General features: G+C 35.6%; 1 protein-coding gene and 1 pseudogene across 5 annotated transcripts; both read left to right on the top strand.

Moving 5' to 3' along the window:
- Positions 1 to 3,246: 3,246 nt before the first annotated feature.
- On the top strand, positions 3,247 to 22,506 carry LOC147389125 (putative protein phosphatase 2C 60). Of its 5 annotated transcripts, none has more exons than XM_086417599.1 (11): positions 3,247 to 3,384; positions 4,046 to 4,168; positions 10,310 to 10,373; positions 13,428 to 13,536; positions 13,928 to 14,081; positions 17,961 to 18,086; positions 18,403 to 18,526; positions 18,626 to 18,702; positions 19,592 to 19,644; positions 21,553 to 21,607; positions 21,963 to 22,506. In XM_086417599.1, the coding sequence occupies exons 2-11, from the start codon at positions 4,052 to 4,054 to the stop codon at positions 22,170 to 22,172; spliced, it is 1,089 nt and encodes a 362-aa protein (XP_086273725.1). In that variant the 5' UTR covers positions 3,247 to 3,384; positions 4,046 to 4,051; the 3' UTR covers positions 22,173 to 22,506. The 5 variants fall into 5 exon arrangements, with proteins under 5 accessions (XP_086273725.1, XP_086273724.1, XP_086273721.1 ...); XM_086417598.1 differs by having other exon boundaries at positions 3,270 to 3,383; positions 4,034 to 4,168; XM_086417595.1 differs by having other exon boundaries at positions 3,330 to 3,530; positions 4,035 to 4,168.
- A 13,057-nt stretch (positions 22,507 to 35,563) lies between these two features.
- LOC147389126 (putative cyclin-A3-1 pseudogene) lies at positions 35,564 to 37,615 on the top strand (annotated as a pseudogene).
- The last annotated feature ends 34,327 nt before the right edge of the window (positions 37,616 to 71,942 follow it).

The following is a 71,942-nucleotide window of genomic DNA, read 5'->3' on the forward strand; positions in this document are numbered from 1 at the left end:
AATGTTCAACATAATTATTTGTTGTATGTTGTGACTAGTTATTAAAACGATTTATATCCAACTAAGTAACTCCCTGGTTACTCACCCTGTCATTCACCATTTCAGATTACATAATTATTGAAAAGCCAAAACTTATGACAAATCGTACGAAGAGTTCTTGAGGAGACTTTTGATGATGAGTTGTCGGCTTTATGTACTCGTGGATTATTGTAGAGGTGCATACATAGCCATAGATACTTTTCACTCATATCTCAATGAAAAACATCTATGGTTTCATACATACATCCACATCAGCAATGTGATAATTGATGTTAATTTTAATGTTACTTCGACATTTTCCTTAATTTAATGTATTTTAGTATATTCTAAAGTTCTTTGATTTTTGACTTGATTTGATTAAAGTCAACCATATTTTAAGTTTCCAACTGTCAAAACACGAAATCTAATGGTCAATTTTATTTTTCATAAATATGCATCATTGGGATATATAAACTAGAATTTTGTATTTTAGGGGTCAAGATCATTTTTTTTCAAGTTACCAATCCCCACCATTTTATCAAAATATTGTTTCACTAAGTGAAATTGGGGATACAATCTAAATATTGTGGTAATTAGATCTAGTAACGGATCCATACTAAAAAAATTGAGATCAACCCTACAAGAGTTCGAATTTGTTGTTAACGAAATTTTTTTTTACCATGATCATGAATCGATTGTATGCTTTTAGGTACACACACAAAAAATAAAATCCAAAACACTTAACCATTTAATCATAGGGAGCGGATCTTCTATGATACTTTTGTCCTTATAGTGGATTTGATGATTGAGGAAGTCCCATGTATAGAAACATAAAAATCAACTAGTTAAAACATTTAAGTTTAGAGACCCTTTATATTCAAAACCTTTGACGAGGCTTAAACAAATATTTTTTTCGAACTTCCTTTTCAAAATCTGATCCACACCATGATCCTTACATGCTTATGGTGTTTTTTTTTTCCTTTTCAATAAATCACCATCTAGTATCTTCCATTTAAAATCCATAATAGGGAACTATGGGAAAACATACTACAAAGCCTTGTTAGCAATTCGTAATACGCCAAAAATTCAACATGCAAAAAATTCAAGTTCTATTCAATTTTGGGTTGCAAAAATCTGGTCAAAAATTTGATAAACAAATAATATGCAACATATGCTTCATGCATGTATTGTCTGTCTCATTTCAAAATTTTGGTAATATGATAGTAATAATAAGGACATTGAGGTTATTATTCCATTGGTTTATAATATAAAAAAAATCAAAGTCAAGGGACAAATCATCAGTTTGAAAAGTTAAGGTGGTATCTCAACTAAATTTAGAAATACAAGTAATCATTTTTTTAAAGATGAAATGGACATTTGTCACTTAAGAAAGTGGATTCTTCCAAAATTTTGAAGCTTCATCGCTTCGAATTCAAACTTGTGTTACACGTTACAACTTACAAGTATACACTTTACAACATACAACAAGTTGCAGTAGCATTTTGTTTCGACCGAGTTTTACAAAAATTCAAAAAAAATGTAAAATAAATGATTTATTCTTTTTTAACTTTAAAGAGGTGAATTATTCAAAATAATTCAATAATTCGGAGAATAATACTTTTATTGAAAAAAAAAAATGAAAAAAATGGTGATGTTAAAGGCACCCCACGTATTAGTAAGGGCAACTTGAACAATTAAAAAGTTAGGAATTTTTTATTTTTTTTTATAAAGATTTTACCCTTATTAAGGTACCCCACGATTTTTACCTGATTCTATTTCTTCCTTCATCAGATTTGATTCAATGTGATGGAGGTTTTTCCCGCACAAAAATTTTTGACCAACTCCGACAACATATTCAGACGACCATCTCATTCTCTTTTCTCCCTCATTACTGCTCATCCATCCCTCTTATATTATCTACCATTTGTTCGTTAAAAATCATTACCTAAGAAAAAAATAGAAGAAAGTATAGATGAAGTTGAAATTCCAAACCCTTCATCTCAAAAGAAGGAGAATCTCATCTAACCACATGCTTTAATGTTAATGGAAAATCATAAATTTATTTAATTTTTTATACTAAAAATTTTTAGGTTAAAGCTTTGTCTTCTAAAAGTTTTCTTATTCTATATGTCAATATTTTTAACATATGACGACACAATATGCCAACATTTTTTGTTTTCCAAAAAAATTTGTAGAAACAATTGTTGATATTTAAACGTTGTCACTCCATGAAAAATGTCAATATTCTCAATCGTCGATAGCTAACATAACTTTTTTTGTCCTATGTCGACATGAGATGTAGATATTTTTCATATATGAAGACATACAACTATCAACATTTTTATTTTTTATTTAAAAATAAATAAATGTTGGCATGTGTTGATATGTAATACCTAGACATTCACATGAAATGACAACATAATCATGTCAACATTTTACAAAAAAAAAATATAAATATAAATTATATTTCATTTAAATAATTCAAAACATTCACTTGGTTTACATAACACAAAGCATCAGACTTAAGTAGAAATTCAAACAAAGCATCAAACACTTGGTAGGTTTTTTAAAATATCTTTCTAACTTAATTTATAACTAAAAAAATGAAGAAAATGTGATTGTGGTGTTCGTAGTACTACTTGTGTGAAAGAAAATGAAAACAAATAAAACTTACTCGATAGGGTGTTCCACTAGTATTGATGTATAGTAGGTCGAAAACGAGGAAAAAATGCCACATTTTTTGAGGAACTCCAACGATGATGAGTGTGATGAAGGAGGGAAGCCAATCTATTCAAAACCAAAGAAGAAGACACGGTATTTTTCATCTACTAGGGTGTCCTAATCGCAAAAACATATTTGTTGGGGTGCTTTTTGTATACGGGTTGTCCTAATAAATAGCTGGGGTGACTTTGACATCACCCAACGAACAATTCATGAAATTTTTGAGAATTAAAATGAAAATACCTAACCAAGATACATAGATGTCTTCCCTTGATAATGTTCTCTAGTAATTTTCGCTCTCTACTCTTGGTATTGGTTAAGATCACAAATAAAATAGTACTAAAATGGACGGCAACTCCCACCAATGTTTGACCCTATTTCATGGACGTGCATAAGTGTCAAATCGATTATTAATAGAGGTCCAACCATCTTGTATATCATGGGCTTCATGATCAGACGAATAATGAAATCCAATGTTTTGGACCCACCAAGAACCGAACAATTCAACTGCCAAGTGGCAAAAAAATTTGGCGTTGTGTAGGGTAAGTTTACCCTACGCCAGGATTACTAGAAGATCCCCTGTTCTGTAGAGAATAGGAAGAGACCAAATTCAACTGCCAAGTTCTCCCAGACAACCGACCCAAGGCGAGAGACTTCTCTCAAAAGTCTCTCTCTTGATTTTTGATTTTTGTTCCAACCGATTACTTGTTTTTCTCCTTTAAAAGAGGCAGAAAATCTTCTTGGATTATTTTTTTTTTAAATTTTAATTTTGCTCTTTCAGTCGAAAGCTTGTAAGTAGTACATCTGAAAACCTAGACCTTGGGCCTGCTTTTGTTCTTGTTTATATGAATCTTGAGTTATTTTATTACTGTGTCAATGAGAAATTTGTTCTGGGTTTCTCTCTCTCTCTCTCTCTCTCTTGCAGTAGATCTTGATGCATGATTTCTTTGAATATTAATTTACAATTTTATTAGATTTGGAACTTAGATCGGTGTTGAAAGACATTTATTACTCTCAAATTGGGCTTTCTGTATGTGACTTTGATCGCATGATTTAAATCTAGGTTTCAATTTGGAGTTCTGATTGGGTTGTGTTTGGTATTCGAAAGTTTGTAGCTTTTTAGTTCAATTGGAATAGTTCGTATCCCCAAAGAGAATTTATTGTAGTGCTATTTGACCAGACAAGAAGCATGTTTGAAGATTTAAGCAGATTCGGTTTGATTCGGAATGCTTTTGTTATATATATAGTTTTAAAGAATGGTGGCATTGGATGATTCTGATAAGTGATGTTTTTTGTTCGATCGCAGATACAAATGGGGATATATCTTAGCACCCCGAAAACTGAAAAGTTCTCTGAGGATGGAGAGAATGGCAGAGTTCGGTATGGTTTATCGTCTATGCAGGGGTGGCGTGCAACCATGGAAGATGCTGTGAGTACTTTGTGAAACTTCACATATCACTTCATCCCATTTATTGTTTGATTCTTGCCCTTTTACCAAATCTACATGAATTGAATATCTTTGAAACATGATCATGAGCATAACTGATGCAGGACCATGCATAATACCTTAGGATGATGAATCTGAGATCATAATTAAAATAAGCTATGCAAATATAAATCATGAGCTCATGCAATTATAGATAATGAAGAGAATTTAATAGGCAATGAAAATAGTCCTTTGGTTGTCATAGTCCTAAAGGAATATCAATTCAAGTACTAGCAATAGGTTCCAATGGAAGACAAGTTAGAACATTCTTTCGAGAAAAATCATTACAGATAAGTTTTAGGAGAAAGTGCTTGGTTGGAAGGGGGCAGTTAGATTTCCTTATGGTTGTGGTGTATGAAAGGGTGTTATCAAAGTTCTTCATACTTTTATGAATTTCATCCTATTCGGGGTTAGTAGGGGGAGTAGAGTTCACTTTTGGGAAGATTGGTGGTGTGGCGAATTGTTGAGTGTTAGTTTTCCTTCACTCTCAATTGTAACATACCCCATTTGTCCCCCATGACCGTTATATATTAATAGTTATTGCCTTTCTTAACATCAATTGGTTTTGGGGTAAATAGTCAGCTATCATGGTATTAGAGCAGGCCTTTATCTCCTCCTTGTCACCTAGATCATATCTCCACGTGCTTTGGCCCAATCCGGCCCACACGTGCGGGGGCGTGTTGAGTTTAGTCCCACATCGGTAGTCATTGCCTTGTCTCTCTCCTTATAAGCTCCTAGTGCCTCTCTACTATTGCCAATTGGTTTTGAGTTGGATCCCCAAACTTGTCATGTTGAGTTTAGTCCCACACTGGATACTCAATGCCTTGTCTCTCTCCTTATATCTTGGGGCCTTTCCACTCATTGCCAATTGGTTTTAAGTTGGATCCCCTATCATGTTGAGTTTAGTCCCACATTGGACACCCATTGCCTTGTCTATCTCTTTATAAGCTCTTGGGGCCTCTCCACTCATTGTCAATTGGTTTTAAGTTGGATCCCCAAACTTATCATATTGAGTTTAGTCTCATATCGGACACGCATTGCCTTGTCTCTCTCCTTATAAGCTCTTGGGCCTCTCCACTCATTGCCAATTGGTTTTGAGTTAGATCCCCAAACTCATCATGGTATTAGAATGCTAGGTTCGTATAAGTCACGAGTTCAAGTCTCCTTGAGGGAATTTTTCACCCTTATGGATGAGGGGAAGTGTTGAGTGTTGTGTTATCCACCTCTACTCCTGAGTGTCATGTGCTCACGTATCGTGATCCAGTTTGATCTGTAACCCTCTTATATTCATAGTTGCGCCTTCCCCATCAGATCGATCTTTTGGGATAATTGACCATTTACCCCAAAACCAAGTGGTGTTAGGGCAGACAATAACTATTAATATATAAGGGTCATGGGGGACAAGTGGGGTATGCCACAATTGAGAGTGGATGAAAGCTAATACTCAACATTCTCTCTCACTTCTCATAAGGGTGGAAAGATTTTAACCCATGACCAATATGAATCAAAACTCTGATACCATGATAACTAATCATTTACTCAAAATCAATTAGTATTAGGGAAGGCAACAACTATTAATATATGAGGGTCATGGGGATAAGTGGGATATCTCATAATTGAAAGTAGAGGAAAACTAACACTCAACACTTCCCTTCATCATCCATTAGGGTGGGAAGATTTGAACCTATGACCAATATGAACTAAATCTTTGATACCATACTAACAACTATTTACCTCAAAAGACCGATCTGATGGGGAAAGTGAAATTATGAATATAAGATGGTCACAGGTCGAACTAAGACATGATAATTGAGCACGTGACAATCAGGAGCAGAGGCGGATAACATAACACCTAACATGAATCACCTCTCATGGAGTACTTTTGAAATCTATTCGTCATTTCATAAAAGAAAGACATTCCAATATCCAATTTTATTGTTTGGGGGGATGGAGAGGTGTCCTTGGATGCCTATTTTAAAAAGGATCTTTAATGACTGTGAGATTGACTTTTTGGCAAATCTTTCATCCTGCCTCTCACCTATGTCATTCAACTTATAGGCAGGGGATAAAAGGGTGGAGGGTAGCAAAAATGGGGAGTTTTCTATACAGTTACTCTATCATTTGTTGGTGGAGATGGGTCTCGCATCTTTTTCTTCTTTAGCGATGTAGGGTCCAAAGATTCCCTCCAAAATCTCGTTCTTCATTTGGTCGGTAGCATCGTGCGGAATCCTAACTATGGATCAGCTCATTTAGGGAGGTTTCACTTCTCCGAACTTCTGTTATTTGTGTAAAAAGGGCGGATAGTTGGCAAACCATTCTTATTCATTGCAACCTGGCAAGCAAAGTGCAGGCTCACATTTTTATCTTTTTTGGGATTCTTGGCTGCTTCCCAATGTTTATGAAGTCCGTGTTTGATGGGTAAATGCATCTAGGTGGCAAGTTCTATGCTGCAAAGTGGTTGTTGTGGTTGTGGAGTCTTAACTTCTTTCACAATTTATTAGGGGATGGAGAGACAAAGAGGAATACTTGTTAAATAAGTCTGTTGCTATTAGGTTTCTTATTCTGTGTATCCTTTTTAGTCTTTTTCTCTTCTCAGACTATGTAATACTTACAGCCTAATTAGGGCTAATTAATTAATAATTACTTCTCTATCTCAATTTTAACTTGGTTTCAGAGATAGGCTCTCTCGACCTCCATCACCCCCCACTCCTTCATCTGCTACAAACTCTGTCGCCTTCCTCTTCCTTAAATCACCTCCACACCTCTTGTCTTCAATACCCATCACCCCTATGGGGTTCCTTTTCGCTACACACCCTAATTGCATCGTGCGATAGGGACTTGAGAACTGTTTGGAGCTTACGATCAGGCTATACTCACAGTAATGTTACTGTTTGGGACTAACAATAATAGCGAAGTGGTGGTTTAGTGCTGGTTGTTGAAAATAAAGCCCTATGACACCTCCACAGTGCTTGCAACACAGTAGTTGTTGTTGTTTGAGCAGGCGACTGTTGTCTGATCTCCAAGGTGGCTGTTTTGAAGCCTATGATTACAACAGATTGTTGTTCTGCGATACAGCAAGACACCTCCACAGTGCCTTACGATTACAATAGATTGATATTCTGACCTCTGCGACATAGCAGGTTGCTGCTTGGACCCTTTGCAACATAGCAGGTGGTTGGTCTGAGGGCTGCGATCACATCAGATGGATGTTCTAACTTGTATGATCACAGCAGATGGCTGTTCTGACCTGTACAATCACAGTAGGTAGCTTGTACTTATCCCATTTCTAATTATATATCTGATTTTACCCTCTCACCCTCCTATCAGAGTTTTGCTTCTATTTCCACTGTTTATTTTCCTATTACTATTGCAGATGCTATTATCCATCCTGAGTGGCGAGTAGCTATGATTGATTAGTTGAATGCTCTTGAAAAGACTCAGACTTTGGAACTTGTTCCTCTTCTGCCTGGAATGAAAGCTGTGGGTTGTCGTTGGGTCTTCACCCTTAAACATAATCCGGATGGTTCTATTACTCGTTATAAGGCCTGTCTGGTGGCCAAGGGTTATGCTCAGACTTATGGGATTGATTATCGAGAGACATTTGTTTCGGTTGTTAAGATGACCACTATTCGCGTTCTCATTTCTGTTGCTGCTATCAGAGAGTAGCCTCTCTTTCAGTTAGATGTCAAGAATGTATTTCTCAATGGAGATATTCAGGAAGAAGTCGATATGATCTAACCTCCTAGGTTTCTCACATATGCATTTCCTGCACATGTATGTCATCTTCGTCGTTCTCTTTATGGACTGAAGCAGTCTTGTGTATAATCTGAGCATTTTACTAAGGTCATGCATCAATTTGGATTCCATCAGAGTTCTGCTGATCATACCCTTTTCTTACGTCATTCCTAAGGAAAAAATTTCGCTCTGATTGTTTATGTGGATGATATTGTTCTTACTGGAGATGATGGTGATGACAATACCGAGGTAAAAACTTACTTAGGACGTCAATTTGAGATTAAGGACTTTGCGCATCTTCGCTATTTCTAGGTATTGAGGTTGTGTGGTTCCATTTCGGTATATTTATTTCTCAGCGTAAGTATGTCCTTGATTTACTTAGCGGCTCTGGTTAGTTTAGTTCTCGTCCAACTGATACTCCTATTGAGCAGAATCACAGGTTGACTGATTCTGAGGAGGATTGTATCTCGGATATTGGTCAGTATCAACGTCTTGTGGGAAAATTGATCTACTTATCTATGACTCGCCTTAACATTGCCTATGTTGTTAGTGTTATAAGTCAGTTTATGCACTCGTCTCGAACATCTCATTTTATTGTTATCTATCGTAATCTTAGATATCTTAAGGGATGTTCTAGTCGAGGCATTTTGTTCAGTAATCATAGTCATATTCGCGTTGAGGTATGGACAGATGTAGATTATGCTAATTCAATGACTGATAGACGGTCTACTTCTGTGTACTGTACTAAAGTTGGTGGCAACTTAGTCTCTTAGTGCAGTAAGAAGTAAGATATGGTTTCTCGGTCGAGTACTGAGTCAGAATACAGAGATATGGCACTTGGAGTGCGTGAGTTGTTGTGGCTTAAGATCTTACTAGTTGATTTGTGTTTTCCTGTGCCAGTCCTTTTCTTACTATATTGTGATAATAAATCTGCAGTTAACATAGTAGCAAATCTGGTTCAGCATGATAAAACGAAGCATATCAAAGTAATCATCATTTCATTAGAGAAAATATTGTTTTTGGACAGATTTGTACTTCCTTTGTTTCTACTTCTCAACAATTCGCTGATATTCTTACTAAAGGTGTTAGCAAAACCGCCTTTGAAAGTGTCTTGTCCAAGTTGGATGTTGTTGATATCCACGCACCAATTTGAAAGGGAGTGTTAAATAAGTCTGTTGCTATTAGGTTTTTTAGTTTGTGTGTCCTTTTTAGTCTTTTCCTCTTCTCAGACTATGTAATACTTAAAGTCTAATTAGGGCTAGTTAATTAATTACTTCTCTCTCTCAATTTTAACTATACCCAACTCTTTGAAGGTTAAGAACAATCTATTCGGGGTGTTCTATCATTAGGCCCCTTTTCTATTGGTGTAAAATCTTTTAAGGATTTTTTAGGTCTCTTTTTTTCCAAAGATTTCTTTGGATGATGGGAATGGTTTTTAATATCTCAAGTGACTAGTGTTGGGGGTTTTCCTTTGGTGGTTTTGTCGGTCCTTTTATGTTCGAGGATGGTATCCTCGACCTCCCTTTTTCAATAAATTATCTCCACTTATTTAAAAAAAAGATGAGGGGGAAACAAGAAAGAGGGTTTGGTTGAGGATGGAAGAGACCTGAAAGATATAGAGATTCAAATAACATCCTTATTCATTAATACATTGGGTTATAACAACCAAATCAGTTGAAGAGAGGTTGGCCCAAAACCTACCCCAATGGTTAGTTACCTTCCTCTTCCTCAGCCTATACTCAATTCAACCTTCTAGATAGAATACCATACCTGCCAAACTTGGCTTGGGTCAGATGGGCTTATAGGTCTACTTGATCCATTGTCATCCCCTATTGGAACCTCCATTTTTCTTGATCGAGTGTAAGATATAATTCAATTATGCAAATTGAGATTTTATTATGGATCCTAAATAAATCGTGTTATGCCTGTGTAATCATAGATTTGGTTGGATTAGTACAGTTTGATCTTCCCTAATATTTACCATAGAATGCAAGTGGCACAAACAACCGCATGAAGAACTAGATTGGTCTTATCCTAGAGTAGTTTTTTCCAAGCATATTTATTCTACTTTGATGATAGCATTGGTATCTTTTGTTGTCATAGAATGCCATATTTTCCAAATGCAGTTACTAAACCTTAAACTCAGTTGATTTCGTTAGCAATATTTCTCTATTTAATACTATACTTCTGAATATGCAGCACCTAGGATTCTCTTTGCTTCACATGATCATCAAATGTGTTATTTATACATTCTAAGTTCTAACCACAGCATTTAGTTGTATCTTTGTGATGTTTATTTATATTATTCAGACTATATTATTGGTCATGCTTATATGGTGTACTCAATAGCATGCAGCATACCCGGATCTGGACAATGGTACATCATTCTTTGGTGTTTATGATGGCCATGGAGGTAAGCATTAGTTTGCTGACACTTCTCTAAGTATCTGTATGATATGTAGATATTGGGAGTTTCCTAACTCAAAAGTAATTTTATTTAGTGCACATGTCACCAAGAGAATGAGGACCCACACAAGGTTGTCTATGGTGTTCACTTGAGTATATATATATATATATATATATATATGTTATTAATCTCTTTTTTTTTTTAATCTCTCTTCTGATTCCATATTTTGTCTTCTTTTCAATACTAGTATTTCTTTCTAGACATTAGTTCTCATTTTAGCTTGATCCATGTATTCTCAATATTGTTTTAGTTTGTCGCTTTGTCCTCAAATCTTGCACTCTACTACACACAGACACTGTGGTAAGCTTATTTGTGATTGTTAACCAACCAACTACTCCAAAAGACCGATCTGTTGGAGAGGGGGAGAACTTTGAATATATGAGGGTCACACGGCTTAACAAGGCTATCGCACACCCGAGAGGGGCAGAAAATATATTCTCAACAGTCCCCCTTACCCATAAGGGTGGAGAGAAACCCATGACCTATACGTACCTAACACTCTGATACCATATTAACCTACCAGCTACTCCAAAAGACCGATCTGTTGGAGAGGGAGAGAACTATGGATATAAGAGGGTCACGGGGCTTAACTAGGGTATCACACACCCGAGAGGGGCAGAAAATATACTCTCAACAGTCCCCCATAAGGGTGGAGAGAAACCTGTGACCTATACGTGCCTAAAACTCTGATACCATAGTAACCAACCAGCTACTCCAAAAGACTGATCTGTGGGAGAGGGAGAGAACTATGAATATAAGAGGGTCACAGGGCTTAACTAGGGTATCACACACCCAAGAGGGGAGGAAAATATACACTCAACAGTGATGTCCACAGTTTTGCAAGGTTTGCCAGTTGTGGAATTTCACATGGCAACCTAATGGTTGACAACAAGAGCTTAGTGTAATGTGGAATGTGTCCGTTCACTGGTGTGGTGAATAACTCATATTACCAGTTACATGCATTTGGAGTATTATAGCTTGTGTCCTTTGTGGTTCACTGGAACATTGATTAGTTCTCATTTTGATGAGGTTCATCATCATCAAAAGCCTTATCCCCCAAATCTAGCTGAACGAATTCTTTTGTTCTATTTCATTCTCCTCCTTATGAGGGTAAAATATTCATATGCTAAGCTCCAATTCTCTATATGGACCATAACTCGGAAAAACCTGAGGTGGACATATCCATTGACTTCTACATTTATAGTCAAATAGTTCTACATTTCAATCTAGAACTACTTGTTTATCAAAATTATAAAAAAAAAAAAATGTAGTACTTATAATCTACCCATAAAAAAAAGTTCTAACCGTTCTGATTTTAGACTTTTATATATGGTCTGGGATATTTGGATGAGTAAGGTTACCGACATAGCAATGATTTCATAAGACCACCTTCAGCAGTGTGATGAAGATTATGTTCTGTGCTCAATTGGTGGGTGGTGTTGGGTGTTGGTGTAGTGTCGGGGGGTTGAGGTTATTTTCTTTCTTTCCATTATTATTTCTTTCTTCAGATGACTAGCTTCAGAATATGGGCATTGATTGTATTTTTCTAAAAGAATGACGTACTGCGTTCAACCAAGATTTTTGTTTATCAAATATTTATAAGGATTTTGCGTAAGGGCAATTTAGCTTATACATAGAGCTATTTATCGATGCCAAACACGTAACAAAACTGTTAGGCACCCCTGAAATACTGACCTATGGATTAGATGTGTGTGTGTGTGTTTTCCTTTTGCAATGTTTTATCCCTTAGAGGTAAGAGCACAAACCCATTGAAGTGGAAGCTTGAACTAGATGAGATAAGAATGCATGATCTACAGATATAGGAGTTTGAATATGTCTAGGGATATGGTTGTCTCAAATAGGACTATGGACTGGTCAAAGTTCAGAAAGTAATGAGTATATTGTGAGTCATGAATATTTCTTGCTATGCTTGAGCATGATACATGACTATTGTGGTAAACAATGAACTGGTCAACCTTCAGCTTCCGGACCACAAATTTGCAAAAGGGGAACCATAGAAAGTCTTGGATTGAATAATTTGGCTTCTATTACTAAGACTTTATTTTCCAAGAAAACCGGATTTCAAAAAGTTGATCATCCTAGTTACATGGTCTTTATTTCTCTTAAAATCATCATTTCAACTTCTGTTTTTTGTGCTTGGCTGGTAGGGAATCTGTTAGTTTCCTTTTCATTCTTGGCAAATTCACATAGTCAACTTCTGTTGTACTTAACAATTGCACACTAGCAAGTGAAGCCTGGTGTACTTTTCTTTCCACATTCGGGGTGTGGGATACTACCTTGTTCGGTTTTGGATCTTGGTAGTGGGTCCATCTGTCTTCTCATCTAGGTTTGGGTTATTGGGATATTGCTGCTATTCCTTTCTTTGGAAAGTGTAACCATTTGCAGTGTTGGGGACTTAGGAAATATATGTACACTGGAAAGGGGCAAACACAAGCTATTGTAATTGATGCCTACTTGTATTTTAGGGCCAAGTACTAGGGCCTGTTTTTTGAAGCCCTTGTATTTAGATAAGGTTTTATTGTGAGGGAGATATGTAGTTTGTCTACTTTGGTATTGCTTGTCAAGTAAGTCCTCTCTACCTCCTACCTTTCTATCTTGTTGTTTTCTTTTTGATATCTATATAATAAAATAAGACGATTGTCCCCCATAAAGAACATATCTCAAGGATAACTTTTTATTGTCTTTTCTGAAACTTCTAACCCCATCAAAAGTGATTCGCAAATAATTGATGGTCCACTATTCTTCAACTTGTAAACTGAGGTTAGAAGTTTTAGAATGGGCTGAGTTTTGTGAGGATGATCTCCTCACCATAGAGATCATCCTCACAAAAAATTAGCCCATTTTGAAACTTCTAACCCATATAGCACGAAACATGTTGGCAAAATGTGTGGCATTTGAACGCTCCCCTATATATATAATTATTATTATTAATATTATCTAGAACCAGATTAGTTCTCGCTTAAGTCCATGGATTTGCAGGCAAAGTAGTTGCTAAGTTCTGCGCGAAGTACCTTCACCAACAGGTGCTCAAGAATGAAGCATATTCAGCTGGAGATTTAGGCACCTCTATTCAGAAAGCTTTTTTCAGGTAACTTCATTTATCGTGCTTTCATCCATTTATTTTAAAGATGCTCTGATCTATTTGTGGCCAAGCCAGGAAGATGGATTCTTTTTTGTTTTCTTTCTTTCTTTCACTTGTAAGTCGCATGAAAAGAGTTTTAAGCTGGTTGGGAGTTTGAAACCTATCAGGAAGCTATCAAAAATGCTCGATCTAAACGTGGCATTTATATCTCCCAGAGGAAGCCTTACTACACTACACTCTATAGGTGTCGAAGGCACTTTGCTCCTCCGTTTGCATATATTTACCAAACCAATCAGGAAGAGATTTATATGACCTTGTTTCTCTAGTGACGAGTATTTGCTCTGTATCTTATTTTATGCGGTTTCAACTTTTTCATTCAAGTGTTTCTATTGAGCAGAATGGACGAGATGATGCGTGGACAAAGAGGGTGGAGAGAGTTAGCTGTATTGGGAGATAAAATAAATAAGTTTACTGGCATGATAGAAGGGTTTATATGGTCTCCGAAGGGTGGTGAGGTTAATTACCAAGTCGATGATTGGGCTTTTGAAGAGGTACTGGTTCACACAGAGGCATTGCTTTACTTAACATCATTGTTTCTGATTAAACTAGTCACTTCAAACTGCTTCTTTCCTATATACTTAAACATTGTTTGCTCCCTTTCTGTTGGGATCCTCTTTGAGAGAAGGAAATCAGTAATACCTGCTGTTTTTTTCATTTATGATAAGTAGATAATTTTACTAAGCAAGAAAGCAGAAAAAAAAAAACAATTCTAAATCAGAACATACAGTAGGCATCAGCATCACCCCTATGAAGCCTCTGAACAATCATTATACCTTCTGAACAACAGGTCCTCAAAGAAAATGCCTTTAAATTCCTTGCTAGCTTCGCATATACACACACACACACACACACATAATAAATAAATAAATAAACATTGCACTGATATTTACTTCCTAGATAAGCTCTCTTTTCCTTTAGAAATCCAATTGTTCCTCTCTCTAAATGACCCAACAAGCTGCAAAAAGAATCGCACTCCATCTATCCTTTCCATCGATGGGAATGCCAATGATTAACATGTTTTTTTTTTTGATAAGTATGATTGCCATTATTGAAACAAGGATGATGTAGATTTTAGAAACACCCAATTTAATTTTGAATAAAAAAAGGAAAATGAGACCAAATCTTTGACACAAAAGAGCAATGGATAAAGATATAGAAGAAAACCTCCTTGATATCCTTCCAGAAAAGAACAAAAATTCACCATGATGACACAAGAAATGATCTGATCAAGAGTAGGGACCCTATTCAAAGTTGTCGTCCAAATGAAAAAAAGCTACTTTAGAGACAATCTTAGGACCTCAAATTGCAACATGATGGAATGAAATTGGGGAACAAAATTGTAAAATTGATTTGGAAAAAGCATACGATCATCTAAATTGGAATTGGGTGAAGTATTTGTTGAGGAGAATGGGGTTCAGTGAAAGGCGGGTTCAGTGGATTATGAAATGTATTTCCACAACTACCTTCTCCATTTTGGTGAGCGAATCTCCAACAGGTTATTTTAGAAGCTCAAGAGGGCTTCGAGAAGGAGATTTGTTGTCGCTCTTCTTGTTTGTGATAGTTATGGAAGTCTTGGTGAGAATGTTGTCCAAGGTGGTGGATGTTGGTGAGCTTTCAGGTTTCACAGTTGGGGCAAGCGGGCATGTGATTTTGCATTTTCAATTTACGGACAACACTCTGATTTTTTTGGACTATTCGCCGAGGGAATTGAGTTTCTTAAGTGACGTTCTTAGGTGTTTTGAGGTAATCTCTAGCATTCTGGTAAATCTCTGTAAGAGTAAATTTTTTGCGGTGGGTGAAGCGGAAGGGGTGGAGGTAGCAGCGACTTCTATTGGTTTCCAAGTGGGAGCTTTACCATCCATGTATTTGGGTCTTCCTTTGGGGGAGGGGGTTTAGAAGTAAGGAAATTTGGAAGCCAGTTCTTGAAAGGGTGAGGAAGATGTTAAGTAGGTGGAAGGCTAAGCTTCTATCGAAAGGAGTGTAAATTACTCTCATCAAAAGTACATTGGCTAGCATCCCTATCTGCTCTTTCTCGTTGTTTTCTTTGCTAAGGAGTGTGGAAGTGCAATTTGATAGAATTTGTTGTGATTTCTTGTGGTACGATAAAGATGGAATGAAGAAACATCATTGGGTGAGTTGGAAGTTGTGTTTGCCTAAGAAAAATGGTGGCTTGGGTTTTCACAATTTTAGTTCTATGAATTCGGCTTTGTTGGTTAAGTGGGGAGGTGGGGAAAGCCTTTGGAGAAGAGTAACTATGGAAAAATATGGGGTGAACGTGAATGGGTGGGAGAGTGGGCCGACTAAAGGTTCGTTTAGTTGTGGGGTGTAAAAAGGTATCTTAAGAAGATTTCCTTTATTTAAGAAAAAAGGTGAAATTCAAGGTTGGGAGAAGGAGGAAGGTGAGATTTTGGGAGGATTGGTGGTGGGGGGATGGACTGCTTGAGGACCTTTTCCCAGATCTTTTCAGTTTGTATTTGAAAAAGGATTAAGAAAATTTTCTTTTTAGAATTGTTGGGAATAGAGTGATCAATTGGAACTTTGGGTTTAGAAGGGCTTTTAACGACTGAGACTTGGAAACTTTAGAGAGATTGATTTATTTAGTGGAGAATAGTCACATAGAGGTTTCTTTGGTTGACCGTAGATTGTAGGGTGGTGCTAGGGATGAGAGGTTTCTGGTCAAATCAATGTACAACACCGTTGCACTAAGGAGCTTGGTGACATTCCCTCACACATTTGTCTGGGGTCGTAAGATACCTTCTAAGACCGTGACTTTTATTTGGCTGGCAGCTTTAGGGAGATTACCAACGTTGGATCAATTAATTAGAAGATGATTCATTTCTCTGACTCAGTGTTGTATGTGTAGATTTGGTGGGGAAACTTCGAATCTTCTATTTCTCTATTATCGGGTGGCTCATCAGATTTGGTTGCACTTCTTATCTCTATTTGGTTTAATGGGATGTTCGGTTATGTCGGTATTGGATTCGTGGCTTGCTTGGGGAGGCTTATTTTCTTCATCGAAGCAGATTATTTGGTACTTGGCACCGTTTGCAATCAGTCGGGGTATCTGGAAAGATCGTAATAGTCGCATTTTGTACAAGAACGATTCTAAGTTTGAATATTTAGTTTTATCGATTTTGGCATTCATGTTCTCTTGGAGCAAACTTTACAAGGAATTCAAAGGGATTTTCTTTGAAGATTTTATTGTTAGATGAGATAGGGTTTGTACTTTGTCATTGGAATAGTTGTTCAGGGTTTTCTGTCGTTTCTTTCTCTTTTCTCCTTTTCTGCTTTGTTTCTCTTGTTGTTTTGGGTTGCTCCAGTTGACCCCCCTTGATTTCTTTTCCTTCTCAATAAAATTATCTGTATCAATCAAAAAGAAATTGGGGAAGGGTGCTGAATTTATAAGTATCTGAAGTTGGGAGTGTGAAACACCAAAAAAGATGGCTTCACAATATAAAAAAAATTTAGGCAATTTAAGGGACTGTTATAAAGTGCGTCCATAATTACGAATCTGCCGAGTTAATAACATTGGGGCTTTTTCGGAAAATGACCCAACTTAGTGAGTTTGCTTAATTTATAATACAAATAACCAAATCAAATATTTTGAATTTTGTTTTATTAGGTAACCTTTATAGATACTTCATTATAAAAGAAGTTAACATGTGTAGATAGTAACCAGAATTAATTTCCTATTCTTCAATGGAGCACTGGGGAAACTGTTTACAATGTCATAAATCTTGGGGCTTAAACATGGCACATCTAACAAAAGAGATCATGTGTTCGTACTTCTGTAACAAGAAAAGACACTGTTGATGTAGAAAATTATCCGACAGGTTAGATGCACTGAACCCTATAAACCTGATAGCCTACACGTCCATACAATTCATTCTCCATGTACCAAGGGAAATATATAGTTCATGTGGAGTATACGATATAGAAAATGTCATGTTGCAGGGATGTTCCATTTTCTAAGAATTTGCTATGTTGGACACCGTGTCGTGCATACATATTGGACAAATGTGGAATATGTTTATGATTAAAATGCTATATAACAACCCAACTAGAACGTGTTTTTGAAACAGTAATAGAGACCCATCATAAAAAAAGATGGCCAAATCGTAATCTACATGAACTGTTATATTCCTTCCCACAATTCAAAGTATGGAAGAATTGAACATACTTGTTAATGAAAGGCACATGATTGTAATTTCAATATACAAACCTTTTTCATCTTGACATGAATTTGCCATCCAAACATGTATCATGTGATATATTTGAAAGTGTTTTAAACTGGATAGCTTTTAGCATGCGGAACCTTCTTCTTTGTATATTTGCAATCAAGACTTATTGTACTCAAACATTGCAATTAGGGGCCCCACTCTGATTTCTCTGGACCAACTTCTGGAAGCACGGCCTGTGTTGCTGTTATTCGAAACAACCAAATTGTTGTTGCAAATGCTGGTGATTCTCGTTGTGTAATATCTAGGAAGGGTCAGGTAATGTTCTCTTAGCAGGAGTATCTTCTATGTGTTCCCTCAGTAATTTGTGTAGAAGGGCAATGCTTTGGCGTCCTTCATACACATGGCCTGCCTGTGAATTGGTTTTGGACTATTCCATTGGTGGCCACCTTCTTCATGGTGTTATAATCAAAATATCATAGAAGCATGACAATCAGGCCGTGTGTATGGCCACATGAATTATAGCTTCAAGGACACAAATCTCGTGTTGGTCGCATAATCATTATTTTTTGGGGGCTAGCCCTTCATTAAGTGGCTAGGCATACATGGTTCTCACTTGGCATTTATTATGCAGGCATACAATTTGTCAAGAGATCACAAGCCCGAGCTTGATGTTGAGAAAGAGAGGATCCTAAAAGCTGGCGGTTTCATCCATGCGGGCAGAGTCAATGGAAGTCTAAATTTAGCAAGGGCAATTGGTATTTAGCTGGACTGTCTTTTGAATTTTCTAGTAGTTTCCCACTATTATTTCTAAGTGTTTTATGCATTTGTTGAAAGCTCCTTTCTACTGATTGCAGGAGACATGGAATTCAAACAAAACAAATTTTTGCCTGCAGAAAAGCAGATTGTAACTGCAAATCCAGATATAAACACTGTATGAACTTTGTGCCATTTTGCATTTTGTGCTGTATTCCAGTTATTAGAGTTAGGCTCCATTAGATTCTACCTAGGAGATATCCTATGTCGAAAGGTCAAATCTTTACTATTATAATGAGAGAAGGCGGAGTAGATGTGGTTCGACACCAAATTTTGGATCCCACAAATGCCCCTACCTTTACATTTACACTTAATATGATCAGGGTCATTTTGTAAAAAACCAAGAAAATTTCAGCCATCATCCTAGAATCATGGTGGTTAGTTTTCAAAATTACAAAAATATCCTTTTATTATGTAATATTCAAAAACCCTCTAATAAATATTTTAAATTATAGATAAACCCTTTTGATAGATGTGCGTTTGCACATGCCACCTTCTTGTGATCCATTAGGGTGGATCCTGAAATGAACACTCCTATCTACACTCACTCACCTCTCATTTGTGCCTCACACATAGTTGATAGTATGTTAGGGTCGATGAGACTTGCCATCTTGGCTAGAATACCCACCTTTCACAAGATCTTTGAGGGCAAAGAAGCAAGGGCTGCATGTGTTATCCTAAGCGTCGCAGCTCTCTTGTCCAAATGGTCTTTGTATGTCTGAGAATGTTGAGGTCTATCTCTCTCGTTGTTTAGATGGGGGTGACTGTTGTATATTGTGAAAGGTAGCAAATTTGATATATAATCGTTTGTAGGTGTCTTTAACCTCCTTTGGTTTGTTGTTTTCCTTTTTTTAGACTTATCCCTTTTAGTATAATTTCCTAACATTAATTGTAAATTTAAAAAATACCCCCAGCTTCCCTGATAAATTTAGGACTTTCTCAAAGAAAACTTCTTTACATATGCGAGTCTGCAATCTTCACTCTTATATGATGTTGGTTGCTTTTAGGTTGAGCTTTGTGATGATGACGATTTTCTTGTGCTGGCATGTGATGGTATCTGGTGAGTCTCTTGTGTCCACTTGTTTTAGCTTATCGGATTATTGTCCTATGAAATTTAAAATCCAAAGATAGTCGAGGTTTATATGTTCATGTTTAAGCCCCTCATTTTTATTTTTATGGGTAAGCTGGACTTGAACCCACGAATTCAAAATTCTTTTGCATGTGTCCAACCAACTGAGTTATGGGTCTAAGCTCTTATATTGTAAATTGTGTTTGATCAGAATAAGTCAGATTTGGTAGCTAAACACCATTGTGAGAAAAAGTGAAGTACCCACGTTCATTGGTTCAAGATTTGTAATATATATTTGAGTATTCCCCCCCCCCCCCCCCCCCTCCTCTATTATTGAAAGTAATACCTCTAAAATGATGAACAGACAAATATACTCCTTGTAGCAGCATACAAAGCAATATCAATAAGATAAGAAGTGATGCAAGACGATGAACGGAGATAAGAAAATAGAATTTGATTGGGGATTGGGTAAGGATTTGGGTTGGATAGGGTAATTTAATTATGATTTTGTACAAGTATGACCACAATCCCAATGAAAATGGTTAAAGGTTTGTAGGGTAAGGAAATGATTAAGGGTTAAAGATTTAGAAAAGAGATTAATGAAGTAAGGGGTTAAAGAAAGTGGAAAGGATTAAGGGTAAAATAAAATGGGATTTGTAGATTTCAAGAATCAAGAATAAAGAATCGGGAAAACTTAGTTTATGAATTGGTTTCTTGAAAGGATTAAAGGTTTCTTGATCTCTCACAAATAATAATGAATAAATAAAATAGAAAAGATGGATTGAAGAAGAGATAGAGGATAAGAAGGAAATTAAAGAAAGAAAAAAATGATATTTACCTTGGAATCTCCCTAATGATTTCCATGGCATCAATCATGTTGAATACACCAACATTCAAAAGAAAACAGAAATTTCATATTTATTCCCTTCATACTCTCTGTAAATAAATCTTAATACAATCTATATAAAGAAAATAAATTAAGAATCCTAGTCAAACTGAAATACAAAATAAATAAACTTAATTTTCGTAACTTTCTCTCTCCTAATTTTCAAACCTTAATAAACTTAAATAAAAGAAAAAATAAAGTTATTAAATAGCTCCTAAATATTATATTAAGACCTTGGGCCAATAAAACATGAAAATTAACCCTAAAAACATAAAATTAAAGTCATAAAACAGAAATCTAAATAAAATCTAGAATCTACTATTCAAGATTTGATGTCCCCATCAATTCTCCTTGATTGAGAAGATTTTGTCGCCGATGAAATAAAATTGTGGTAATTCTCATCATCAGTTGCGTTCCGTATTAAGGAGGATCTTCTTGAGGCCCATGTAGTGTTGGAATCCCAAAGGCTGATGATATATTCCCTCGAACTCACTAGGAAAAAAAGAATAAAAAAATTGGTGGTACAAGATTTGGTGTGGAAAGCAATAATGTTCTCAGAATCTGAACAGTTAGATATTACGCACCGCAATCTCTGTGGTCGACCTTTCTGTTCTCTTTTCAAGGTAGCATAATGGTCAAGGTTTTAAATTTCTACCTTGGTCTAAGCTTCGGTAAGTTTAGAAATGGAAATATTGTAGAAATTGATGAATTATGGAAAGTATTACTGAATTCATAGAAAACATGTACAGACACATATGAGGTGGACTTGAACATGAAACCTCAAAATTGCATTGCTTCCATTTATCAAAATAATAATAATAACTAATGATAAAAAAAAAAGGATGTATATGATAAATTCCTTGAGCAGTTTTGCTTTAGAAAGCAAATGGATAAGATCACTTTCTTATCCTTGCCAACTTTAACTTCACATTGGGTGTTTGTCGTCTCCATTTGCCATGTTCTAATTTAGAAATCAATTGGTAAATCTGACCCTCTACTTTTATTATTGCCAGGGATTGCATGTCAAGTCAGCAACTAGTGGATTTTGTTCATGAACAGTTAAACTCTGTAAGTGTTCTAGGTCTCTCTGTTATTTTTACTCCCTACTTATACTCCTGCTTGTGGGGCCCATTTGGATATCATGTAAGACGATCCTACCGCACAGTGAGTTGCCCACACCGAAGGCCAACTTCACAAACTTTCAATCCATGCTAACATATTTAACCTCATTTAAAGTTAATGACTTCGAAAAATCTGGAATGTTCATTTAAATCATTACTTTAACTCCGCTTTGTTATGTAGTCATTAATGTTAGCATCGATTCAGGATATGATCTTTAGGCAAAGATTCGTCCAACTGCATTGATCCAGTGGTTGGCCACATGTACACTTGGGTCTGACATTAAATATAATGAACAATGCAGGAAAGCAAGCTCTCATTGGTATGCGAAAGAGTGCTCGACAGGTGTTTGGCACCGTCGACTGTTGGTGGTGAGGGATGTGACAACATGACCATGATCATCGTGCAGTTCAAGAAACCCACTGGGCCCAGTACACCAAAGGAGGGGCAGTCATCGCAGTTGGGAACATCAGAGATAGAATCTAAATCTGCAGAGAATACCGAATCGAACTAGTCGTGGTAGCTCTTTACTGATCATCCTATTTTCTCTGCAATGGAGCTCAGGGAATGCTACATCAATGATCCTCATCTCACACTTGGATTCATTCTCATATGGTGTCTATCAAATGTAGATGGTTTAGATTATAGTCTGTGTATGTCTGAATTTGACGATAATAGCTTAAGTACAATAGGATTGTTTTGTTATAAAGTGTACAGAAACTTCTAAGGATTGTGCTTGAGCATTCGAACGGTGGTGGGTCCTGCACAACCATTATTAACTGTGGACATATTATGGGGTACTGATCATTTAGTTTTTATGGGAGAGATTGAATCCCAGAATGAACCAATCAGAAGACGTAAATCATGGATGAGATATTAAGCATAGTAGCCAAGATCGGATTTGCAGGGTATCACTTTGGATCGATTCAGACATTGGGTATATTTCGGATCATTGCCAGCCCTAGTTTAAGTGAGTCTTTGGCGTATGAAGGTTATAGTAGGGTTGATTTTTTTCCTTCAGGTATGTCACCAGGCGTGGGTTTGATGTGGTCCTTTTTTAATTATTATTATTCCATGTCTCCTGATATGTTGCATTACCCTCTAGGAAGCGCTTTTTTTTTTTTTTTTTTCTTAAAAAGAATAAATTTCATCTGCTTTCAAATGAACTTATAATTGGGTATTTGAGTAAGACCCCCCTGCAAAATGGGTGATATTAATGTTACCCCCCACCTTGTAAAATGCAAGATGAAGTCTACGCCTCAAGACTTTTGTTGTTGACCCGGTCAAATCATTAACAAAAATGATTGTCCTTTAATATAGATGGAAAAATGTCAAAAATATTCTCATGTGATGAAATTATGAAAATGTCTTTGGATTAAAACAATCCAGCTGTGTTTAATCTAATCATTTTAAACACTATAACCATGAGAACTCTTAACCGTTTTCAACCATATTTATCATCTGTCTAAACTTAGATATTATCATTTTGAAGTTAAACCTCATCATTTTCAATATAATCTCATCGTCTTCATCCCAATCCAAGAAACATATGGAACAAAGAAAAAATTGAAATTAGTAATAGCCCCTTGAAAATGATAATATTATCAATGATAATTTGGCGCTCTTTTGTATGCTCTCTCTCTGACCTGGCAATTCATAGAACCATAGATCATTGTCCTTGTGTATCCCAAAGCAAAGGATCTATGATACTGTGAAGGAAGCGTACAAAAAGCGTCAAATTATAACGATTCTAATATCATCTTGCCCCCCTCCCCTTTCGTAAGGAACACGGACATGTTTTTTTGCTTAATTTTTTACACATAAACTCAAGTCTTGTGGTCAAAATTGTTTTAAAATAAGACTCACCTGAGAGTTCAAACATCTACTCATGGTACTAAATATGATCTTTAACTTGATGATCCAAAATCAAAATCGAATACAAAGATGTTAATGGTAGGGTTTCAAAGCAATAGGTCTTGAGAATGGAACTCCTAACACTCTAAAAAAAAACAATCCAACAATAACCAATACAGACCTTAACAGGAATAAGTGAGATAATGGTAAAACCCTAACTTCATCTTTATCTTCTTAAAGAAGATGAAGTTAAGATGTTTCTTTTAATCCAATGGTTTAGATTAGATTATATTATTTAGTTTCGGTATCCAAACAATAGGCTGCCAATTAAACAAATGTTGGTAACGATTTGACTGAGTCAAGGAAAATGTAGAGGGATAGAACTCATCTTGCATTTTGCAAGGGTGGCCTTGATTTCACTTATTTCGTAGAGGGTATTATTAAATTACCCTTTATAATTCGAAAGAAAAAATGTTAGACTTTTTCTATGAATAAAAAGGATGTTTGTGTTGGGATGTTATTAGATTAGTTTTTTTATTAATTAAGATTTTAGGCATAGGTTAATTATTGATTTCGTTGGTATTTTAGTAAAAGTAGAATTATTAATTGATTAGTATTTTAGTAAAAGTGGAATTAGTAAGTTGTTAGGAATATGACTCTTTATTTATATATAGATGTAATTCCACCATTAAAATAATAAGTGAATATTTATTTTAATCATGTTTTTACACAATCCTTGGTATGTTGAGCACTCGAGATCATCCTTTCTCTCATTTGAGGGGGCATGTTAGGAACTAGGTTCCTAACAATTGGTATCAACAGAGCAATGTTTTGGGCATGCCAACAAGGAAGAAGTCAACAAAGATGAGTCTTATGGATGGAGGAAAGCATTGACCATTTAGAAGAAGCAATTGCCACTATACAAGTTACCTTAGTGTCAATCTAGCAGGCTATGGAGAAATTATACAAGTTACCTTACCGAATGTTAGTAAAATTATACAAGTTACCCTAGTGTCAATCTAGCAGTTCAACAACCACCCCCCTTACCGAATCCTCAAGTACAAGCCATTGAGGTCGTTGATGGAAACTCAATGATATGAGATCAGGTTGATAAGCATGATAATCAAACAGTTCAGATACCTCATAAAGATCAAATTGAAGGAAAAGTGCTGCCACGCTTTGCTCGAATAGATTTCCCTTGTTTTGATGGGAATAATCCATTAGAATTTATATATAAAGGAGAGCAATTTTTCTATTACCATCAAACTGTCAAAAACAATAAGACTTTCCTTTCCTCCTTTTCCATATGAAGGGAGTTGCGGCAAATTGGTTTCAATGGTATAGTTGTACAAACTCAAATCTTACGTGGGAAAGAATGGCAAAAGCTATGTTGATTCATTTTGGATTAACTGATTAATCTTGATAGAATGTTGGCAAAGCTTCAACAAGGTTCTGGATCTATATAAAATTACCAAAAAGAGTTTAAACAACTTTCCAATCGAATTGATGGTTGGACAGATGGAGGCTTGATGGGATCCTTCATCAAGGTCTTCCAGACGAGATTGGGCAAGAGGTGTTGATGTTTCAATCTTTAACATTACAAGAGGCAATAATGTTGGCTCAACGACAAGAAGATAATCTATTACGACTTCGACATGCAAATCGACGAATGTCGAGATTGGTTACCGACGATTGAACACACACCAAAGGATTGTGTTATAATTGTGATGAACGTTATACTCCAGGTCATCGATGCAAGAAGATACAAATATATTATTAGAAAGACAAGATGAAGTGGATGATAAAAATGTCCCAATTGAAGTTACTTTTCCGTCATGAGGACATGGTTGATTTTTAGAGGAGGGCATTGTTAGGACTCTACATTATTATATTAGTTTTTTATTAATTAAGATTTTAGGCATAGGTTAATTATTGATTTCGTTGGTATAAATAGAATTATTGATTGATTAGTATTTTAGTAAGAGTGGAATTAGTAAGTTGTTAGGAATATTAGGAATAGGACTCTTTATTTATATATAGATGCAATTCCATCATTAACATAATAAGTGAATATTTCTTTTAATCGTGTTTTTACACAATCCTTAGTGTGTTGATCGTCCTTTCTCTCGTTTGAGTGGGCAAGTTAGGAACTAGGTTGCTAACAGTTTGATATGCAAAGATCAAGGATATTCTACGAGAGCGTTCAATTACAGAAAATAACGTAATAGTGGCTACGAGTGTTTACATTTACTTGATCAAATTAATGAAAAAAATTTATAAGATTGCAAATGCATTGATGATAAAGAAACAACATGGTTGTGAGTCGTCATAGAGATGAATCTATTAAGATGGATGAGTAACACCATTAGGATAGGCAAAATGATAATAATAATAATAATAATATATTCAAAAATAAATTAACAATTGGTCTAATAGGTGATAAAACAAAATTCATTTGAAAGGCTTAGACATGGACAAAGAAGGCCAATAATTCAATCAATGAGGAGAAAACACTTTTCATACGAAGGAAATTTTCCTGACTGCATCACCATGTAGCATCCAAAAGCATAATCCGCTATAGGGTTGTAGGGGATAAAATGGTAAGAACTTAAAATAATAATAATAATATTTTTTTTGCTAACCGAGTGTCCGGGCCAGCTTGCGCGCACCACAACTAATCTCAGGGAGGACTACCACAGCAACCCACCGCCATGGTCCCCCAGTTAAATCATGAGAAAAAACCCAAGAAGGGAATCGAACCCGTGGATCAACCTCAAAAAATATTTGTTTTTTAATGAAAGAAAAAAAAAAAATTTTGAATAAGAGTTTTATCATGAAATCTAGAAGACCATGTTGTTGGATTTCCAATGTAGTAATCCATATGGGCCCAAGGACTATTAGCAAGATTTGAAATCTTACTAAGTAAGGGTAGCTTGAATCTTTCTCATAAATTGATGGCTCCAAAAGGATGGGAGGACATATGTTCATGATGAAGATATTAGTCATGAAATAGGATATATGTTATCTAAATTGGATCATTATTTTAAAACTCGTATCGGTGGTTGACCCATATGATTGAGTGGATCGGTCCACATTGGTCCAACCAGTCAGATCCAACGATGAAATATTAAATAAGTACTTCTTATTTCTTTCCAAAATCAGGTTACTTAATTTTAAAAAATATGATGAACGCCAAATGGATGTAGATTACAAGATTCTAAGAATTTAGAAAAACGAAAAGATAATTTTTCACTATTGAAATCTGAATTTGAAATTTAAGAGTGTAGTGGCCGTCCATTTTCAAATTATGGAACAAGTCGAAACAATATTTTTTATTTTATTTTATTTTATTTGTTTCAAATCCAGTCTAGGCATGAATTTAATTGTTTTTACAACATGGCAATCCACGTGGGTTCAACAATTAATCTTACAAAGTTTGATCATTTTTTATTAGTTTGTTAGATAAGAACTTATGTCAAGGGGGTATGTCATCAATTTCAAAACATAAGGGTATCTCAAAATTTTCATCAAAATATGGAGGGGTGTGTTAAAAATCATCCAAAATTTGGACCTATCCTTTCATAAATCCTAACGGGTCATTGGTCAAACCGATTAAACCAAATGATCCAATTGATCTTTTTAAAATATTACTTTTTATTATTGGGTCTCATCTACGGGTGTACAAAAAAATTGAAACCCAAAAATCGGACAGAAAAATGGGACCAAAATCGACCCAAGCTGAATCGAAATCGAAAAAAATTCAGTCCGATTTCAGGCCTAATCCTCAAAACTTGAAATGAATCAAAATTGAATCCGATCAAAAAAAAAAATCCGAATTTCGAAAAAAATTCAAAAATCTCCCCCACCACAACAGATTGATGACCAAAACACTCTCAAATTCCTTCAATTCCACTTAATCTCTCAATTTAACCAAAATACTCTCAAATTAGTCTCAATTTCAGCAAATTCTCCTCATCAAGTACTTGCCAATTCAGAAGTGAAGAATATTTTGCGAAATTTCCTTTTGATAAGCTACTGTTGCGGGTGCTACGCGCACTCGACGAACTTGGATGTGGAGACGGACGTGGACCCTACTTTTGAATGATCAGATTGTTGGATGTGAAACCCTATCTGCAGGGCGGTCTAAGATGACAAATAAATAATACGAATAGGACTTGGGAGGTGGAAGCAGGGAATCGGATTAAGTCGGTGATTATCTTCTACTATATTTGGCCATAAAAAATCAACCAATTAACATATAAGACTATAAAATTGGCACATGGCAACCGATCGGATTTTAAATTTCCTAAATTCTAGGTGTGATTATTCTCATTTTTATTTAATTTATTCCTATATATATATATGGGGAGCGTTCGGAGGCCCTAAATAGAGCCAAACATTTTTCAAAACATGGGTTAGAAGCTTCAAAATGGACTAGTTTTTTGTGAGGATGATCTCTACGGTGAAGAGATTATCCTCACCAAAAATCAGCTCATTCCAAAACCTATAACCTAGTTTACAAGTTGAAGAATCATGGATCGTTCAATTTTTGTAAATCACTTTTGATGGGGTTAGAAGTTTAGGAATGTGCTGGTTTTTCGTGAGGATGATCTCCTCATTATAGAGATCATCCTCAGAAAAAATCAGCCCATTCTAAAACTTCTAACCCATACATTGAAAAATGTTTGGCTCACTTTAGGGCCTTCAAACGCCACCCTATATATATGGGAAGCGTTCGGAGGCCCTACAGAGAATTAAACATTGTGTCAAATATTTTTCAAAACATAGGTTAGAAGTTTTTAAATGGGCTGATTTTTTATGAGGATGATCACTATGATGAAGAGATTATCCTTACCAAAAATCAGTTCATTCCGAAACTTCTAACCCAAGTTTACAAGTTGGAGAATTATGGACTGTTTGATTTTTGTAAACCACTTTTGATGGGGTTAGAAATTTTATAATGGACTGATTTTTCATGAGGATGATCTCCTCATCATATAGATTATCCTGACAAAAAATCAACCCATTCTAAAACTTCTAACCCATATATTGAAAAAATGATTGGCACAATATTTAGCTCTCTTTAGAGCCTCCAAATGTTTCCATTTTTCAAAATAGGGTTACAATTTTGGGAATGGGCTAATTTTTTGTGATGATGATCTTTATGGTAAAGAGATCATTCCTGCCAAAAATCAGCTCATTCCAAAACTTTTAACCCTAGTTTACAAGTTAAAGAACCGTGGATCGTTCATTTTCTGTAAACCATTTTTGATGGGGTTAAAAGTTTCGTAATGGGTTGATTTTGGTGAGCCATACATTGAAAAAATGGTTGGCTCTCTTTAGGGCCTCCAAGCACCACACACACACACACACACACACACACATATATATATATATATTATAACTGAGTCTCCTTGTAAACAGCAGACCAGGCCTATATCTAGGCTTTGCCCAATCCATAGACCATGGTCTTGTCCAAGGACCGGTCTCAGGGCACGTGCAATGCTCACACATCACACGCACCAGTAAGTGAGGGTGCGCCCTCGCGGGTGGCCTCTAAGGAATTAATGCTCATACTGGGTATCGAACTCATGACCTACGCACATCACATTTAATAATATTGATATGCCTACCTAGACCCTAAACGATATTGATTTTAATTCTTTTGTTGGATAAGAAGCGAGTAATGAACCCGAATCCTCTAATCCAAATCGCTCTTTAAAAAATGAAAACATTCCTGTAGACATCCCAATTTGAATGGGCCCCACTTGAAAATGACCTATTTTTTATATAAAAAAATCATATTTTTTATATAAAAAAATCTATCAACGGGCCTAAAAATCCAAATTTTCAAAAGGTTTGTTTTTATTCAAAATAAAAGCCCTCAGGCCCAACTTGACCTATGGAAGCATTTAAAAATCTTTTGTTTTTTTCTAAAAAACCACAAACATTTATGTCAACTGAACCCAAGCCCAAATCCAATTTTAAATCCTATCTTCATTCAAATCCAACCTCTAACCTAAACCCCTCAAAACCTAAATTCATCAAGTCCAATATCTAACCCTTTTTTACCAAGGTACACTAAAAAACTTTACTAATTCAAAGTTCATTCTCATCACCTTTCTTAAAAAAACACACGACTTTAACCCAACCCCAAGGTTCAAATCCATAAGTTTTGAGCCTCAAATCCCATGGACCCAAAAAAAAAAATCCAACCACCTATGCCACATGTCACTATCACAAACAACCTCCCCAGAATCAATCTCATCATCACCATCCCTACACCATGCCACTTGCCACCACCTAACCCCATCACACTCTCCTCAAATCACTCGACAAGCTATCTTCATATTCTCCATGCCCCATCTCCTTAATCAACTCACCTAACCAACCTAAAACTGACTTATGCTCATGTTTGCTTTCCTAAAATCAAACCCCTCACATTCATTATTTCCTTAATCAACCCCATTTCACTTTGATTTGACTCACACTCAACAAAGGTATGAGTTGAAAAACCCAACCCATATAGGTCAAAGCACTAAACATGGGTCAAAAAGATTCATTCACCCCATTTACCCTACGTCAACCTTAAATCTCAATCAAAATCGTCAAGAAACTCATGTCATTTTCTCTTAACTTTTATTTTTACCCCATTCTACCCTTAAATGAAATTTTAAAAACTTGTTAAAGCCTACCCTTCTCTTACAAAATGTCCTCATATTTAAACTTCCTCTTTCAAGCTTCAACCCCTCAAAAATCTCTCTCTCTCATCTCTTTGTCTCTCAACCCTCAAAAGAATTCTCTCAATCCCTCTAAAGAACCCTTTCAACTCTTAATCCAAAATCCCTAAACCTTTACCTCATTAATCTCCAAACTCAAGTCCCTACATTATCATCTAAACCCTTAACCTCAAATCCACTAGTCCAAACTTCTTCATACTAAAGAAAAATCAAGCTTCAAAAGTCATCACAAGAAAACAAAGAAGAAAAGACAAAGAAGAAAAACAAGGTAGGGTGAGGATCATGTAATATAACAATCCCCCCTTTTATCCCTTCCATTTCCTCTCTTTTATCTTCCTCCTTTTTTTTATTTTTGGTTTAAATTGACCCTAGGATGTAGTGGACACCCTCCCCTACACCGATAGATTGGGCCTTGGTTCAATCGAAAGGGTAGGGATTGAAGACCATTTCAAAATCTTTCTAAAAATTCCCTACACACCTTGCACCCACCACAAAACTATTTCCGAGGTTGAGGGTAATTGGGCCTCCTCATTCTAGAAGAATGGGCCTTTAACCAACAAAGTCCACATATTTTCAAAAAATTTAGTGTCAAGGCATGGACATGGATAGGGTTCCTTCCTGGAAGCCCTCATGATCCAAGCTAAAATTAAAGTCCCTTGCACTCGAGGGTACAAAATCGAAATTTCTCAATTTTCCCTTTTTCTTTTTTATTTTCGAAAAATGACTGATAATAAGGTTACCACCTAAAGTGGAGAAAATAAAATGCCTAACACCTTTCCTATTTTTTAAACGGACCCCCTTACCTAGATCTTAGGTAAATCAATGTCCCTCATCAGTATGAGAGTTGCTACAACATTTAAAAAATCAAAATTTCAAAATATGTTATCCAATGCAAATTCGCACAATTTTCTAAAAAAAGAATAGTAGCAACTCTAAATCCACATAGTGTCGATCTTCGAACTTGAAAATCACATAGCTTCAATTAATGTCTTAATATGTACGAGAGTTACTACAAATTAATTTCTAAAACTATATTGTGGGTGCCCATTCACGCCCTATTCTTAAAAAGGAATGGTGACGACTTCAAATCCACATAGCGGTGATTTTTGAACTCAAAAATCACATAGGTACAATTTCAATATGTGATTTGACCATGTTTTTCCTTAATTGAGGTTGCAAACCCAAGTGAAAGTACACTAAAAAATATAAATGCAACCATTTTACTAAGGATTTTTACTTTTTCAAGTAGCACGATTGGTACTAGCACAATGACAAAATATTTTTTAAAAATATGTCCAAAATACAATAACCCGATATTAGTCAAACTATGCTTAATCAATCAACCACAGGTGAGGTAAACACATGGACATATTCTAAAGAAAGAGTATGACGACGCTCAACTGTAAAAAGTTATTTGGAAGAAATTCCATTTTTAATTGTTGAAAAATCAAATTTTAAAGAATTTATTAAAAATGATTATTTTTCTAGTTTTGAAAGTATTCCTAGAAATACATTGAAACGAGTTGTAATTAAAATAATTAAATAAAAAATATATTACAAAATTTATCGGGTAAAATTTGCTTAGCATTTGATTTATGGACTTCTATTCAAGGTGTATTATATATGTGTGTTACAACATATTTTATAGATAATAATTTAAATATAAATAAAAGAATAATATATTTTTCTCTTTTAAAATCAAAACACAATGGCTTAGTAATTTTTGAGGCTATGCAAAATGTTTTAAAAGAATGTGAAATTTTGGATAAAATTTTTATAATTACATTTGATAATGCAAGTAATAATGAAATTGTTGTAACTACTTAAAGACATTTTATTTAATGATGAAGCATTACAAAAACCATTTTGTATTCGTTGTGTTACACATATTTAAATCTAATAGTACAAGATGGTAAACACATGGACGTATTCTAAAGAGAGAGCAAGACACTCAACTGTAAAAAAAAAAATTATGGAAGAAATTCCATTTTTAGTTGTTGAAAAATTAAATTTTAAAGAATTTATTCAAAAGGACTATTTTTCTGAGTTTGAGAGTATTCCTAGAAATACATTGAAATGAGATGTAATTAAATATTTAAATAAAAAATTTATTAGAAAATTTATTAAGTAAAATTTGCTTAACATCTGATTTATGGACATTTATTCAAGGTATACCATATATGTTTACACTTATTTTAAATCTAATGGTACTAGATAGTATTTGATGTGTAGGTCATGTAATCAAATTTATTTGGAAAATTGTTAGTTCTTTCAAATTATCATACACTAAATAAGAAATATTTGAGGAACATTATATATTATGTAATTTACAACTGACTAGATTATCATTAGATGCCTCATATCGTTGGAATGCAATCTATCATATGTTATAACATATAATTCCATATAATTTTCAATCGACTACATTATGTACTCAATGCAACCTATCGATTAATACTTTATTAAATGAACAACTGATGTGTGTAAATTTTAGATAGTGTTGTTAGTTACTTAGAGATGGTAATGAAGTGTGTGTTTAGTTATTTACTTTGTTGTTGTGTTGTTGGGTCAATTGCTAATTGTTAGCTTTTTAAGTTTAGGGTGTGGTGGAGAAGTCTAGGAAGTTGAGTAATGTGGGTTAGTGGGTTCTAATGTATTTAAATGTGGAAATTAATGAAGTTGGAACTTGTGGAGTTGTTGAACTAAATTCTTCTTGAATCTGGAGGTTTGGTTGTCCTTTGAAAAAGAGCTACTCTTGACTATCTTTTTTCTTGTTTCTTTTGTTTTCTTTTCACAAATCACCATTACTCAAAAGGGTAAAAATCATATAGGAATTGATAGTCTCTTAGACCACATTCAATTGCAAGAAGTTCCTATCAGTTTAGTATCAAAGCAAGTTTTGGGAATGGAAGAAGCTCGAGTTGCACAATTTGAGGTTGATTTAAACACATTGAAAGTGACCACAAGTGAGCAGGGTCAGACAATGAAAGTTATTCTACAACAATTGGCAACTCTCAACGTGAAGTAGGATCAATTAAACTCTCCCCCTTGACTCGAAGCCTCAACTAGTCATCTGAGGAGAGGAGAATCCGAGATGCCAAGTACCAAGTCTTTTGGGACGATCTAGAGTCAAACATTAAAATTAGATTTTTCCCATTATAAAGAAGGGGATCCCTCTAGATGAGTGTATTATGCCAAATAATTTTTTAATTACAACCTGTAGACACCCCATTTTTGCACTTGCCTAATTAATCAACTCATCAACTCGATTGTAACGGTTCCTAATAATGAATGAATATTCTAAAAAAAAATTTGTTATTAGATAATTTTTCAAAGCTCGGATGAGATATTTCATAGAAACAAACTTTAGAAACCACACATTACGTTAAGAAAATATGACTCAAAATATAGAAATCATCATTTTGAGACTAAAAGAAGCTTTAAAAGAAAAATCATCAAAAAATAAATCAAATTACCAAAATACCCCTGACACCAGAACATCCTTAAAGGCTACATTACGCTTAGGAAAATTATTTTGAACACATAAACAATAAACTAAAATCAAATAAACTCTTTTGCAAATCTTCACAAAATTTGACAAAATTACAAAAATACCCCTCATATGGTCCACGATCATTTCACATCAAAAACCCATAAGTAAAGTAAATCAATACTCTCATTGGATTCTTTACGAAAAATTAATTTTGAATTATTTCAAAATGTCAAAAAATGACATCCCAACTCAAAAGTCCTCTTTGAGGGCAAAATGGTAATTTTTCAATCCTAAAATTTAGAAATCTGAAACTAATAATTAAAATATTAATTAATGTAAAGTAAAATCTTAATAAATCAAATTAAAATCATTGAACATATAAATTCAATTACTTAAGCCCATGAGCCAAATTTCAAGTGACGACCCATTTATTCAAATAGAACCCACCTAATATTTAATAAATAATCCTCCACCAAGGGTGTCCTAAAAAATTCAAAATAATTTAATAAAATGCCCTATATTGGGGGGGCTCTCCAAAATTTTAAAAATTCATTCTACATAAGTCAAAAAATTAAAATTCAAATAAAATTAATTGAAATGTTATTAATAAAACTCTATAAAAAGGGAATTCTACCACCTAATATCGCAGGTCTTGAGAAATCCTAGAAAATAAAGGTAAAAAACTTTCTAAATTTTTTTTAAAATCCTAAATCTAGATTCCGAAGTCAATACCTAAGCCCCAAACCCTAATTTTTAACCTAAAAATACCTAGATACCTTAAAAAGCACCTCAAAAAGCTAGAAAAATATTCAGATCTAGAAGAAAAAAGTCTCATCTTAGATATCGGGAGCAAATCTAGAAACAAAGACAAATCGACAAAATTCACACGAGGAACGCTCACCATTAGTTTCTAAGGGAATCGATCGTCGTAATCACCCATGTAAAAAAAAATAAAGGTAATTTTTCTTATCTTTATTATAAATTTAAGTCATTTTTGCAATGTAAATCTTTGAGAAGAGTAGAGATTGACTTTCGTCGGACATAATTGGTGCCTAACATCTTCCAATCCTATAACCTAATCTTCGTACTCATAATCTCTTCATAGTTTTGTGTTTCTTATATGTTTAGAATCATCTTTGGTTCCTAGACCATAAAATTAGGTGGCGACTCCAAAAAAAAAAAAACGAATCCGCACCCACAGATCAAAGGCTTTTTCAGTGGCAACTCCACAGGGGATAATTTTGAGAAACAAACTTGAAAATCCCAATTATTAGTGCATTGCAAAATTGACCTAATTTTTTATTCTATTTCATTTTATTTATTTTTTATTTTTTTGACATGGTTGTAGATTGTTTGATTGGTTTTATAGTTTTGGGCATTTTCCTTTTTTTTTAAAAATTTATGATCCATTCGAATGTCACCTTAGGTGACCCAAAACAATTCAAGATTTTCAAAAAATAATGAAAATGAGGATAGAATGGTGGTTATTAGGACGAGGAAAAAGTGTGCTCTAAAAAAGAAATAAAAATAACCCTCTACTCTCTATGCCCACTTCTTCTTCTTCTCTCTATTTCTCCAACTCATAAAAGTATAACAACAATGGGTGAGCAGGAGAACTACGTGCAAATCACACATGTAACGAAGAAGAGGGACGCTACTATTATAGTTGTTGGAGAGCAGTCTCTACATCCTTCAACAACTAAAAAGTGAATTGTATTGGGAGAGCTCACGAACTTTATGAATGTTAAATCGAATCCAATTTATGATCCTGGACCTCAAAAACCCAAAACTAGATCGAAGAACAAGGGTCAAAAAATAATGGAGCTAGAAATTGAATCGAATTCGGATGATCCACAAATGTGTGTGCCTTATGAATATTTTCGACTATCTTCACTCCATTGAAATGGAAGAGAAGAGGGGGCTATTACCAAACTACATTAAGAAAATTCATAAAGATGTCACTGTTAATATGCAGGGAGTTCTTGTGGATTGGTTAATTGAGGTTGCAAAAGAATACAAAATTGTTTCTAACACTCTTGATAAGGTCCCAATAATTCGATTTTGGGATCGTAATTCCACGAATATTATCAAGTATAAATGTTAGTTCTTATAAATAATAGCAAAATATATGAAATTTCCAAATTAATGAAGCTAATGAGAATTTCTTGCTAATTACAGGTAAATAAGGTGCATTCGGAAACCAACAAATCATATAACAAATGTTGTTACAATGTGCAAGCAAAAAAGAAAGCATCCAACAAAATCTCGAAAAAATTCTTCGCCACGTCACCACGCGGCGGTGTCACCCTAGTGCTCCCCGAGGACCTCAAGGAATCTTGCCTCAAGATTTCTATTGAAGTTTCTAAATGGTTCGGCCATTGTAACTGAATGGTCCTTTCGAATCATATCAAGCAAAAACCTGATCCGACAACCCGATCACGAATGTTATAAATTGAGGGGTTGTCCCTAGAACAAGGGGTCCCTCTTGAGCCCTCTTCTTCTTCCTAAAATTCTCTGTAATTCTTTTAGTTTTTGAGAGATTCTTGATTGTAGTGAAAGCATCAAGAGTACTCTATTAATCCTTTTTCTTTTTGTAATTATCTTGAGAGCCCATTAAAAAATGAATCAAAAGTGCAGCTTCATTTGACATCATTTTCTTCATCTATTATCTTCTTCCTTTTTGTTATTACTGTAACTATGAACCTTGCAATGAGTGACTAGACTCTCCTTAAAGAGGTCAAGAATGCCAAAGCAAGTTTATCCCTCTAATGTAGTTTTAATCTATATTTTTGCTTTATATGTTAATCATTCTGAAAAGTCTTTTATGGGTAGATCACCTAACTTATATTTCTAATTCCAGCTTTGATAGCCATTGCTTAGATAAGTTCAAGAATGACTATGCTCTGTGAAGAATTGAAGTATAAGTTAGGCAATCTCAATTAAATCAGGATTTTTGTGAATAATCTTTAGTTACACTCAATGCTTAAATTGTTCCACCTTCCGATCCATGAGCAATGACTTGCTATATAGATTGAGTTATACTTAGAATTAATCGACATTATGGATTGACTTGCACAGGCTGAATTGAACTCTCTAAGCCCCCTTTCTTATATCTTCAATCTCTTTTTCCTGCTTTAAATTCATTTACAAATTAAGTTTCATCTCTATGGTGCTACAGACCTGTTTTGTTTTTAACCAATCTATTTTTAAACTCTGTTTTGTTTTTTAATTTAAAGTTTAAGTGAATCACGACTGTCCCCGTGGAACGAATTCGACTTACCCAAGTTCATAATTTAATCTCTATCTCTGCAATTTACACATCAAGTTGCAACGATCAACTTTTTACCTCACTATCTCCTACATTGATAGATATCCCTCTTCTAATGCTCTAATCGACAGAGACTCCAACTTCTTGGCGTTTCCTGCATGCTTATTGCCTCAAAGTATGAATAGACCAGTTATCCTCATGTAGAAGATTTATTTTATATAACAGATAATATTTACCCTAAGAAAGAGGTAGTAAAGATGGACACAGATGTACTTAGGTTTCTACAATTTGAGATGGGCAATCCCACAATAAAAACTTCTCTTAGGAGGGTTACTAGGACTGCTCAAGATAATTGCAAATCCCCCAATTTGCAGTTGGAATTCCTAGGTTGTTACCTTGCAAAATTAAGTATATTGGATTATGCTTGTGTTCGATTCTTACCATTAATGGTTGCTGTTTCAGTTATATTTCTTTCCAAATTTACAATTCAACCAAAGATGCATCCTTGGAATTTAACCTTGCAACACAGCTCGAGTTATAGACCCTTTGATTGGAAGGAATGCGTTCTTACAATACATGACTTGCAATTGAGTAGGAAATGAGGCTTTTCATCAAACAGACGGTTGAGATAAGAGGAAAAACATAGATTTCTTCGATATTAACGCAAATTTTTTTAAAGAAAAATTTTGAATTTTATTTATTTTGAATTTGAATTTTAAATTTTGATAGTCGTCCATTTTCAAAATTTTGGGTCTATGCTATAAAAAAATGCATATATATAAGAAAAAAAAAGAAGTATTTGTTATATTTTATCTTGATTGATTGATCATCTTTTTCTCTTTTGCACTATCCTAATTGATTGCCTATCTAATATGTCATGATCTTAATTGATATATATTTTTGATGTGCGTGTATTGATCTTAATCTTGATGTTATGCATTCTTTTATGTTTTATGATCAATATTTATTTGATATCCATACTTAGGTGATGTGATATGGCCCATATGCCCATTTATCCGAAAAAACGTCTTGGGCACACCCCACCCTATTTGCACACACTACTATCACGTCTAATTTACAATGCATTGCACACTTGCATATCCCTTATAGCCAACGTGGTACTAGTGTGTGGCCCAATCTCTTCGTGGGATGCGACGTCATTAATGAAAATTACAACTCCAATCACGTACCTCTATGGTATTGTAGACACGTTATTTTTGCACTTGCTTGATTGATCAACTCGTTAACTCGATTGCGACGGTTCTCAATGATGGATGAATATTCTAAAGTTTTTTATTTGTTATTATATGTATTTCTGAAGCTCGGATGAGATATTTTAAGCAAACAAACTTTAGAAACCACGCTACGTTAAGAAAATATTACACAACATATAGAAATCATCATGTTAAGATTAAAAGAAGTTTTACGAGAAAATTCATCAAAAATGATCAAATTACCAAAATACCCCTGACATCAAAACATCCCTAGAGGTTACATTATGCTTAGGAAAATCCTTTTAAAGACATAAAACAATAAACTAAAACTAAATAATCTGTTTTGCCAATGTTCACAAAATTTGATAAAATTATGAAAATGCCCCTCATAGGGTCCACAATTATTTCACGTTAAAAACCCATAAGTGACACAAACCAATATTCACATGAATTCCTTACGAAAAATTTACTCCAAAACATTCAAAAATGTCAAAAAACGACATTCAAACTCAAAAATCCTCTTTGAGGTCAAAACGATAATTTTTCAACTCTAAAATTCAAAACTCTAAAACTAATAATTAAAATATTAATTAATGTAAAGTAAAATCTTAATAAAGTAAATTAAAATTTTAGACAAATAAATTCAATTAATGAAGCCTATGGGCCAAATTTCAAGTGGGTGTCCATTTATTTAAGTGGGGCCTACCGGATATTTAATAAAGAACCCTCCATCGGAAGGTTTTCCAAAATTTAAAAAACTCATTCTACGTAAGTCAAAAAAATCAAAATTTAAATAAAACTAATTAAATTCTTATTTAAATCACTTAACAGATTAGTTAGAGATATACCTTATCTAAAAGAAACATAATCAAACCCTAATCTTATCAACAAAGCTCTTTAAAAATGAAACTCTACCACCTAATTTCGTAGTTCAAGAGAAACCTTAGAAAACAAAGGTTAAATACTTTCGAAAATTTTTCTAAAACTCTAAATCTAGATTCCCATGTCAATATCTAACCCCAAACCCCAATTTTCAACATAAAAGACACCCATAAAGCCTAAAAACACTTAAAAAAGTAAGTAAAACATTCAGATTTAAAAAATATAATCTTATCTAGAAGATCGAAAATAAAACTAAAAATAAATATAAAACGAGAAGATTCATACGAGGAATGTACACCACTAGATTTTTAGGGAATCAATCTTCATAATCACCCAAGTAAAAGAAAATGTATTTTTTTTATTCTAGATTTATGTTATTTTTGCAATGTAAAATTTGAGAAAAGTAGAGATCGGTTTTTTGTCGGGCGGGATTGATGCTTAACACTTTCCAATCTCATAACCTGATCCTCGTACCCATTATCTTTTCGTAGTTCGATGTTTCTTATCATTATAGTCATTTTTTTTATTCCTAGACCATAAAATTAGGTGGTGACTCTCAAAAAAAATATCAGATCCATTCACGTGGATCGAGGGTGCTTTCAGGTATATAAAACTGGGGCATCATTATTATTTGATCAGCTAACCCTAAAAGGTATATTGATGCACTCACACTAGAGCAACCTGAGCCTTTGTCCTATTGTAAGTCGCAAAGTCACATGTCCCGATTGCCAATGTATTATTAGGACGTGGTCGATTTTCTTATGGGACATTAAACTATTTACGAAAGTTACAACCCTAGTCTCATACCTATACGGCATATCAAACCAAGTCACCACGTACCATCTGATTAGGTACACTCGAGAGATATATAGGTACACTTGGGCAAAAATAGTCAGATAGATTGCATTGCACGTAATAAACATAAAGTCTAGAAACCTTCCTTTAGGTCATGACCTGAACTTATCATGGGTGTTCTAGGGTTGTCTTTTTGAAAAAGAAGACTGTTCAAATACTAAGATCAGTAAATGACAATCTCGTCCGCAAGACGATCTAACATTTTTTTTAACTTAAGGCTATCATATCAATGGGTGCACCAATCCAATAAAAATTCCATTTAATTGTGGCAATGATTCAAAATGACCCAGTCCATTTTGATCTAACAATCATTATTAGGCCGAGCCATTCAAAATAATATTCAAACATTTTCTAATTCGGGTCCCAACCCATTTCGAAAGAAGAAAAAGTATTTTTCTAAAATAAGGGGAAGAAAATGACTTTTATAAAGATCTATTTTTTACATGGACCTTGGAAAATTACTAAAGTACCTTTCTTGTATCATCTCAAGGTTTAACTCAGATATGTTGAAAGTTGTTATTAAATGAAAACAACATTTGTCCTTATTTTCAATAATTCAATGAAATTACTTTCCCTTTGAATAAATTAATCATTGCACAAATGAATTATTTAATAGATTGGTACATAAATTCAATAACCTTGGAACTTATTAAAATACTATTAAGAGGGACCCTTAACATTGAAATTGATTAAATTCGCATTCGATAGGGTTACAGGGTTATCATTGCACCTAAGCTCAAGTGTTCATCACCTAACTGGGGTCATAGGTCCGATTGGTTAGAACGAACGTCAGTACCAAGTCAACAGTAAAAAATGACCTCAAAATCTGAACTCACAAAAATCCACAAAATCCTAGCAGTCTTCACCACAGATATAAACAATATAAAAAGCAAGGTGGAGGTGTTAGAACATATCTCAAAATCAATGGAAAACCTCCCTGACAATTCGAAGGGAAATAGGGCAGAAGGCAGTGCAACCAGACACCCACAAAACATTTTTGAACTCGACGGAGATGAACAACCAATCAATGAAAGTCTTATGTTACCCAATCAAACGTCTCAACTAGAGACATCCCTAAAAAATATAAAGGGAATTGATGAAATTTTATCATGTATCGAGGTTTTGAATCACATCCCTAGGATTCGTTTATCGGAAGAAATGTCAGAGATGGAAAAATTCAATTGATTAGGTTGGGCAATAACACACCTCAAAGTGTATGTCACTAACATGCATACTTTGGGCCTCAGTGATAAATAGATGATGTTGTTTTTTCAACATACTTTGTCAGGATCAGCACTATGATGGCTAATATCTCAAGACTCGTCTACGATTGAAACTTGGGAAAATATGTCAAAGTTATTCTAACATCAATACAAGTATAGTATTGAAATTGAGACTTATTGAAGAGATTTAAAAGCAACGAAACATAATAATGGAAAAAAATTTATTGACTTCACCAGTCGTTGAAGAGCTAATGCTGCAAAGATGTGGGATAGACTCTCAAGAAAGGAATAGCTAGCTATTATCCTAAAGAATCTCACTCAAGGGTATGCTCAACATCTAGTCGCCTAATACCTTCCCACGTTCGAGTCTCTATTATAAGTCGATAACCAACTAGAAGATGCCTTCACTTCCCGGGTCTTTTCCAACCTTCTGACAATAAGCTCAAAAAATCTTGTCACCAATTCCAAACCCAATACCAATCACGTTTACGTAGTCAATACATCTGCTACACCTATCCAATTTACTACCTCGCCTATTAACCAAGCTAATCCTAGTCAACCTTGACCATTTCAGCAATTTACTAATCTTGGGATGTCTTTAAGCATTGTTTTTATAAACTGTTAAATTACACCTCTCCAACCTCGACCTTTACCAAATCTACTCCCCGCTTCTCACAATCCAAATTTATTTTGTGAGTTTTACCAGAACCATGATCACCTTGCTGATTGTTGCATTGCTCTTCGTCACACCGTTTAAGACTTCATCGACACCAAAAAAAAGTTAATGTCTCTAGCTCTACGATGTCAAATATTACCACCAACCCTCCACCCACTTACCAATCTCCTCAAACTTTGACTATGGTGTCCAACACCCAACTCCCATTTGACCCAATCCTCTTCATTTGCCCGGTCAATCCTAAACCACATACTCCCCCTCTTATTGGAATGGCGATCCCTAATAAAGTTCTCACCATCGATTATAAATCATTTAACCTAACTTCATATGAAATCTACTATTTATCCTCACCTTATCACAATAGCCCTATTTTCATCAATTATGTTTCAACCCAGATAGACCCAAACAAATCCAACTCCATAGAAGATGAAAATCCTTATCTGTTGGACCAAAGACATGATCATTTCTCTATATTTTTCTTATAATAAATTTGAACATGTGATTTGGGAAAAAAGGATCTTTAAAATACCTAAACTTGATAATTATACAATTCTGGCCAAGGCAAAAGAAATATGTCTAAACAAGGAAATCCTGAAAGAAGGCAAAGAATTTGAAAAAGAAGTTCAAGACTGGCAAGCTATAATAAAATCTCTTAACATTGCTAAATGTTCCTAAAAATCACAATACCTCGGTCCTACTACTTGAAAATAATGTCTTGAATCCTCAGTCTGCAATCAAATACATTGTGGATACTTGTCTCTAGTCATGTGAGTTAGTTTGAGTCTAATTTTGTTTATCAACTCAAAAATGTCATGTTTTCTTTAGATCGAGTCTATAAAAAATAATTTCCAAGAAACTCAGATAGGAACCATCTTATCCCTAAAGGAATACGAGGAAATAATGAATTTACTCAAAATTTTCAAAAGACTTATTACGTGATCCTATGAGGATATGTTGGATGTAAGTTTGGGTGTTGTTCAACACTGAATAGATATTCATCCGATGAAATAAAACAACGATGTGTAAGATCAAAATTTGCAATATCGAAGAAGATATAAGAAAATGTATCAATACTAAACTTCTCAAAATAATAGAGCTCCCAGAGTACATTATTAATCTTAGACCAATGGACCAATAGAGGCAGTTAACGAGAATCTATAAACCATTATCATGAAAATGTGTCAGATACATCAAGATGGATTTGAGGAATTATCTTTCACACCCTCGACATGTCAAACTTTGACTTGATCTTCTACGAGAGTTTCTCAGTGTTATTTGTTATGTGACATGAAAGAAGTTTTACTAATTAAAATTAAAATTTTGAATCTCAGAGTCTTAATGGAAAGCTAATTGTTAGGAGTGGATCAAGTTCGTCACCAATACAAAAGTCTTAAGGAAAAGCGATTCAAAGCTCTTTAAGCAAAAAAAAAAAGAATCGCTTATGCTTTTGGTAGGAAAGTCAAAGTGCGGGACATGCATGTTAAGGATTTAGCCCTTAAAGAAAATTGAGCACTCCTCCTAGATCATAGGAGGAAGTTTGAAGCCAATTGGAGAGATTAATTCATTATCAAGGAAACACTACCTAGGAAAATCATCAGACTTCAAGATCACGATAGCGTCAAATTGTAGAAACTAATCAACCTAGGCCAGATCAAGCGGTATTATGTGTAAGAAGGCCATTTTTTACTGAACCAATTTCTCTATTATCCAGTCCTTTGTAAGATTTTTAAAAAAATAAAATAAAAAAGAACTACACTTTTCTTTCTCAACCTAGTCATCTAACCTAGGGGAGGGAATGCATTCGAACTATACTTTGGTCTGATCCTAAAATTTTAGGGTACGTAAGTAACCTGAGAAATTTCTTCAGGCTCGACCATATGAAAAATGTATATTCCCCATAAACAAAATAAAAAAAATTCAAAGAAAAAAGATATTATCAAAATGGGGAAGAAAATTCAAATGAAAAGATAAAATTTAAAAGAAATGCCACACAAGGGACAACCGGGTTTTAAGCCTCAAACTACATTTCTTTCTAAGCCTAGTCCAAAGCTTACCTATGGAAGTCCTCTTAAGTACTGTATGAAAAAATCAAGGAAAATAGCAAAGCATGGTCAGGCAATAATTCTAGAAGTTCAAAACGAAAGAACAAAATAAAGTAAAAAAAAAGTCTACTAGTTTGAAAATCCAAAAGGGTGACTTAGACACAAATTAAGGCAAACATGGAAGGTTGAAAATCCGAAAGGACGGTCTTGGCAATAATCAAAGAAAAATAATAATAGTAAATTATAAGCTTGCTAGATCAAGAACTTAAAAAGACAATCTAGGCAAAAGTTAAAGCAACCAAAAAAAAATATCAATTGAGCCAAAACAACAGAAGTCTGAATGACTAACTTTCAACAACTTTAAGGCAAACTCTTAATCATCATGCAATTAATACTCAACTTAAACCAAACAAAGACTTAAAAGTCACGAGTATCTTATCTATGATTGATCTGAAAATTTTTGTTTCCTTAAGTGAGTCGAAAAAGAAAAATAATAAATTATATGTTGAATCTCAAAAAAAATATTTTTTCCCTAAGCCTGACTCAAAATCTTTAATATAAAAAGTCAAAATTTAAATTTAAATATTTATTGCGCTTGTGGTAATCAAAGATTTTAAACATTCATAACAAGGGGCACTTTCTTTTTCTAAAGTGTGTATCTTTTCCCTTTATACTAAGGGCATTCTTTTTTAAATTGTATTCAATTATCCATAGTACAATGTTCCTTGTCAAACTAGGGGCATTTTGTTCTTAAGCTTGATCAATTTCAACCTCAAAAAGATAATGGTAACCCTGAATTAAAGATTACCCTCTTGATGGCAATTTTTTAAAACCCCTAAGGTTCAAAGGAAGTTAAAATGTTGGCTTGAAATTCATAAAATTCAACTCTTTGTTTAAAAAAAAAAAACTGAAGCGTTTCATATAGGTTTTGCCCAAAGAATTATTCATTACTTTTTCACCCAAAGTAGGCAGAGTAGAATTTTCAAAATCTAGTCCATTACTCTTTCACCCAGAATAGAACTCTCAGAATCTAATTCATTACTCTTTCACACAGAGTATGTAGAATAGAATATTGAATTATGTTTAGTTATACTCAGACCTTATGTCAAAATTATGCTAAATTATTCTCAGACCTGATACTTGATGAGTGTTTCCAAACACTCAATTATACACACATTTTTCGGATATTTATCTTGATTTTTGTACCTATTTATCCATATTAAGATAATAATCATGATAAGCCTCAAATCACCACGTTGCATGTTAATTAGGCTTAATTATATATAAATAAATTCATTTACTAGATAAATTTAATTACATGTGTTTCTTGTGCAGAAAATCAACAAATTGGAATCAAAATCTCAAGATAAAAGTATTTGGACCCACTTTAGAATGCCCTAATCCTTTGGAATGCCATAATCATTAACTCATATTCTCCTCTTTTATCTTTTTGTGCAAAGAAAAGTGGAGGCTACTTTTAGACTCTTCTACAAACATTTTCTCTATAAATAGAACCTTCATTTCTAGAGAAAGGGTCCTATCTTTATGCTTAGATTAGATCAAGATAAAGTATGCTTAAATTAGATAATTTGTAGTAAGAAATTTTCAAAGAATTCTACTTTATTTTTGTTCCCTTATTTCATTTTATTTGTAAAACTTTCCGATCTAAGGAGCTAACACCAAGCCCTTATGATTGAGTTATAAAAAGGCTAGAGACTAGGAATTGCTCATTAACATATTTTAGGTAGATCCACCTCCAATGGTGTTTTAATTCATAAGTTTACTTGTTTTTAATTTCATTTACTTTAGTTTATTTTCTAGCAATTTTACATCTTCTTATAAGTTCAAAAATACAAAGAAAAATAGTTTTAATTCCTTTTAGTTAATTTGGATTTTATCTTCTTAGCTTAGCTCTATTCCTCATTTTTCTTTGGTTCGATCCCCTACTTACCCCACAAGTAAGGTAAAACTAAGATTATTATTAACTCCGGTGAGAAGAACAACGATAGTCTCATCAGAATTTTGGCGCCGCTGTCGGGGAAAGGTAAAGGTATTAGTGGTAAATTTTGATTTAAAATTAATTTCTTTCATTTTTTTTTCTTTTGGTTTCTTTCTATAAGTTCAAGTGTTCTTGAGATTTTAAGAGAGAAGAAAGAAGAAAAAAAACATTGAAAAAAAAAAAAGTGGACAACAAGGTCCAACCTTTTGACATGGGAGAAAAAGTCCTAGAGAAGGACAAAGTTCAAAAAGAAGTCATAGAGTCTCCAATAAAGAAAGAGAAAGATTTGGAAAATCCTCCTATCATTTTGCCAATTCCAAAAGCTCCATTTTCCCATCGCCTTAGAGATTCTAAAAAAGGTAAACAATTTGAGGGTGTCTTAGAAGTCTTCCAAAATGTGCATATCAATATCCCATTCTTAGATGTCATTAAGCAGATACCTTCTTATGCGAAATTCCTAAAGGATTTGACCACAGCTAAAAGGAAAACACCATTTCCTAGGGAAGCTATCATTGCAGTCCAAACTTCGTCGCTCATCCAATAAATGATTGCACCAAAATTTAAGGATCCTGGATGTCCGACAATTTTCATTCATATTGGAAATCAAGTGGTCGAAAAATGTCTCTTAGACTTAGGGGCTAGTGTGAACCTTTTACCATATTCGGTTTATAAACAATTAGGTTTGGGGGTTTTGAAACCCACCGATATCACGTTGAGTCTAGCCAATAGGTCCATAAAAATTCCCAAAGGTATAGTTGAGGACGTGATAGTTAAAGTCAAAGATTTCTATTTCCCTGTTGACTTTGTTGTCTTAGACACGGAGCCAGTCATCAATTTGAACAGTCATATTCCTATCATCTTAGGACGTCCATTCTTAGCCACATCTGACGCAGTCATTCGTTGCAGAAACAGAATTATGACTTTAGCATTTGGGGATATGAAAGTGAAACTGAATGTCTTCCACAATTTCCAAGGAATTGATGTAGATGATGGTATGGAGGAAGTGAATATGATAGATACGCTAGTCAATCAAACGTATCAAGAGTTAGGGTACTCTGATCCCCTAACAAAATGTTTGGCTCACTTTGGCCTTGACTTGGATGTCGAAGAGTCTATAAGAGAAGTCAATGCTTTGCTTGAATCTGTTCCACTCTTAGATTCTGTGCGGTGGCACGCAAAAATTGAAAGTCTTCCTGTACGCACATCCAATCTTGTTCCTTCTTATATCGAGCCTCCAAAATTAGAACTCAAGTCGTTTCTAGAGACCTTGAGATATGCATTTCTTGGTAAGAATCAAACCTTGCCCGTGATCATTTCCTCTCACCTTAATGAAGTTCAAGAGGGAAAGTTGTTAGGAGTATTAAAAGAACATCAAGAAGCTATTGGTTGGAGCATAGCTGATATCAAGGGAATTAGTCCATATGTGGTAATGCACCATATTCGTTTAGAGGATTTCTCTAAGCCTTCCTTAGAACCTCAGAGACGGCTAAATCCTATCATGAAAGACGTAGTTCGGATGGAAGTGATAAAATTGCTAGATGCGGGTATTATCTATCCTATCTTTGACAGTCGTTGGGTGAGTCTTATACAAGTAGTTCCTAAGAAGTCTGGTATCACTGTGGTAGTGAACCAAGACAATGAATTAATCCCCACTCGAGTCCAAAATGGATGGAGAGTGTGTATTGACTATAGGAAACTCAACTCGATGACTCTTAAGGATCATTTCTCCTTACTTGTCATTGATCAAATGTTAGAGCGTCTGGCAGGACATTCTTACTATTGCTTCTTAGATGGTTATTCCGGGTACAACCAGATACCCGTTGCTCCAATCGATCAAGAGAAAACAACTTTCACCTGCCCTTTCAGAACTTTTGTGTATCGTCGCATGCCTTTTGGATTGTGCAATGCACCCGCTAATTTTCAACGGTGCATGATAAGTATATTTTCCAACATGCTAGAAAAATATCTCGAAGTATTCATGGACGATTTTTCAATTTTTGGATCAAGTTTTGAGGAATGTCTCCATCACTTGACTTTGGTCCTTGTACGTTGCAAAGAGGTCAATCTAGTCCTCAATTGGGAAAAATGCCATTTCATGGTAACATCGGGGATTGTGCTAGAGCACATTGTTTCTACTAAGGGAATTGAGGTAGATAAGGCAAAGGTAGGTCTAATTGAAAATTTACCACTTCCTAGAACGGTCAAAGAAATTAGATCATTCCTAGGCTATATAGGTTTCTATCATAGATTCATTAAAGATTTCGAGAAAATCTCGAAACCTTTATGTGAGTTATTGGGAAAGGATGTTCCTTTCGACTTTTCAGAGTCATGTCTCTCTGCGTTCAACAAGCTCAAGTTTGAGTTAACCTCGGCACCCATTATTCAACCTACAAATTGGAGCATTCCATTCGAAGTTATGTGCGACGCTTCAGATTATGCAATAGGCGCTGTTTTGGGTCAGCGAATTGAAAAACAACCTCATGTTATCCAATATGCTAGTAAAACCCTAAACGATGCTCAGCTTAATTACTCTACAAGAGAGAAGGAAATGCTAGCAGTGGTCTATGCCATTGAAAAATTCTGCCCCTACCTCATAGGATCTAAAGTCGTAATCTACACAAACCACGCAGCATTAAAATATCTTCTATCAAAGAAAGATGTTAAAGCAAGGTTAATCCGTTGGATTCTACTTCTACAAGAATTTGATCTCGAGATCCGAGATAAAAAAGGGGCAGAAAATGTCGTAGCTGATCACTTGTCTAGGATAGTTAACAAGCCATCTGAGGAATTCTTACCCATCTCTGAATCCTTTCCCGATGAGCAACTTATGCAAATCTCTCAAGCCAATGCTCCATGGTATGCGGACATTGTCAACTACCTAGTTACAGGTCAATTCCCAGTCAAAATGACTAGTCAAGAGAAACTCCGTCTTCTGTAAAAAAACAAAATGGTATTTCTGGGATGAGCCATACTTATTTAAGTATTGTCCTGATCAAATCATTAGACGTTGTATTCTAACCTGTGAGCAGGTCAGTATCCTAGAGTTTTGCCATAATCATGCCTGCGGAAGGCACTTCAGTGGTAAGAAGACCGCCATGAAAATCCTACAATGCGGTTTTTTCTGGCCTAGTATTTTTCGTGATGCCCATGAGTTTAGCAAATCTTGTGATAGATGTCAAAGATTAGGAAAAATCTCTAAGAGAAATGAAATGCCTCAAAATCCTATACTGATCATCGAAATTTTTGACGTGTGGGGTATAGACTTCATGGGACCCTTTCCTATCTCCCAGGGTTACCAATACATCCTAGTTGCCGTTGACTATGTGTCAAAATAGGTCAAAGCTGTGGCATGTAGAACTAACGATCACAAGGTTGTGATAAAATTCATCAAGGAGATGATTTTTTCAAGATTTGGTACTCCGCGAGCTATCATAAGTGATGGTGGCTCGCTTTTTTGTAACAAGATCTTTGCTGCGTTGATGAAGAAATACCTCATAACGCATAAGGTTGCCACACCTTACCACCCACAAATAAGTGGACAAGTGGAAATTTCTAACAGGGAAATAAAGACTATCTTAGAAAAAATAGTCAATCCTTCAAGGAAAGATTGGTCTTTGAGATTGAGTGATTCACTTTGGGCTTATAAGACTGCATTCAAGACACCCATAGGGATGTCTCCCTACCGGTTAGTTTTTGTCAAGGCCTGCCATCTCCCTGTAGAACTAGAACATCGTGCATATTGGGCGATCAAATGCCTCAACTTTGATTTTGATAAAGCCTGTGAGAAGTGAAAGTTACAACTAGACGAGTTAGAAGAGATTAGAAATGACTCGTATGATTGTGCCAAAAGGTACAAAGAGCGTACCAAATTCTTTCACGATAGGCACATTCTTTGGAGGAATTTCAATCCTAATCAAAAAGTTTTGTTGTATGATAATAGACTCCACCTTTTTCCAGGAAAACTTAAGTCTCGATGGACTGGCCCATATATTATCCAAACAGTTTACCCCCATGGTGCTGTTGAAGTCCTTAATCCTAAGGACGGATCCACTTTCAAAGTGAATGGCTAACGTCTCAAACCGTTTCTCGAGTACGTTCCGCAGGAGGAAGTTCTTTTTCTCGATGATCCCGTCTATCAAAATTAACTATGTTTTCGTTTAGCTAAAGACGTTAAACTTAGCGCTTCTGGGAGACAATCCATGCACTTCAAGGGACATTGTGTTAAATATCAACAGGACTATAGGGTCTGTCTCAGGTGCTATCTAACCAACTTCATTTTATTTTGTCAATTTTAATTTTACTTTTGCATGTATATGTTGAAATATTGAGGACAATATAATGTTTAAGTTTAGGGGTGTATGGGTCGGATTTCCACTTATTATTTTTTTCTTTCAAAAAAATAAATAAATAATTTGAAAAATATTTAGTTGACGACTTTGTTGTATTTTACTCAAAATCTTAGCTTGTATCTTTAAGCACTTAGTTAAAAATATTTAATCAGTCTTTCATTGGAAGCTATGATCTAGAGTCCCAATTTGTGTTTCTCTTAGGTAAAAATTAGAGTAAAGTTATCTTTTGGTTTATAGTCACTTCTAATAAGGTTACCAAGAGTCTAGATTGTATTAAAAGAGCTTATTACCTTCTTTCTACCTAGAGTTTAAGGAAAAACTAGGTTTGATGAACTTTGACTTTCTTGTTCAATTAGTTAGCTGATTAGAAGAAAAACAGAACTGGGTTGTATACACCTTGTATAGCAACCATTGAATTAGACTGGGTACCTTGAAAAGGGCTGCCTACTTTTCTTAGAAAAAGAATGAAGAAGTAATAGAAAAAAAAAGAGAAAAAAAATCAAAGATCTAAAAGTTTATGTAAAGTTTTAGTAGGGTGAAAGCCATCAAATGTAAAAATGTGAGTATACTGGAATATCACAGATAAAGCCCCTTAGAGGTATTAAAGTGAATATCCACACTTCTCACTACCCCAGACAGGATGCTAAGTTTAGAATTAAACCCTAAGTTACTCCAGCTATTCTTGAGTAGTTAGAAGGTTGAAACCCATTTGAGGAAATCGAATCTCTTAAATTTCTGAGTTAGAATCACTATCTCTCAAAGGTCAATTTAAGTCTAAGTTTTGTCATAGAGAAATAAGGGTTGGGACTCTATACCAAGCAGTACTTCCAATTGATTGACAAAAAAAAAAAAAAAAACTTGTGTTTTTCAATATAAGTTTTGATTTTGACTATTTTTACTTCAAAGTTGTTTTCAAATTTTGTGGGTATATTTTCTGCAAACCCTCACGAGTCAAACTCATCGACTAGGGGTAACCTAGAGGTTCAAGGGCTTGCTGCATTTGCTAAATGCAGTCGAGGTGCCTGCAAAAGTGACAGTTTTATTTTCTAGGGACTAGAAAAATGTAAGTTTGGGGGTGTGATGAGTGTTTCCAAACACTCAATTATACACACATTTTTCGGATATTTATCTTGATTTTTGTACATATTTATCCATATTAAGATAATAATTATGATAAGCCTCAAATCACCACGTTGCATGTTAATTAGGCTTAATTATATATAAATAAATTCATTTACTAGATAAATCTAATTACGTGTGTTTCTTGTGCAGAAAATCAACAAATTAGAATCAAAATCTCAAGACAAAAGCATTTGGGCCCACTTTGGAATGTCCTAATCTTTAACTCATATTCTCCTCTTTTGTTTTTTTGTGCAAAGAAAAGTGGAGGCTACTTTTAGACTCTTCTACACACATTTTCTCTATAAATAGAGCCTTCATTTCTAGAGAAAGGGTCCTATCTTGATTCTCTTATCCAAAACTCCTTTAATCTAAGGCTTTTAGCCTACTCTCTTATTTTTTGTATTTTCATCTTCTAGTTATTTTCTTTTGGTTAAATAGTTTTGTAAGAAGTAGAAGAAGAAGAAGTTGTAATTTTCTCCATGAAATGAAGAAAAGTTCTTTCATCTCTTATCTTCCCTCTCTTGCAATGACATTAGGCTAAGTTTCCCTCCATTGGAGAGTGGAAAAGCCTAAAGCAAGTTCTTGTGTTATTTCTAATTTTATGATTTTCTTTTATTTAAAATGCTTATGAATTCTCTTTAAGTTTCTTGCACCTTTTATTCTTAATATAGATACTTTATGCTTAGATTAGATCAAGATAAAGTATGCTTAAAATAAATAATTTGTAGTAAGAAGTTTTCAAAGAATTCTACTTTGTTTTTGTTCCCTTATTTCATTTTATTTGTAAAACTTTCCGATCTAAGGAGCTAACACCAAGCCTTTATGATTGAGTTATAAAAAGGCTAGAGACTAGAAATTGCTCATTAACATGTTTTAGGTAGATCCACCTCCAATGGTGTTTTAATTCATAAGTTTACTTGCTTTTAATTTCATTTACTTTAGTTTATTTTCTAGCAATTTTACATCTTCTTATAAGTTCAAAAATACAAAGAAAAACAGTTTTAATTCCTTTTAGTTAATTTAGATTTTATCTTCTTAGCTTAGCTCTTTTCCTCCTTTCTCTTGGGTTCAATCCCCTACTTGCCCCACAAGGTAAAACTAAGATTATTATTAACTCCGGTGAGAAGAACAACGATAGTCTCATCAATACTCGGATCACACTTAGTTTATGCTCAGATTTCACTTCATTTTACTCAATTTTAATTCATATTTTCTCAAGTTTTACTTAGATTTTATGTAGATTTTGCTCAATCATCTTACTTAGTTTTTCATTTTAAAGTTCATCATCTTTCTTTCATGAATGCACAAAATGGAAGCGCGCCTTTTCAAAATCATCATTACATTATTGCACACACGTGCACATTTATTACATTTGCATTAGTTAAGGAGATTTTTTTGAAATTCAAGGATTTGACACTTTCAATAAGAGCTCACACTCGAAGACCTAACAATTTTTGGTTCGGAAAGAATTTTACCCTTAGAGATCCGAACGTCTTGACGAATTGCTAAATCATGCTGCAAAATGCTATTACTGACTTTGGCATTCAAATATTGTACTATCTACCAAATTAAATTTGTTATCTAGTTTATTTCAACTCTCTGTAAAATAGGAGCATCTGTAAATATCTCATTTTTGCACTTGCCTGATTAATCAACTCGTCATAGAAATCATCATTTTGTTACTAAATGTATTTCCAAAGCTTGGATAAGATATTTCATACAAACAAACTTTAGAAATCACATTACGCTAGAAAAATACGACCCAAAACATAGAAATCATCATTTTGAGACTAAAAGAAACTTTACAAGAAAAATTATCAAAAAAATATCGAGTTACCAAAATACTCCTAACACCAGAACATCCCTAGAGGCTACGTTATGCTTAGGAAAACTCATTCGAACATATAAATAACAAACTAAAATCAAATAAACTATTTTGCAAATTTTCACAAAATTTGATAAAATCACAAAAATACCCCTCATAGGATCAATGACCATTTCACGTTAAAAACCCATAAGTAAAACAAACCAATACTCTTATTTAATTATTTATGAAGAATTAATTATGAAATATTTCAAAATGTCAAAAAATGACATCCCAACTCAAAAGTCCTTTTTGAGGGCAAAATGGTAATTTTTCAATCCTAAATTCAAAAATCTGAAATTAATAATTAAAACATTTATTAATATAAAGTGAAATCTTACTAAATCAAATTAAAATCATTGAATAGATAAATTCAATTAATTAAACTCATGGGTCAAAATTCAAGTAACGACCCATTTATTTAAGTGGGGTCCAACTAATATTTAATAAAGAATCCTCCATCAGGAGTCCCAAAGAATTTAATAAAAAACCCTCCATTAGGGGAAGGGCTCTCCAAAATTAAAAAAATTCATTCTACGTAAGTCAAAAAATCAAAATTCAAATAAAACTAATTGAAATCTTATCTAACCACTTAAGAAAATAGTTAGAGATAGACTATATATCTAAAAGACCTAATAAAATTATAATCTTATCAATAAAACTCTTTAAAAAGGGAACTCTACCACCTAATCTCGCAGGTCTTGAGAAACCTTAGAAAACAGAGATAAAAAATTCTCCAAAACTTTTCTAAAATCCTAAATTTGGAACCTCAAGTTAATACTTAAGCCCAAATCCTAATTTTCAATCTAAAAACACTTAAAAAATACTTCAAAAACCAGAAAAACATTTAGATCTAAAAGAAGAAAGTCTCATCTCAAAAATTTAAAATAGATCTAAAAGTAAAGATAAATTAAGAAGATTCACACGAGGAACGATCATCATCAATTTTTAAGGGAATTGATCGTCGCAATCACTTAGGTAAAAAATAAAGATAATTTTCCTATCTTTATTCTAGATTTAGGCCATTTTTACAATATAAATCTGTAAGAAGAGTAGATATCGACTTTCATCAAGTGAGATTGGTGCCTAACACCTTCTAGTCCTGTAACCTGATCTCGTACCTATAATTTATTCATAGTTTTGTGTTTCTTATTTATTTAGAGTTATCTTTGGTTCTTAAACCATAAAACTAGGTGATGAGTCCAAAAAAAAAAAAAATTAAATCTACATCCGCGGATCGAAGGGGCTTTCACCATCAAGCATCACCTAATCAGAAACTTATCATAGTTTCATTTCATTTGGAAGGGGACGCACTTCAATGATACTCTTGGTTGGAGAAAACCCAAGGAGTTCTCACTTAGGAAGAGTTTGTAGTTGTTATTCATGCTCGTTTCAATCCAACTAAATTTGAGGATTACGTAGGGACATTGGTCAAATTGAAACAAACTACATCTATTAAGGATTACCAATCCCAATTTGAGCATTTAGCAAATCGAACAGATGGGTTGATGGATTCCTTTTTTATTAAGTCTTTTGTATACGGCCTCAAAGAAGAAATTCATATGGATTTGCAAATGTTTCACCCGATCACTTTAATCGCTGCTATTGGACTTACTAGATTGCAAGAAGAGAAACTTAATGCCCGACGATGTTTGACAAGCTTTGAAGTTAAAAAAGTGGCACCTCCATTGCTCAACAATCCCCCTAAGGTTGGCATTTTACCAATCAAAAGATTGACTTCCATGGAGACTAAACAAATAAAGGAATGTGGTCTTTGTTTAAATTGTGACAAAAAGCTTTATCCTTATCATCGTTGCAAAACTAAGACCCTCTTCCTTATCGAGGGGAGCTGACCAAATGATGGAGAGGACGAGGAGGCCTCTTATGTTCTTGAAGACTTAACAAAAGTAAGGTCAAAGAAAATCTTGAAATTTTGATTCACACTATTGTTAGAGCTTCAAGCCCACAAATTACGTGTGTTTGAGAAGTACCCAATGGTCATCCGGTTACTATTCTAATTGATTAAGGGAGCACACATAACTTTGTGGATCCTTTAATCATTAGAAAATTGGGTTTACAAACCCAGTCTGGTGAGAAGATTCAAGTTGTAATAGCCAGTGAAGGAACGTATGAAAATTTGGAAATTAACATGCCAAGGATAACTATCAAATCTAATTTGTTTTATATCCTCACTTTGGGTGGTTGTGATGTTGTTATGGGAGCATACATGTTACGCATGTTAGGACTGATATTGTCGGACTTCAACCAATTATGGATGAGGTTTAAGCACAACAATGAAGAGTTTCAACTGGTGGGAATTCCCTCATCTGATTGGGAGGTGGTGGGTCAATTTTCCATAACCAAAGATGTATGAAAAGGTAGGAAGGGATTGTTGTTACAACTCTATCAAATGTCTTTAGCCCGAGACCTAAAATTGGATGTTATTCTTCAACAATATCATGGTGTTTTTTAAGAACCGTAAGGCCTACCCCTATTAAGAGATCACGATTACCAAATCATTTTACTAACCGAGGGCAAACCTATAAGTGTTCGACCATACCGATACATATATTATAAAAAAAAATGAAATTGAAAAGATAGTGAATAAGATGTTGCAATCTGGAATAATCCAGCCTAGTGTGAGTCTATTCCCTCTTCTATATTACTGGTTTGCAAACATGATGGGAGTTGGTAGTTATGTATCGATTTCCATGCATTTAACAAAGAGACGGTAGAAGAAAAAATTTCGATGCCAGTAATTGATTGATGAGTTGAATGGTGCACATGTATTTTATAAACTGGATTTGAGGTCTGGGTACCATCAAATATGAGTTAATGAAGAAGATGTCCCTAAAATTGCGTTTCAGACACAAGAGGGATATTATGAGTTCTTAGTGATGCCTTTTAGGCTCAGAAATCTCATTCCACCTTCCAACATCTCATTAACACAATTTTTTGACCCTATTTGCGAAAATTTGTGTTAGTATTCTTTGATGACATCTTGGTTTACAACAAATCTTGGGCAGATCATCTTGTTCACCTAAAGATAATCTTGGATATCCTTCGAGCTCACAAATTATATGTCAAGCTCACCAAATGCAGATTCAATCAAAGTGAAATTGAGTATTTGGGTTACCTAATTTCTCGACAATGGATCTTACCAAAATTTCTAGCATCAAGGAATGGCTAAAACTTACTACCTTGAAGTTCGTCAAAGGATTTTTAGGACTTACGGGTTATTATAGAAAGTTCATCAAAGATTATGGTAAGATTGCTCAATCATTAACAACGTTATTATGGAAGGATGCTTTTGGGTGGTCTGAGCAAGTTGAAATCGCTTTCAATAACCTTAAGACAACCATGACCAAGGCTCCAGTGTTGGCATTACCAGATTTTTCTAAGTAGATTGTGATCAAGTGTGATATTTCAGGTGTATGGATTGGCAGAGTTCTATCATAAAAAGGAAAACCAATTGCATTCCTTAGTCATGTTAAATGGTCGAAATCTGAATTTGTCCACATATGAAAATAAACTCCTTGCATTGATAATAGCTATGAAGAAATGGCGTCCCTACTTGCTAGGGAGACAATTGTCGCTCATACGGACCAAAAAAATCTAAAGTTTCTCCTAAAACAAAGGATCGTGACTCTGAGGCAATGATAATGGTTATCCAAATTACTCGGCTATGATTATGTGATATAATGCAAGAAGGGAGTGGACATCAAATGCTCTCTCAAGACAAGCAAAGATTTCAATTTTATCCGTGCCTATGCCATCATGGATTGAGGAAGTTAAAAACAAGTATGAAAATGATCCTGCAATCAAGGGGAAACTACAAAATTGGAAGGGAGGTAATTTAGATCATTCAAAATACTCTTTGATTGATGGAATTCTTTATAAAAAGGACAAACCGATGTTAAGCTCATCTTGAAAATTATTATCCCTATTCTTAATGGAATTGCACGACACACCTTCTAAACGACATGCGGGGTTTCATAAAACTCTCAAACAGGTAACCGCAAAATTTTATTGGCCAAATATAAGAAAGTTTGTGTGAGAATTCATGCGAGGATGTGATGTGTGTCAACATCACGAATCTGAGACTATAGTTGTGCTGGTTTAGTACAACCCTCCCAATTCCACTGACATTTATCTTGACTTTATAGAAGGTTTACCTTGCAGTGGTGGAAAGAAAGTCATTATTAATTTAGTCGATATATAACCAAAGCCTAGAAATGGGACTGGTAAATTCATAGTGGTCTTGTTCCTTAAGTTGTGCCTTTCAATCTGCTCTATACAATTCCGTTGCACAGAAAGGATCCCTATCCTTTGCTTCAAATGACCAGGCTTGACAAGCTTTCTAAATATGCACACTTCCTTGCTATGGGTCACCCTCTACACAACACCTACCATGGCACAATTATTTTTTGATCACATATTCAAATTCCATGGAATGCCGAAATCTATAGTAAGTGATCGAAACACCACTTTTATGAGTTCCTTTTGGCAAGATCTTTTCAAGTTGCAAGGAACCTAACTTAAAATGAGTTTAGCATAACACCCTCAATGATGGCCAAACGGAAGTAGTAAATCATTGTCTGGAGAATTATCCACGATGTTTTTCAAGCGACCAACCAAAGCATTGGGTGCATTGGTTATCCTTAGCTGAATGGTGGTACAATACAACGTACCATCCCACTATAAAAATGACCTCATATGAGATCGTCTATGGAGTTCCACCACCGTAGCTAACATCTTATATTTCAAGCACTACGAAAATTCAAGCAGTTGAGGATGAGCTCAAGAGTAGGGATAAGATCATTTCCCATCTCAAAGAAAATTTGGTAGCAGCTCAAGAAATGATGAAACGATAAGGCGATCTGCACCAAACTAAAAGAATTTTTACAGAAGGTGATTGGGTATTCCTTAAGCTTTAACCATATAAATAGACTTCTATAGCCATGAGCCGACCAATGAAGTTATCACCACGATATTATGAACTATTCCAAGTCGTGGACAAAATCGAGACTCTAGCTTATGAATTAACATTTCCACTTGAAGCAAAGATACACATTGTTTTCATGTTTTGAAGCTAAAGAAGCAGCTGGGAAACCATGTTCCAGTTCAAGCTCAACTACCTTCATTCACAGAGGACGGGCTGATTTCTCCTTCTCCTTTGGCAATCATTGATCGTTGAATAGTTAAACGGGGGAATAAGGTTGTTATTGAAGTCCTAATTCATTGGGAAAAGATAACTTAAGAGGATGCCACATGGGAACGTTATCATTCCTTAGTTGAGAAGTACCCTCATTTTTGCTTGGGAGACAAGGCTGAAGTCAACAAAGAAGCAAATTGATGTATGCAGATTTCAGATAGTATTGTTGATTACTTAGAGATAGTGTTTTAGTATGTGTTCAATTAGAGTTGTAGTAAGTGTTCAGTTATTTACTTTGTTGTTGTGTTGTTGGGTCAATTGTTAATTGTTAGCTTAAGTTTAGGCAGTGATGGAGAAGTCTAGGAAGTTGAGTAATGTGGGTTAGTGGGTCTGTTGGTTAGTGGGTTCTATGTATTTAAATGTGCATGCTAATGAAACTGGAAGTTGTGGAGTTGTTGAATCAAATTCTTCTTTGAATATGGTGATCTGGTTGTCCCTCGAAGAAGAGCCACTCTTGTCTATCTTCTTTCTTGTTCTTTTGTTTTCTTTTCACAGATCACCATTACTCGAAAGGGTAAAAATCAGATAGGACCTATTGATCTCTTACATCACAGTTAGTTGCAACAGGTTCCTATTAATAACATAGTAAAATAAATAAAAATGAAGAAGATTGGGAAAATATAAATAATTTTTTTCAATGGTTTGCCGAAGCTACAACTACTTTTTAGGGAGTGAAATATGTTATGTTTGTTTAATTTTGTTTACTTTTAGCTTCAATTAAAGAACTTTTAAATTATTATTCTAAAAATGAAAGTTTTATCATAATGATTGAAAGATATAATAAATATTTGAAAAAACTTCCACTTAACGTAGCATTTGCTTCAATTATGGATCCTAGATATAAAACTAATGTTTTAGAAATTATTTCTAATTTAAATAATTATATTGATCATGAATATGAATTAAACTAAATTTAAAAAAAATACATATTTAAATTTCATAAAATTTATGAAGTAATTTAGGTGTAAGTAGTACTATTAATGAAGCATCATCTTTTTCTAGGGTCAAATTCATTTTTCACCGACTATTATAAAGAATGTCTATAACCCTTATATTAGATAATCCAACATCTAAAGTACAATGTTATTTGTATTTGTAGACACCCCAATTTGAATGGGCCCATACTCGAAAGGGCCCAAAAGTATTGATTTTTCAACAAAGTTCACCATTGAGCCTCAAGGGCCCAAATCAGTTAAAAATAATATTTTGATAGAATCAAGGCCCCTAAGACCCCCTAATGGTCTAATGGGCCCACATGGAAAGACTCGGTATACTCTCGTCTACCCCGCTCCACTCAAAATATCGATTTTTCGACAAAATTAGCCAACGGGCTTCAAGGGCCCAAAACATTAAAAAGTGACATTTTGATCTAACCAAGGCCCCTAAGACCTCCCAAAGGTCTAAGGGACCCACCAAAGGGGTTTAAACTACCCTACACCCTCCCAACCTTCACCGTTCCACTCTTGTACCCATAAATATCCAATTTTTTATAAAATTCTCCAACGGGCCTAAAAAGCTCAATTTGCCAACACGTGGCATTTTTTATCAAATCAATGATTTCAAAAACTTCAAAAAAATTTATAAATTAAAAAGTGAGACTTAGGATGCCTACCACTTCTTCAACCCCCACCATCCTACTTCCAAATCCACAAATACCCTAAACCAGTTTAAAGCCCATAAACCCTTAATTCTCCAAAAACCAATTTCTCACCTTACACCTAACCTAAAATTAATTCCATATCACCTAAACCCTAAAACAAATCCACCCTCAAAAATCCGATCCAAAACAAACCCTACCCAATCCAAAACAACCTACAACCCTCCTAAAACCTAAGCCTAATGCACTAAAAGCCCACAAGCCATTATCCATATCCAATCCACCTTTAATCCATAATCCATAACCCATTAACCACTACCCACATCAACCAATCACCCTCTTAACATCAAAAGACGACACATGTCATCATCCCCTCTCACCTCCCTCATCTAATCATCTTTCTTTAAACAATTCATCTAACCTATAACTTATCTCCAAAATCACCTCTACCCATACCCTACCCTAATCTAACATATCACCCTCCTCTAATACCATCAATCACTCACATCACCACCCATATCCTCAACCTATCCCTATTCTCTAACACCATCAACCACCCACATCACAACCCATATTTCCTACACCCTAATCCATCACTTTTCCTTAAAACACTCCAACAAAATCACCTCAACCCATACCTCCCACCATCATCACCAAACTAACCCATACCCTTCTCTCTAATCAAACAACCACCATCACCAATCAACCAATCTCATCACCTCCCCCATTTGCCACATGTCTTCATCTCCTCAATTCTCTCAAAATCCAACCAAACAACCTCTTACATTACCCATTCCCCCAAATCTAAACACCTTACCTCTTCCATCAACCCAACACTCAATCAAACACCTAAACACCTTACACCCCGATTCTCTCCATCAACCCTCACTCATCACACCTCACCAAACATTCTACCCAAATGGATTTAGATAAGATCCAAACCATTTGGGTCAAAATACAACCCATTTCCCTTATTACACAACTACCCTCACTTCCACCTCAAATTTCATATCCTCCACCCCTAAAACTCATGCCATTATCCATTCTCCCAATTCTTCATCCCATTATACCCCCAAGGTATTCTCCAAACACTATAAATACCCCCATCCTCTTTTCAAAAAAGCTTACCAATTCTCACCCAGTCTTACTAATTCTCACTCACCAACTCTCACTACAAAAAATTACCCAAGTCTCACAACAAAAAAATGCTACATTCAATCAATTCCCCTATGATCTCTTCTCTACTCTCTCAATTAAAAAAAAGGGGACATTTTCCCAAATCATTAAAGACCTTAGAAGACATGGAAAAAGAAGAAGAAGAAATGCAAGGGAAGAAAAGGTGAAGCATCAAGGTGGGTTCAAAGTGCACGTCCCCCCCTCTCATTTTCTACCCTCTACATCCCCATCTTCTATTACCCCTTCCTCTTTTTTATTTTCATTTTTAGAAGGCCTTTAAGATGTAATGCTCCCCTCCCTTATCTCCTGTAAATTGGACTTCGATCTGATTAAAAGAATAAGGGTTGTAACCCTTTTAAAAAAAAAAATAAAACCAATTTTATCCTAAAACGATTTTAAGGCATTTGGAAATTGGATCCTTCTCAACCCATGAGAATGGATCCATGACCTTAGCCCACACTTTTCAAATATGAATTATTTCCAAGGCTCATATCTATTAGGATCATCTTCTTCAATGAGATAATCCTATGATTGAGTCGAAAGTAAATCCCTACTTAGGGTACAAATGCACGACACGTGGTACTTTATTTTTCGTATTTTTTTTAAATCACAATGATCGAGTTGAGTTGAGGTTACCACCACATGGTGGGGAGAAAAGGGTGCCTAACACCTTCCATTTTCTCCAATCGAGCCACTTACCCCGATCTCAAGGTTTGATTAGTTCCTATTCATCGTGAGTCACTAAATGCCAAAATGTCATTTTTTCGAAAAATGTACATCGGGTGACCATTCACACCCACTTATAATATGAATGTGGCGACTCCAAACCATAGTAGACATGACCATCGTAATCGCTAAACCATGTATGTACAGCTGACGACTCCACTGGTTGGTTCACCCCTCGTGATTACTCGGTCATCTTGAAAAAAAAAAGATTTTTTTTACTAACATTGTGTGTTTGTTGTTTGTTTCCTATGTTTCCTTTTTATGTTTCACATGTCTAAATTGTAATATTTATTTACTTTTGTTGTTTTCATTAAAAGTTTGTAAGGGGGTCGATAAAAAGAAAAGGAAATAGAAAAATCTTGTTGCACGTGCACTTGCGAGTATAGCCCACTTCACAAGCCACCCCACCCTCAATATATTAAACCCCGATGCTTAGTAGTTCTACGGCTTGAGATCATTATTTCAAGTGTCGGGGATGAACACATCAAATCCGATCACCAACCAACGACGTGTGTACCCCAGTATGCATCGAGGTTTGAAGATCGAGTAGCCGTGAAACCACTTACTAGCCACATGCATGTGCCCGATTAGACAATACTAGGACACAAGTTTAAAGTTTTACATCGACCCCCGAAGCAACGTTGTATGTGTTTAATGTATTCAGGCCTCGAAACCCAAGTTGTAAGCACAAAGAGGCACAAGTAAATCATAGGTCATTTATTTTCGTTTTCCTTCCATCTCCCCTTTAGGTAAAAGGGGAGGAATGCATGTTGCATCATGGTAAAAAGAAAAAAAAACAATGAGGGAATGACTAAAACAGCAACTAAGTGAGGCACATTGAAGGTAAGAATAAAGAAACCAATTTCTGTGAATTGCAGGAACTGGATTTCTTTCTGGTCCGCGTCTATGACACGAATAGACAAAAATATGCCTCATCCGTATTGGGAGCACGGTTGAAGCAGTGAATACCTCGTCCGTGTTTTAGACACGGTTGAAACAGTGAATACCTTATCCGTGTTTTAAGCACGGTTGAAATAGTAAATGTCTCATTCATGCCCAAAACACGAATAACAGAATGTTGATTACATCCGTGCCATTAATACGGCCCAATAAGAATATGAGAACAGGACCCTCTCTTGCTGTTCACACATCAATGCCACTCTTCAACAAAATAAAAATAATAACAATAAAATAAAAATAAAAAAATAAAAAGATGTCCCCACCTTTCAAAAAATTGAAAAAATGGGTTTTCTAAACAAGGGTTTTGAAGAAAAAATGTATGGGAAATTTCTCGAAATCAAGCCAACCTTGTAACCCCACCCTATATGTTTCAATCCGGGTCCCCGACCCACACCATCCATTCCAATTGGGTTCATAACCCAGATCCATTTCAACTGGGTTCACGACCTAGATCTATTTCAATTGAGTCCACGACCCAGATCCATTCCAATCCGGGTCCACAACCCAGATCCTTCAACTGGGTCCATGACCTAAATCCATTCCAATCCGAGTCCACGACCCAGATCCATTCCAACTAGGTTCACAACCCAGATTCATTTCAACTGGGTTCACGACCCAGATTCATTTCAACTAGGTCCCAGACCCAGATCCATTTCAATTGGGTCCACGACCCAGATCCACTACAATTGGGTCCACGACCCAGATCCACTACAACTGGGTCCCAAACCCAGATCCACTACAACTGGGTCCCAAAACCATATCCATTTCAACTAGGTCTGGCCCAGATCTATTCCAAACTGGGTTCACAACCCAAATCTACTACAAACTGGGTCTACGACCAAAATCCACGACCCATATCGAATCAATTCTATGATTTATCTATGATCTAATAAGGCTAACAATCGATCAATCAACTCAAATGAATTTAATCCTTAATAAAAAATACATTTTAAAGCGCCAATTGCAGTCCTTAATCAAAGTTGGTGCCTAGAAACAATCTTGCCCTGTTGTTACGAGAGGAGTAGACTACGTCTATTCAAGGAAATGAAGTGATTTAAGAGTGCCCCTGCGAAAGCATTGTGCATCGTCTCTTCTATGGGGATCTAACTAGCCAACCTTGATTTCAAAAAACTGAATTGAAGGCTAACAAAAACATGGGTTATTTTAATTCGATTTATCTTAGAAACTACTTTTTAAAATATTTTACCGACTCCGTGTCGATGTCAGCTCCGTGTTGATGAAACTACTTTTTCAAAATATTTTCTCGACTCCATGTCGATGTCAGCTCCGTGCTGATAAAATTACTTTTCAAAATATTTTCCTGACTTCGTGTCGATACCAGCTCTATGCTGAGGAATTTACTTTTTCAAAATATTTTCCCGACTCCATGTCGATGCCAGCTCCGTGCTGATGAAATTACTTTTTCAAAAATGTTGATACCGACTCTGTATCGATGCCAGCTCCGTGCTGATGAAATTACTTTATCAAAAATGCTGATATCGACTCCATGTCGATGCCAGCTCCGTGCTGATGCCAATCCCGTGTTGATGCTGACTCCATGTCAATGCCAGCCCCATGCTGATGAAATTACTTTTTCAAAATGTCTTACCGACTCAATGTCGATGCCAGCTCCGTGCTGTTGAAATTTCTTTTTCAAAAGGTTTTACCGACTTCGTGTCGATGCCAACTCCTTGTTGATGCCGACTCCGTGTCGATGCCAGCTTCATGCTGAAGAAATTGTTTTTAAATATTTTACTGACTCTCTGTCAATGCCAGATCTGTGCTAATGCCAACTTCATGTTGATGCCGACTCCGTGTCGATGCCAACTCTGTACTGAGATAATTCTTTTTTCAAAAAATATTTTATCGACTATGTGTCGATGCCAGCTCTGTGCTGATGTAATTCATTTGCAAAGTACTTCCCCAACTCCGAGTTGATGCCGGCTCCGCGCCGAGAAACTACTTTTTTTAAACTCATTTACCTTATAATAAACAACTTTACCGAACCTAATAAAAAATCATGCATCTTCCTTTTTGTAAATAAGATAGTAACGCTTGGTCTTCTGTACCCACAGGTGGCCAAACGAAAGAAATAGAAGTAGCCAGAGGTACCTCTATATTTTCTCAGATCTTTCATTGTCACCATGAGTTCTTCTGAACCAGCGCAGCCCATAACAGCTGAAACGTCAAACGTTGATCCCAGAATAGTAGCACTATTAAAAATGGTTTAGAGGTAAAAAAGATGTTGAGTGTCGTGTTAGCCAATGCTAGCATCATACAAGCCCAGACAATGCAACACCCTGCAACAGGGTCAAATCAGGATCTACCCGAGCAACCCACGTAGTGACCACAGACCACTATGCCTCCCGCAGTGTCGAAATACCAAGGACCACTCTATATTCCACAGAATCGACCATCCCCTGTGGTCATTCCTGATGACGAATGCAAGTACAGGGCCACAGAGGCCAAAAGTACGACAGATGAGAAATTGGCTTAACAAATTGAGTCTCTGTAAGAAGAAATGAAGAGGATGAAAAGCCTCAATACCATAAGTAGAACTCAATTTAAGGACATCTACTTTTACCCAAATGCGTAGTTGCCGGCCAAGTTCAAGTATCCGAAATTCGAGAAATATAACAGAGTAGGGTGTCATCCGTCGCATCTAAAGTTATACTGCGGGTCTATGTGCCAATATGGCGAGGACGACAGGCTACTAGTACAGTTGTTCCAAAGAAGTTTAACGGGGCCAGCCCTCAAATGGTTCTCTGGATTGGACCACACACTCATTAAGAACTGGCAGGACCTAGCTGAGTTGTTCTAGTAAAATTACCTATTCAATACGGATCTTGGCCTAGATCAGATCGACATGGCCAAGATGACAAGAAAACAAAGAGAAACGATGAAAGAGTATGCACAGAGGTGGCAAGAGTCGACCACACAAGTAAGGCCTGCAATGACCGAACAAGAGATGAACACCACATTTATCTCAACATTAGGGCACACCTTTTATACTCATCTGGTGGGGCACACCACAGACACATTCTCAAATCTGGTACAAGTAGTAGACTAGGTCAAGGACGGGATCTGAACTGGTCTGATCTTTGATTTCACAAGTCTAGGGACAACAACAGGAATCCCTTCTCAGAGAAAGCCAGTGCCTACAGGAAAAAAGATGGAAGAACCACAAGTCAACAACGTACAGCCAAACTGACCCCTCTTCATCCCTTTACCAACACCAAGGCCACAAGCGCCATCAACTTCATGGGCTCCGACACCTCCACCAGCTTGGAACCTTGCACCTCAAAACTAATTCAGGGCAAATCCTCCACCAGTCGCACAGCAGGCACCACTATATGGATAGAACCAGCAGACACGACCCAACAGGGTGAATAGGGTGTTTACTAGGTTACCTATGACACTATCGGAATTACTATCAATCTTGCTCAGGGGCGAATATCTTGCAAAACGCCCACCAAATCCTGAGGCTACCAAAGGGCCAGAGTACAAACCCAATTTGTTCTGTAAATTTCATATGGGTGCACCAGGGCACTCTACAGATCAATGCTGGCAACTCAAACATCAGGTACAGAATTTGATCGATAAGAAGGCTCTCATCCTAGATGGACCTGCCAACCCGTCCCAACAATAGAATATCAATCAAAACCCCCTACTTACTCACAATGGAGAGGGGGTGGGCACAGGGTAAATGTTATTATCGGGGAACTCGATTTCAATGCGTCTGCTTTAATAGCCCCTATTGGGCCAAAAACCAGGGTCCGCTAAACAAAAGAATCAGAGACGTCAACGGTTAACACAGTCAACCACTACACAACAAATTCATCTCAAAATTCACAATTGCCTCTCAGAATGGCTTACCTCACCATCCATCCCACTCATCAAAATATTGTTACCCGACCCCCTTTAGTTATACCTTACGGATCACCAAATCATCAAAATTCGACCTGACCTCCTCTAGTTATACCCTACATACTACCAAATTCTCAAGGATCAACCCAACCCCCCTTCATATACCATACACTTCATCTTCACGCCCATCGCTCATCATTCCATAAACTCCATCAACTCCTCACCAAACTCCTCATATCACCACCACATCCAAATCATCTCCACTACCCCTCATTCTCAACATAAAACCTAATACACCTCCCATGACCATACGCTCACCTAAACCATTCCCCTATAGCTCCAACCAGGCAGTTCCAATGAGTTACGAGACAACTATCACCACAACCACAGGGGCTGAAACCATGAAGAAAGCAATGATGGCTGATATCGGCCATATGACAAGCACATGGAGATGTCAAAAATTATCAAAAAATGAGGTAAGCATTAGGAAAGAAACAAAAGAGACAGTAAAAGATGTGACAGATGAAGAAAAAAGGAAAGCAAAGGGAAAGGGTAAGTTGTATAAAGATGACAAAACGGAAGAGAAGGCAAAAGTGACAGACAATGAGGTTGCAGACTTCATTAAGCTCATTCGTAAGAGCGAGCATAATATAGTGGATCAGTTGAACAAACAACCGGCTCAGATCAGCATTCTGGGTTTATTACAAAAGTCAAAGAAGTATTGTTGAAAATTCTGAAAAAAATCGCATGTACCTACAACCACTTCACCCGCACAATTAGAACAAACGGTCGGTCAAATAATGACTCCCAATCCCATTATCTTCACAGAGGGTGAATTTGTGTCTGAAGGGCGGGGGCACATCGAGCCACTGAATATCATGATCATGTGCAAAGGCATGATGGTTGCTAGGGTGTTAATTGATAATGGCTCAGCTCTCAATGTCTGTCCTCTTGAAACCTTCCGTAAGCTTAACGCCGACTGATCACACGTCAAACCCAACAATAAGGTTGTTCGAGGTTTCGACAGTTCAAGAAGGGATTCTCTAGGAGAATTGGATTTACCTATCATAATAGGCCCCTGTAAGTTCGAAGTGACGTTCGAGGTCATGGAGATACCAACGACATTCAACTTGTTGTTGGGCAGACCATGGATTCACATAGCAGGGGTTGTACCTTCTTCATTGCACCAAAGAGTCAAATTTATCATGGGGCAAAGGATGATGTCAGTATTAGCAGATAATCTTATCCCAACTGGGAGAGCTCCGGATGTACCATTTATTGATATCAAAATGACGAAAGACAAAGCACTCTACCATTCCTATCAATTCGTTGCTGTCAATCATGTTGATAAGAGGAAAGAGAATGTGAAAGTAGAACTATCAAGGGCAAATCTGATGGTCGGACGAGTTCTGAAGAAAGCAAGTTACCAACCCAGACAAGGGTTAGGACCGAGAGAAAAAAAGCAAAGCTACGCCGGTCGAAGTAAAAAAGCACACTCCTTATTTCGATCTAGGGTTTAAGCCCACTAAAAAGGATATAGCAGAAATGAATGACAAGAAGAAAGAACTTCGACTAACGAGAAAGCAAAACCGTGAACCGAATGTCTGGAATATAGGCAAAGTTCCTCATATCAGCGTCAGCTTTCCGAAATCTCAAACTAGACCTGATAGCCTATCAGAATTACTGCTAACAAAACCAGCCAGAAAGTCGAAAACAGTAAGTTTCGAACCTCTGCACATTCAAGAAGACTCAGTTGTTGAGTCTCAACCATCCTTCATAGAAGGCATTGATATCCTATTTAATGGGGACTCCAACGAAAGTCTATCAGAGACTACCCAAAAGCCTATGAGCAAAGAAGCAACTAAGAATAAGGGAAAAAAATCACCTTTCCTTACTGGCATTGACTGGGCATCAATCATCATCCCACCAAGCTTGGGAGGGACTATGCCCCAACTTAACAAAGATCAATCGGAGATCATGGTTATTTTCGAACCACCAACCAAATCACCTAACAAATCACTCTCTCATCTCATTCACCCCCTCAGTGAAGGGGAAGTTCTGAACAACTTGGAGGAATTCCCTTTAACCTTCGAGGTTGTTGAGGCCTCAAAAAAAATATAGTTAAACGAATCTAGTTTACCCGAGGATCATAACGAGCCCTTGTCCTCGGGTAAAGACTATTTTGAGGGCTCCCTATCTTTATTAACAAATTTGCATGATTGTTCTTCTTATTTCAGGTATCCAAAAAGTAACAAAAAATCAAATATTTTTCAAAAGACCAAAAAATCAAAAATTTCTCAAAAGACAAAAAAATTAAAATCTTTCAAAATTACAAAAAAAAAAGATATTTTCAAAATCTAAAAAAAGAGTTTTCAAGGGATCTATCTCAATCAAATGAGTACCCAGATAGAACAAAATTTGAAAGGGATGAGTATAATTTCGATCTTGAACTCGACTTTGACCTCATGGGGATCAAAGAAGAGTTTGAGGATGAAATAGAGTACCCACCCAAAGAAATCAAAGACTTGGTAGAACGTCATGAAAAAGGTGTTCAACCAAACATTGAGGATACAGATTCAATCAATCTTAGTACCGAAGAGGACCCACGAATCGTCAAAATTGGGGTCTTATTGACACAGCAACAAAAGGAAGAAATGATCAAACTCTTGTAGAAATATCAAGACGTCTTTGCATGATCGTACAGAGATATGCCTGGGTTAGATACTGATCTTGTAGTCCAGAAGTTGCTAATTGCTCCCTGAAGCAAGTCGATCAAGCAGAAATTAAAAAGGTTGAAGTCAGAATGGACCCTCAAAGTCAAGGATGAGGTCATAAAGCAATTTGAAGTTGGATTTCTTGCAGTCTCTACGTACCCCGAGTGGTTAGCTAACGTCGTCCTAGTACCTAAGAAAGATGGAAAGGTACTCATGTGTGTTGACTACCGAGACTTGAACAAAGTCAGTTCTAAGGATGATTTTTCGCTTCCACACATCGACACTCTAGTCGATAGTACAGTAGGGCACGACATGTTCTCATTCATGGATGGCTTCTCAGGCTATAACCAGATAAAAATGACAGAAGAATACCAAGAAAATGTTGTATTCATCACATCATGAGGCACTTTCCATTACAAAGTCATGCCATTTGGGCTGAAGAATGTAAGGGCGACTTACCAACGGGCAATAACCGCTTTATTCCATGACATGATTCACAAAGAAATGGAGGTCTATGTAAACGACATGATTGCTAAATCCAGCATTAAAGAAGACCATTTGGTTAATCTAAAAAAATTATTCAACAGGTTGAGGAAGTACAGTTTAAGGCTCAATCCAGCAAAGTGTGTATTCGGCGCAACATCGAGTAAGCTACTGGGTTTCATCGTCAGCAGAAGAGGCATTGAGATAGATCCGGCAAAATCCAAGTATATCCTCGAGATGAAAGCACCCATTTTAGATAGAGATGTTTGGGCATTCTTGGGAAGAATACAATATATTAGCCATTTCATTGCTCAACTCATGCCTATCTGCGAGCCAGTCTTCAAGTTACTCAGAAAGGATACGCCAAAGAAGTGGAACAAAGACTGTTAGGAAGCATTCGATAAAATCAAGTAATACATGCTCAATCCACCAGCCTTGGTCCCTCCTACTCCAGGGCGACCTCTGCTGATGTATATCTCAGTACAAGAAATGCCAATGGGGTGCGTACTAGGGCGACATGATGAATTAGGACGGAAGGAACATGCCATCTACTATCTCAGTAAGAAATTTACTGAGTATGAAGCAAAATATTCAACACTTGAGAAAACTTGCTGCGCATTAGTTTGGGCATCTCAACGACTGCGTCATTATTTGCTCAGTTACTCGACTATGCTTATCGCCAGGATGGACCCTCTGAAGTACCTATTCGAAAAATCAGCGCTAACAGGCCGCACAGCAAAATGGCAATTATTGTTGTCTGAGTTTGACATCACTTATGTCACTCAAAAAGCCATCAAAGCGCAAGCCATCGATGACTACCTCGCCGAGCACCCGTTGCCTGACTACGAGCCACTAAAAACGAACTTCTCGGAGGAAGCCATAATATTCATTGAGATTGAGAACAATGATGATGAACTGGGCTGAAAAATGTATTTCGATGGAGTAGCCAATCAAAAAGAAAATGGAATAGGGGCAATCTTGATTAAACCAGATGGGTCCCACGTGCCAATTGTAATCAGATTGAAGTTCCAATGTTTTAACAACGAGGCTGAACATGAAACATGCATAGCAGGGTTAAAAGCAGCACTGGATCTCGAGGTAGATAAGATCGATATTTTCGGAGACTCAAGCTTAGTAGTTTATCAGACGACTGGAGAATGGAAGACCCGAGAGCAGAAACTGGTCCCTTACCACGAGTATCTAGAGGAACTAAGCTCGTGCTCTGACAGGATTTCATTCACATATATGTCGAGAGCTAAGAATCAGTTTGCAGATGTATTAGCTACACTTGCTTCTATGATCAGTATCTTGGAAGACTTAGTCATTGACCCCATTGAGATTGAAATTGAAGACGAACAGGCTTACTGTCTATCTGTCGAAGTAGAGGAATCTGAAAAAAAATCATGGTACTTAGACATCAAGGCATATCTCGAAAATCGAACCCTCATCTCTGATGCAACGCCAAATGATCGAAGGACCATTCAGAAATTAGCATGACAATTCTTTATCAGCAATGGCATTCTATATAAGAAATCGCACCACGAGGTCTTACTTCAATGTGTGGTAGAAATAGAAGCAAAACGACTAATTGAGACTGTACATGAGGGAGTCTGTGGACCCCATATGAATGGTCATATGCTAGCCAAGAAGATTATGAGGATGGGATATTATTGGTCGACAATGGAGAGTGATTGCTATCAGCATGTTCATAAATGTCATATATGCTAGATTTATACTAACAAGATTAATGCTCCACCTTCAGAACTACATAACATGACCACCCCTTGGCCCTTCTCACTCTGGGGCATGGATGTAATCGGACAGATCTCACCTAAAGCAGCAAATGGGCACCGTTTTATTCTAGTTACTATCGATTACTTCACCAAGTAGGTAGAAGTTGCCTCATATGCCAACGTCACGAAAAGCAACGTCTTGAAATTTGTTAAGAACAACATTATCTGCAGA

This window comes from Akebia trifoliata, chromosome 12 (assembly GCF_017979445.1).
Source record: "Akebia trifoliata isolate Shusen 1 chromosome 12, ASM1797944v1, whole genome shotgun sequence".
In the NCBI taxonomy this organism is placed as follows: domain Eukaryota; kingdom Viridiplantae; phylum Streptophyta; class Magnoliopsida; order Ranunculales; family Lardizabalaceae; genus Akebia; species Akebia trifoliata.

Excerpts from the sequence above, each read along its gene's own strand:
- LOC147389125 (XM_086417599.1), top strand. The coding sequence starts at position 4,052 with ATGGGGATATATCTTAGCACCCCGAAAACTGAAAAGTTCTCTGAGGAT. Across the intron at positions 4,169-10,309 it reads GTGCAACCATGGAAGATGCT|CATGCAGCATACCCGGATCT; the intron begins GTGAGTACTTTG and ends TGTACTCAATAG. Across the intron at positions 10,374-13,427 it reads TGTTTATGATGGCCATGGAG|GCAAAGTAGTTGCTAAGTTC; the intron begins GTAAGCATTAGT and ends ATGGATTTGCAG.